The sequence below is a fragment of the Ciconia boyciana genome, chromosome 1 (assembly GCF_034638445.1).
Source record: "Ciconia boyciana chromosome 1, ASM3463844v1, whole genome shotgun sequence".
NCBI lineage: Eukaryota > Metazoa > Chordata > Aves > Ciconiiformes > Ciconiidae > Ciconia > Ciconia boyciana.
In genome coordinates, this window is record NC_132934.1 from 6,659,009 (window position 1) to 6,731,097 (window position 72,089).

Genomic DNA, 72,089 nt, shown 5'->3' on the forward strand with positions numbered 1-72,089 from the left:
ATGAATCACACCTTAGATAACTGATTTTGTTAGTTAGATCTCCATTAACTGTCATGAAGGATGTGGTAACTAGTGCACGTGTAAGTGCCTCAGTCTGCAACTGAATCAATCCTATATCAAAAGCTGATTGAACTTCGGTTTGCATGACGTGAGCTACTTCTCATCTAAGCCTCTCTAGACAAGGTCCACATTTCTAAATTTATTTCCCTCTTATTCATTATCAGCATTAGAAGGGGGATAAGACAATCCAGGGATTCCTCTTTCGGTTGGCTGTGACTGTGACACTTCTGTTGAAAGCTGTGGGACTAATCTGACTGTCTTTAAAAAGTTTGATAAATGGGGCAATATCCTGTCCCCTAAAACAATATTTTGTCTGCAAAATGACTCAGAAAAATCACTTATCTATCTCCACCAAATAAACCAGTTAAATATTGGCAACTACTTTAAAGGAATTCTCTGTTTAGCTGCTCAGATGAACAGATTTAAAAGTAACTTAAATCACAGTATTTGCACAAGTACTTACGCTGAGTCTGGAGGGGCCTTTAATCTAGCAGACAGAGGCAGGATAAGGTCTAATAATTGCATGCTGAAATCAAAAAAGTTCAAACTAGAATTAAAAGGAAACTCATTTATTTTTTAACTGTATAATGAGCTAACTTACTGGAGCAAATTACTAAATGTCATTGTAGTCCTTAAATCAAGATCAGATATTCTTATAAAACATACATCTTAGTTTAACAACATATAGCTGTGCTTGAGGCAGAAATCCCTGGATGAAGTATGGCCTGTGTTATGCAGGAACTCAGACTAGACAGAGGTCGAACTAGTTAATCATAATAGTCCTCTACAGCTTTAAAATCCACGAGCCTATTAATTTCAAGCAATAGGCAAGATATGTTCATGTAAAACTTAATTTCCTTAGGGTCTTTAACCTCACCTTCTGCTTGTATACTAATTTCTGCCCCTTTGTGGGGCTCGAGTCTGCTGCTGCTTTATGACAGACTGTGGCACTTCAACAAATAAAACCCAGGGTTTAACTTATCACTCACTTAAGGATTTACATTTAGGTGAAATAGTAGCTAAGTGGAACAGTTGACACTTTCACATTTGCTTTCCCTAATATTTCATGACCCAAACCTGAGATGCCATATTTAGTGAGACATCTTCTGTTTTAGTCTAGTGATACCACAGCAATATCTTAGAAAGGAACCCTCTTTCAGATCATTGATAGGGTCCTGCATCTGGAGGTTCAGGTGACAACATAATGTTTACTTAGACAGCCCTGGAGATGTATAACTCCCCCTCCCTTGCCTTACAGAGAAGTATTACATTTATGGGACACAAAGAATACCAAAGCCTCAATTAACCATAGAAGAATTACACATTAAATGAGATGCCCTTTAAAATGCAAGTGGGTAGGCATCTTCTAAGCAGTTCCTGCCTCGCTAGTTGCTTTTCTGCCCAAAAGAGTGAATTAGCCTTTCAACAGGAGCATCCTACTGCCAGTGATCTAATGGACACCTGGAAAATCGTATTAAAAAGCATCTGGAAAACAATGAGCTTTGCTAGTCCTTGCGTTCTAAACCAACCATCAGCAACCAACTTTACCACTGACTCGTGACAAGAAAACAGTGGCTTGTGATGTATATGATGGAAAAAAATCACATGAAGAGAACAGTAAACCAGGATAGTAGCCTATATGTCTATTTTAATGTGAACACTACCTTGGGAAAGAGAGAATTATGTAGAAAATACAGACACTGCCATTACCAAATCTCTTACCAATGTATCAACTGGGATAAGTTGTGCTCAGAAAGACCAAAATCATCAAATGTTGCTGCTATCAGGCACCCTACAGTCTGGTCCATTTCTATATGTGTAGTATTTTCTGTCAGCATCAGTAGACTGCATTTTGGAGTGTGGATGCACTGTGAAATCACTATGCATTATATTCATGGTTTTGGATACAGTATTTTTGAATTTCGTGACTCATGCTGCAGAATGCTCAAGAATGACACTTTTCTGTAATGGAAATGGGAAAGCAAAAAGAGATATTTTTCACTGCATGTCTTTGATCTTAAAAACATGTATGTGCAGGAGTGGGAGAATGCATTTGTCACTGTAACCACTTCTTGTTTTCTGGTGAGAACTGGGATGCAAAGACAGCACTTCATTTCCTGTTAATGTCAGTGGTCATTCTAACCATGTAAGAACGTGGCACTTCACTTTTCACTGTGAACAGGACTAGACTGGGAAGAAAGCAATTATAATAACTTAATTTTTAATATTTGATTTCTTACAAACCATAAACCCTCCAAAAATAAAACCCTTAACCCCAATGCCTTTTGGGTTTTTTTTTTTCTATTTCTGCCAGAAATGTTTATTTTTTGTGTCTCACTAGATTTGATCCACAGATTTCCTACTGAGTTTGGGACAACTGGTAACAAGCTTATAGAAGTAGAAATAGGCAGCATATAAGACTTTTGGGGCCAGTAATAAGCTGAACTTTTCTTTGTACATCTCAACTTCCTTCTGTTAAATAACTCTTTAGTTCTGTTTGACCAGCTGAGAATTTTTAGTGGTTTTGCTCATCACAGGCACTACACAATCACCACTTTGTCACTTTCCTAATTTCCCAAATCCAGTTCTGGTCACCCAGACGTCTGCATGGAGGATGTTCATGCAGAGATGAATTTGTTCATGTGCAGTAGGCCTAAAATGAGATGAGTCAGACTTATCTGCTTCAGACCCATCTTTGCTGACTGACCTCTTTATGTTCTGTTGTTCACTGCATTTTCTTGCATTGTAAGGGTCCATTGTTAATAAACTACAAACAGATCACAAACAAGTGGCATTTAGCATATAGTATGTTCACATTAGTTCCTTTGGGTTCATTGAAATACATATACAGTAATATCATCAAAGAACAGATAGGTACTTTTAACAATTCCTTCTGCAATTATGTCCATGCATAATTTAGCGCCTTATGTCAAGGATTTCAGGGAAGAGCTGGTAACTTAATGCTCAACCTCCCTTAAGGGTCAATGGGAATTCGACTCCAAAATCCCCTAAGCACAGATGAAAATTTCAGTTCTAACCAACACATTTGTAATCTCAGATCTAGCAAAGTGTAATCTCAGATCTAGCAAAGTGTAATCTCAGATCTAGCAAAGATGAAGCCAGGATCCATACAGGTCTTAGGAGTCACAAGTTCCATGGAAATCAAGGGGAACTACCTGTCTAAATGCCTCATGCATATGGGCTCTATGAAAGTATAGCTTTCAGCTTGTTGGGTTTTCATTGACCCTGATAGACTTTATTTTTGTCCTTATAGCTGCGCAAATGGTTACATTCTTTGCCCTAGACCAGTATTTTTTCTGTCCATTGCTTTTAACTGCTTTTGAATTGTTCCCTGCTAGTTATCACTATCCCTAATTCAAATATGGGTTGAAAAATATTTATAAAGGACTCCATCCATCATCAGAAAGACAGTTTCTAAAGGTAAGTCCACATGGTTTGCTGTGATACAAACCTAATAACTGGCTTTTCAACCTGCAATAAATATTCTTTTCCCTGTCCTCTTCTGATTGTTCCATAATTAACACTAAGGACACACAGATTTAACTATCTGACAGATATTTATTTAAAATACCTTCTGCTGCATATATTAACATTTCTGTATCTACTTTTTTAAAGCAGCTTTGAGTTCTGCAATAAAATCAGATCCAGAGTTTGGTTATGTTAATAGCCTTGCATGGCGGTGGTATAGATCAATTTGGAAAAAGAGATGAATCAGTCATCTGCAATATAATTGTATGTGTTTACACTGTAGAAGTGTTTTTAGCATAAAAACACAATAGAAACATATGACTCACATCAATATCACTTAAGCTGGATAAATTGTGAAAGGAAGTTTGGTGGAAAGGAGGATCTAATGCTCTCCACATACATGCACTGATAGCATATATTTATGCATTAACTAAGTCTTTCTCCTGAGCCTCTGCAAAAAAGTAGAACTGCAAATAACTGCTACCTATTCAACATCCTGATCAGTGAACACAGTTGTGCCACTCAAAAAGAAGGCCTAAGTGCCCATCCATGAGGTCAGTTTTATCACTAGCTCTCGCTATCTAATGCATCTATTAAAATCCCAGAAACCAGCTGATAGAATACGATTTCCAGTCTCCTCCTTGTCCTCCTCCTCTCCTCTCCTCTCCTCTCCTCTCCTCTCCTCTCCTCTCCTCTCCTCTCCTCTCCTCTCCTCTCCTCTCCTCTCCTCTCCTCTCCTCTCCTCTCCTCTCCTCTCCTCTCTTCCCTTCCCTTCCCTTCCCTTCCCTTCCCTTCCCTTCCCTCCCCTTCCCTTCCCTTCCCTTCCCTTCCCTTCCCTTCCCTTCCCTTCCCTTCCCTTCCCTTCCCTTCCCTTCCCTTCCCTTCCCTTCCCCTCCCATCCTCTCCCTTCCCTTCCCCTCCTCTCCTCTCCTCTCCTCTCCTCTCCTCTCCTCTCCTCTCCTCTCCTCTCCTCTCCTCTCCTCTCCTCTCCTCTCCTCTCCTCTCCTCTCCTCTCCTCTCCTCTCCTCTCCTCTCCTCTCCTCTCCTCTCTTCCCTTCCCTTCCCTCCCCTCCCCTCCCTCCCCTCCCTCCCTTCCCTTCCCTTCCCTTCCCTTCCCTTCCCTTCCCTTCCCTTCCCTTCCCTTCCCTTCCCTTCCCTTCCCTTCCCTTCCCTTCCCTTCCCTTCCCTTCCCTTCCCTTCCCTTCCCTTCCCTTCCCTTCCCTTCCCTTCCCTCCCTCCCCTCCCCTCCCCTCCCTTTCCTTTCCCTTCCCTTCCCTTCCCTTCCCTTCCCTTCCCTTCCCTTCCCTTCCCTTCCCTTCCCTTCCCTTCCCTTCCCTTCCCTTCCCTTCCCTTCCCTTCCCTTCCCTGATTGACACTGCACCTTACAACTGTAATGTTAAGGATACCTGGCAAAGGTACTGGATGCAAATAGAGCAGGAACTTCATCACTGAGATTTTGGAAGCCAGCTAGGGGACACCACCACAACACTACTATTAATGTCAAGGTTTTTTGCAGTAACATTCCCCAGGCAGCTCTGACCACTTCAAGGTGTGGCTGGCTGAGCAATCTGGGGTGCAGAAACCCTGCAGGGACAGCTGCTGAGCCTAGCACCCATTGCATGCTCAGAGCTCAGGAAATAGAGGAAATGTGTAAAATATTTGCACTGTTAGTGCACTGTTAGTGCAAGGCAACGTAAACCCAGCTGATGTGTGACTGTGTGAGTCACTACAGGCTAATGCTACCCAAAAACTTTTGCTCCTGGGCAGCGAATGGTATCAGGATAATGTCCTTATTCGTTATTTCATATCTGCCACATGGTGAATCTGTTAGTGTGGCTGTAGGAGCCAAAATCACTTTGGAACATAGATGAAACAGAGATAATGCAGGTTACTCATCTGTCAGGATGCACAAAGCCCTATCCTGCTGATCCCAGTCATTCTGCTACTATTTGTAGTGTAGTTCACTAGAAACTTAGCAATGGGTTTTAACTGTCCTTCATGACAAAATCTTCCTGAGCAAATGAGTCAGAAAGATGTCATGGACTAAAAACTTCTTTTGCCAGAAAAGTCTTTGTGTATATTCTTTGTGTACGTATACATGTAGATGCATCTAGAATAGAAGAATCTATTATAGAGATCTTCTAATGCTATTGTCATCACAACAATACCTGGGCACTTTCATACCAAGACTTAAGAGCCGTGATTAAGATCTGCAATTTATTGCTCAACTTCTCCCAGGGAATAATCGAGTGTGAAATACAGTGTATTGTTTTGAGAGGGTTTTATTTTGTTTGGGGTTTATTTTCAACATATATGCTGAGGTCTGACAAGATGAACACTGTTTTCAAAAATAGCAAAGTTGCAGATGGAGGAAATTATTTGTTTGTGGTATTCTCTATCAAAGAAGTGTCACAGATAGATGGGTTTTACTCAAATATTAGAGTTTGCAACCAGTTCTCTGATTTAGCTGGGTAATAAGTATATACTCAGGCAGCAAGACAGCTTGCTGTTGACTACATATATCATGCTCAAAAGTACAGAGGAATCCCAACAAAGCCACTTGTAATTTGCACTCACTAAATTGGATACAGATCCACCTTTTTTTCCAACAGTAGCCTAGAAATAACAAAGGTTTTGGGAAAAATGCCTGGTTTTAGTTGAATGTTTCTTCTCGTTGGCTATCTGCCACCACAAACACAGAGGGGATATAATAACAGTCATTTGGAGTTCTGTAAACCTTGTCATCTGAGGATCTCAGAATGCTTTCCAAGTGTTAATTAAATCCTCACAACATCCATGTACCCATGCATAGCAGATTTCAGGTTGTTAGGCTCTCCTTGTGACCACAGAGGCTCACTAACTCTATTGCTCTTGGGAGACTTCAGACCCTTTCACACGAGAGACACGAGTTGTATCTCAGCCGCTGCATTGCCAACCCAAACACCAGCACTGTGGTTTCCACCTAACTCTTTCAAAACAAAATTAGGAGAATTTTTCAGAGAAACTGAACCCCAGGACTTTAATTACAGTGGAGCTTTAAAACATGTTAACCTGGTTTTTGGGGATAATGCTCTATTAGCAGCTTCAGAGACAGCAGCTTAAAAAAACACTCAGGTCAGTACGGAAAGAAATCGTTCCTTAGTTCAGAAAAAGCACACAATACCTCCCCATGTTGCTGACTCCAAGCAATACAAAATCATGAGTTCACTCCAAAAAGTTATTTTAATAGTCTTTTTGTCTGCAGGCTTTTTGTTCCCTGCCCAGTTCTTGAGACATTAGAGTTTTAAAGTTCTTTGGGGTGGGAAAAGATTTTTCCCACAACCATAAAGAAATGAAAACAGATATTCTTTTCAAGTCACATGAGTCATTAAGCTAGAAAAAACCAAATATTGCAAGACCTGATATAAAACCATGAGAGTTAGCAGTGTCATTTGTTTACCTCTTTAACAAGGCATTATTTTCTCTTAATAGTCAGTTCTGAAAAGACACTCATTCTCAAACTCTGTGTAGAAAGAGCTCTTTCTCTCTTATTGCACTCTAATAGGCATCTTGCAATATGTCTCTGAATATATCTGGCGTGATGATCTCAAACAAAATTCCATCTGAATGCTGTTTTCTTTTTTTTCCCCCTCCTATGCATATTTGTTTAATCTACTGAATGCATGCAAATAAATCCTGCTCTAAGCTCTAGGGAGAGGCAAGAGTGAGGATGTGGTACAGCACACACAGAGCTTTGCCTTGTTACCTCCTGTCGGTGCAGTTCTGATCATCCTAGGTTCAAATCCCAGTAAGTCACCCACGGGGACAAGTATCACATGCAGATAACAGTAAATATTCTCCAGGAAGCCTTCTAGAAGTGTTTCTTTACCTTGAAATATCAATGTACAGTGCTTTATATCATCAGCTGCACTCTGCAAGGCCATTAACTCCAGTCTACCTTGTAATCACAGAGGAAACTGCACAGTGCTCTTGGTGACTACCATATAGTATAGCTACACAAGAGGTAGCTTTAAAATGGATCGTTTGGATGCCATAACAGCCCCACTGTGGTACCCTGGAGCTCATCTGACCTGCCAAGAGACCTCTTCAGGCCATATTGCACATGCAAATCGTAATGATATTTCTTCTGTGTTCAGCAGAAGTCTGTGCAAACTAAACGTGGTCTGAAATGGTTAGCTAGTTCACTTTATAATTCAAGACATACCATATAACAAACTAGATTTCCAGAAATTGCTTCCTCTGACATTGTTATGATGAATATACTTCAACAGTGCTACAGACAGCACCTTTCTTGGTTTATAATTAGTCATAAACCACTAAAAAATGTATTGTCTAGAAGCAAATATTACTTACTTTGTATTGTCTCTTGGTGATTGGCATGAAAGTTATGAAAGTCTCACTGGGTAACAAAATATAATAGCTAAAAGTCTTGATTTGTTTGTAATGGCTAATATAATTTTCAATTCATGACATGCTGTATATTTAATTATGGCAGGGAGGAGGCCTTCCAAACGGTCTTAGGTAAAGTTGTAAAAAATTTTAGTTCTTAATTTTTTCTCAGGGAAGTTTTATTTGGAGATGAGACATAAACAGCACTGCTGTTCCACACATCTGTTACACCAGATCTAACACAATACTTGAGAGCCTTCCAGCCCTATATGCAGTAATATCACTAATTTTTTCTGTATTTTTTGTGTTCAGCCCTCCCTCTGGATTAAAGGTATATGCAGTAGAGTGTTTTGCACTGTCCCTATACAGAAAACACAATTTATGTTATATATTTGTTAGAGGAGGCAAGTTCAAAGAAGCATACACTGCACATGGAATAGCTCTTGCTCCTGTGGGATTGTGATTCAGATATCAGACAGTAACTGAAGCTCCATCTACTTCATGTAGCCACCAGCTCTAGCTGACTTACTATGACTGTGGTAATCACAGTCTTTCCTTTAGTGTATTCCTTGTAGGTCACTATCTTTCAAATAATGTTCTTCAGGAAAACTAAACAGCTCCTAATTCATTCTCCTAAAGCAGGGCCAGATGCGTTTTCCATCATCTTTTTCCCTACTCAGCTTATGACAGGCAAAATGGTAAATCCTCTTTTTCCCTGTCACTCTGCAGTGCTCTGACCTCACCCTTCCTATTTCTGTTTCTCCTCCTGAACAGTCTTAAAGAGCTCCAAGACCCAGCTGCTGAAGACAACACCTACAATATTTCACACATCATTATTCTCTAGGAACTATTTAATGCAAACACACTTATCTAGGTACTTACAAATGTCAGTGTAAATTCACCAAGCAGAAATTGTGTCAAAACAATCTAGATGCCACCCACTGGAATGGGAAGGCTTGGGGACAGAGGGGAAGCAGTTGAAAGTAGATCATTTGACTTTTTAGTGCATTTTTTGACATTGCCTTAAGTGATGTTCTCACAAGGAAAATTAGGAGAGGGAAGGTGCAAAATCATTTGAGTAATTCATCAACAGTAGCTTGTTATCAAATTAGAGGGAGATATCAAGCAGAGATTCCAGGGAGTTCAGCTCTGCTTTAGAATGTATTGAGAGTCTCCATTAAAACCTCAACAAGGGAGTAAAGACTATGTTCACTAAAACCGCAGATGACACAAATCCCAGAGGGACAGAAACAACTCTGAAGGACGATATAATACCCATAAAAATCTCAATTGCAGTTCCTTGGCCGGTTTTAGATCTTCTGGAAAGATCCCAAAAGATAGTGATGGTAATGTCTGAAGTTATTAGGGTTTATTTAACCTAAAGCCAAGAATTCTAAAGGGGATATGATAAGTGTTAAAGATATGAAAGGCTATTAGAAGTAGAAGCTGATGCAAAGGACAGAACAAGGTATTCCAGGCTCACACTGTGACAAAAAGCAACATTCAGATTAGACATTAGAAGCAGTTTCTAACAAAGAAGACAGTAAAGCTCTGGAATAAATTGAGGAGGAAGGGGTTAGAGTCCCCACCAGATTAGACAAGTATCTACCAGAAATTATGTAAAGTGAAGCTGGTCCCAACTCAGAGAAAAGGCATTGCCCACCCACTTTTACATTTCATTGTCTCCGGTACCATAGAATTTAAGCACCTACAAAACCACTACTGCATTTGTCCTCACAGCAAGGCCATTAGGTAGAGAAATAATATTATTATTTAATTTTTGAAATGAAATGAATGAAAAGAAATAAAATGTGCCTTTAGCAAAGGCACAAAGAAGCTGCTAAGGCTCAGCTCCAAAAGGTGCTCAGGAATCTCATGCCCATTCACACGCTGGTGATCCCCTGTAAGTCTAGATCAGTACTAGGAACTGTAAGTGTCTTCTGTTCATTACAGCATCTGAACTGCATCATTGTCCTTTGTTCCATTTCATGTCCCAAGAGAAAAAAGAGACAATTCCTCTTCTCCTAACCTATCACACGAGCACGCAGGCTAGAAACACCGTGTATGAAATAATGGATCTAGTAAGTACAGTCTATAAACCAATAGTTGTCTCTTGGCAACTTTACAGAACATTTCAACTTTGATCATAATTTAAAAGGTGACGCTTATCTGTATCGTGACTGCTCTCCTTTCAAAATCTTGTTTCTCGTGAAAAGTGGGATAAGATGTCTTTGAAGGTAACAGCCATCAGGATATGCGTTAATGCTATATTGACTCAGCCCTTCATCCTTCCAAGGTGTATAAATTGAGTTCCATGCAGGCAGGTATGTGATGAGACCTTTCAAAAGAGATATCTGTGTGCTCATTGTCATCACTACTCTTCCATGTGTCCCAGAAAGGCATCATTGTGGGACATATTAAAGCATAGAAATGTGGGACTTGGGAGATCAGACTGATGTTCCTGTCATGACCTTGGACATGTAATTTCCCCTTCCTGTGCCTCAGTTTCTGCTTTTATAAATTGAAATAATGATATTTTGCAGACTACATTAATATCTGCAGTTGAAAAGCATTGCCTGAGAGACAGCTATTGTTATTATCTTTACCAGTGTTTTACTTGGGCAAAATATTTTCCACTCCTAACTGCCAAGAGCTTGCAGCTTAAAACAGGTAAGACAGTAGAGGCAGGAAACAGAAAGCTTTATCCTCATTCTAGAGAAACAGAGATACACAAATCAAGCACTTTTCCTTTGGTCACAAAGGAAATTTATAGCTAAATCAGGGATCCAATTAGCAAATCAGTGCCTTAAGCACAGGCTTTTCCAGGTGTTCTCCCTGGACATTAAAGATTTAGTGGGAGTTTTCATGAGAGAGTGGATTTGTGCCAATATCCATGGCTAAGATTTTTCCCTTCCTCTCAAGTTATGCAGAAAACTGTTTGCTGATAGTTTGCTGGCCTGTCTGACACCCCAGAGGTGACCATATAGCAGTAAAGCTGCACAGATTGTAAATTATACAGACCCTTTCATCCTATGAAACAGCAATCAAAATCTTACACAGTTTTTCCAGCCATTTATTTGAATGGAAGGTGCTGCAGGAGGAAACTCAGTACTTGCTGCAAGGTGCCAGGGGTTTGGAAAAGTCCCAAGGACAAAGCATGCCCATTCAGAGGAGAAAAATGAATCAAGTTTTGAAACTGGGTCAATGGACTGGGGCATAAATCCTCCCTGCTCTGCACAGCAGCTTCCTTTCATTGTCACTCTCTGCACAGAGACCAAGGGGCAAATCTGGCATAATGTAGTAATTGAACTGCTGTTACCACATTACATGCCAAGTAAAACCTTTCCTGTTGGTTACTCTTTCTTCTCACCATCCCTTTCTCTCTCCCTCCTTTGTTTCTGAATTTATTTTCCTCAACATTTCATGCCCTGGTGCTACTCTCCCTTTGCAACTGTGGGTTTCATTATTACTGTCAAGCCCCATTCCATTCACTGAAATTATCAGTGTCTAAATAATATCATTGATACTGATTTATCAATATAGCTCCCTCACTTTCACAAATTAAGCAAAGATTGTGGTGCTCAGATTTCTGGTTCACTCTTTCAGGCTGTTGATATATATGAGGTGCAACAGACTAAATATCATATACTTGCTTTATATGGAAGGCTACCTTTTTCTTTGAATGCTTGGATCTTGGAGGCCATATAAACATAATAAGCCACTGGATCTAGGCTAAGAACTTCAGGTGGGATTAATTCTGCTCGCAAAACATTTTATGAATGTTCTCACTAGAAGAATTAAATTTTGAATAGCATTTTCTGTGCACCTAATCCATCAAAGGTTTTCTATTCTAGCTCCCATACTAGTCAAAGTCTAGGTACTCAGCATAATCCTTTGCTACTATCCAAGAATCAATGTCAAGAAATGACACCAGTGGCTTCCTGAGCTGCGTTAGGCACTGCCCAGCTCTGGGCTCCCCAGTACAAGAGAGACGTGGACATACTGGAGTGAATCCAACAATGGGCTGTGAAGATGATTAAGGGACTGGAACATCACCTGATCTCCTTCTACGACAAGGTGACCCACCTAGTGGATGAGGGAAAGGCTGTGGATGTTGTCTACCTAGACTTCAGTAAAACGTTTGACATGGTTTCCCACAGCATTCTCCTGGAGAAACTGGCTGCTCATGGCTTGGATGGATGTACTTTCCACTGGGTAAAGAACTGGATGGGTGGCCGGGCCCAAAGAGTGGTGGTGAATGGAGTTTACTCCAGTTGGCGGCTGGTCACAAGTGGTTTCCCCCAGGGCTCTGTGTTGGGGCCAGTTCTGTTTAATATCTTTATCAATCATCTGGATGAAGGGATCGAGTGCACCCTCAGTAAGTTTGCAGACAACACAAAGCTGTGCAGAAGTGTTGATCTGCTTGAGGGGAGGAAGGCTCTACAGAGGGACCTGGACAGGCTGGATCGATGGGCTGAGGTCAATTGTATGAGGTTCAACAAGGCTAAGTGCAAGGTCCTGCACTTGGGTCACAGCAACCCCACGCAACGCTACAGGCTTGGGGAAGAGTGGCTGGAGAGCTGCCCAGCAGAAAAGGACCTGGGGGTGTTGGTTGACAGCCGCCTGAATATGAGCCAGCAGTGTGCCCAGGTGGCCAAGAAAGCCAATGGCATCCTGGCTTGTATCAAAAACAGTGTGGCCAGCAGGCCTAGGGAAGTGATCGTCCCCCTGTACTTGGCACTGATGAGGCCGCACCTCGAATCCTGTGTTCAGTTTTGGGCCCCTCACTACAAGAAAGACATTGAGGGGCTGGAGCGTGTCCAGAGAAGGGCAATGAAGCTGGTGAAGGGTCTAGAGCACAAGTCTTATGAGGAGCAGCTGAGGGAATTGGGGTTGTTTAGCCTGGAGAAAAGGAGGCTGAGGGGAGACCTTATCGCTCTCTACAAGTACCTGAAAGGAGGTTGTAGAGAGGTGGGGGTCGGTCTCTTCTCCCAGGTAACAAGTGATAGGACGAGAGGAAATGGCCTCAAAGTTGCGCCCAGGGAGGTTTAGATTGCATATTATGAAATTTTACTTCACTGAAAGGGTTGTCCAGCATTGGAACAGGTTGCCCAGGGAAGTGGTTGAGTCACCATCCCTGGAAGTATTTAAAAGACGTGTAGATGTGGTGCTTAGGGACATGGTGTAGTGGTGGACTTGGTAGCGTTAGGTTTACGGTTGGACTCGATGATCTTAAAGGTCTTTTCCAACCTATACAATTCTGTGATTCTGTGATTCTGATCTCTCATATGAGGAGAGGCTGAGAGAGCTGGAGCTGTTCAGCCTGGAGAAGCGACAGCTCAAGGTCTTATCAGTGTGTATAAATACCTGCTGGCGGGCAGTAAAGAAAAAGGGGTCAGATTCTTCTCAGTGGTGCCCAGTGACAGGAAAAGATGCAACGGGCATGAACCAAAATACACGAAATTCTATTTAAATGTAAGAAAAAAGCTTTTTTACTGTGAGGGTGACTGAGTACTGGAACGGACTGCCCAGAGAGATTTTGGTGTCTCCATCCTTGGAGGTATTCAAAACCCAGCTGGACATGGCCCTGAGCAATGAACCTGCTGTAGGAGACCCTGCTTTGAACAGGAAGGTTGGACTAGAGAATGTCCAGAGGTCCTTTACAACTTCAGCCATCCTTTGATCCTATGTTTCTGTGTAATAAAATATTTTGGTGTGGGGAAAAATGAAATTTAATATAACTGTCTCCCCTGGGAACCACAGTACATTACCATATCATACAGGAGTAGAGGGGAAATAAAGACTTGGAAGTTCTGAACACCACACGAAACTAATACCATGGGAACAGTGGACTGAAGGGCACATCCAGAGCTACTGAGTTCAGTCCCCTGCTTTTGCAGGTCATAATAACAAATAATCCCTATTCTAAACTTCTTTATTATAAATAAGGTCCAGGCACACTGGGGAAGACCAGATATTTCCAAACTGAAAAAGGGAACCCATGGGGACACTTGCAGAGGGATCGGCGACACTCCCCACACTCCAAAATGTCTCTGAAGGAGGATGACCTGCCTTGTACCGTGTGGCTGGAACATGGGGGAAAAGTGAAAGCCGTGTCAGAGTTTGAGACTTTGTATTAACAATATCATGTAAAATAAAGGAAGCTGGAGAGCTGAGAAAAGAAGGTCTAGGTGCAATAGACCCTTCTTTTCGGGCTGGGTAGGACTAGTTTTCAGGCTAGCTGACTGAAACATGTATTGTCATTTTACTGTTAAATGCTATGTGGACATCCAGTATAAATATAAGTAATGCCCTTTAGGTTCATTAAAAAAACCCCAAACAACCAAACAACCAAACAACCTCATTTTCACACAGTTACAAAAAGAACAGGAAGGAGTAAAGAGTGTTTACAGGCTGTTAATAACACAATGTTGCAATTTAGGCTTCCTTTACAAAATAGTGCCCAGTATCTACTATCTCATGATAAATAGAAGCTGTATCACAGGACACTTGTGAACAATGGGTGAAATGGATATTAGAAAAATCTCATTTATCTTGTGCTTTATTTCTTGATAGAGGTCCTTGTCACCATGGCTATTATGTGACTAGCCCTAGAAAGGCCACCTCATTAGTTTTCTTTATCAAGACAGCAAGGTCTCCTTTAAAGGGACAGCGCTTACATTTTAGATTCAAATAGAAAACAGACTTCATTGTGTGAATGTGTTTCTACCTCTGTTTTCACTGCTTAAATATGTAGGTTATTTCCATAGCTGTCAACCGTATGAAATTAACACTCCTGTGATGAGGAAGGTGTCCCTGGAACAGAAATATAAGAATGGAATTGTATGAGCGGATTGCTTGTATTTGCCTCATGCATTTCTTCAATGCATGTGGCATTTCTTTAATGAAAAAAACACACGCCAAGGGGGAAAAAAAATGAAAGCAACTTTCTGTAAATTCTGTAAATCTATTTTCCCCTTTGTCTCTTCCACTCACAAATACATCTTCCTCTTGTTTGACAACCACTTTCAAAATTTTCCTCTATTGCCACCAAAGCAACCATGTGAGTGTCAACAAATCAGTAATGATTTAGGATATGTCAAAGGAAATTCAACATTTTTGTCTCTTTTCAAAAATCTTAATGACAGGTAGATAAAGTTGGACAACACCATCTCTATTGGCTTTTTCTGAGTTTTGATGGGTATTTTTCATAGAACAAAAGAGCTTGCTTCCCTTCTGCAGCAGGCAAGGCATGGGAAGAGTAGCTGCAAAATCTGATAGTGCCAAATAGTTGTATTAGCCATGTCTAGCTTTCTGCATAATTAAGAATGTTTTGGATTTGGTCATATAGAAGATCAATGATTATAAAATATTATTGGTTTTTTTTCCTTTGTTCTGAATTATGATATAATAGTAATTAACTCTCAGAATACACTGATAGCTTTAAATAGGTGATTAAAAGTACCCTCTCATTTGATAACTCACTAGAGAAGAGCCTTAGAGGTAAGAGGACACTGAATGGATCTGACAATACTATTAGCTTACTGTATAAATCACAGTGACTTATTTCACTGCATTTTAAATTAAGATAAAATATTAAAATGCAAAAAAAATTTGCATTAATACAACATTAAGGTTAGGAATTTTAAGGCACAAGGTCAGGAAATGAAAAAGCTAAGTAATCTATGTCAGGTGTGTGTTTTCAATGAGTGAGAAATGTTGCATCTGAATACAGTGAAAATATCCTAAAAATAATGGACCAACTACGTTTGCTAGGAATAGGTACATGGAGTTTGAAATTCCCATTTGTCTTGTTATTACAGTTTTGAATACAAAAGAATAGAAATGGTAGTGTGGGTTTTTCCTTGAAGTTGTTGCATTCCCTACTGTAAACCTTCTGGGAGCAGTTTCTCCATGTGTCATGTCCATTAAAGAAATGGAGCAGTCATGTTCCAGAAGCTTATTATGAAAGTACCATCAAGAAAGTACAGGAACTTCAAAGAATTTGCAAGTTTAGTGTTAGAGTTAACAGATGCAGAAGGAGTTCAGAGAAAGAAGATAAAATAGATCACCATGGTGGACGGATAGTCATTGACACTACCAGTCTGTCCTGCTTTGAATGAAACATCCCTTAGGCAAGGCAGCTGCAGACTCATTGATTAAACCACCAGTGCAGAGTTCCTTATTGAGTTGCTTATGTCTGAAGTGAACTTGTGCTCCTTTAATGCCAGTTTGGTTACTCCCCTGCTATAGGTGATTTTTTTTTTTTTTAATTTTCTTAGTGCTTAGGAAATAAAGGAGACTGAGATAGGAATGGAAAATGAAGTTTCCTTAGCACTTCCTTTCTCAGTTTGTTCCTGCTTTTCTAATCATGCAGATGTTTTCTCTAGGAGCTCCTTTTATTTTAGGGACCTTGAAAGTCACATTCTTATTCCATTGGAGCACAATCATTCCACTTGTGAATAAGTTTTGTGCCAGAAAAAACTCCTTCACATCACTAATACATATCACATTGGTTACTACATTGTGTAGTTCAGCATGTCATTAGTAATGGATGCATATGAGCTGAAGAAATCAAAGAACCACCTGAACTTACAATCATTTTTTCTTCCTAATGGAAATAGCCTGTCAGGACTCTGAACACTAGTGCTCAGGCTAAAGCCACAACAGTAGAAAAAGACAGAGCTAGTGCAAGCCTGTAGGAGCTTAGTCTAAATAGACAAAGTAAAGTGGGGAAAAAAGCTGGGGAAATGGAATACAGATGTGGAAAGAAGAGGGGAATAGCCTAACAAGCACAGAGTGCAACTAGATGATGACAAAGCTGGGAACAGAATCAGCTTCACAGACTCCCAGTTCAGGGCATAATCTAGCAGGTTTGGTGGGTGGCCATACTGGGAACCTATCCAATTTGTAGATCTTTCACAAGCCAGTCTAGAATGAAAAAAAAAGAATTGCTGCATTTAAAAGCCACTTGTTTGAAATAATAATGTCCTTGGAGGTGGAGAGGATATTTTAAATGTCATTGCTACCCACTATTGCATATATTGATCATCCCCATGGTCTGGACGACCACCACACAGAGATAGACCAGCCAGTATAAATACCATAGGCACCCGTTACATAACAAATCTTTATCTATTTACCTTTCAGAACATCAGATCGATCTGCTCTGAACTTTGGTCTTTTCACAATCATAAGTATTATTGTTTCCCATTCATAGCAACTGCAGAAATAGCAGGGGTACTGCTGATGGAAAGACCGTGACCTTACTTATTACACCACCTGTGTACTCTTGAGAACCCTATAATTGAAACATTACATGTTGACTCACCTTTTTCTTATGATGTATTGTAACTTCTCAAGGCTAGAGTTTTCAATCATGGATTTTCAGAGTTATATCAGTGAAACAGATTTTAAATCTATTCTACTCTGAGAGAAGCTGGTCATCCTCAAGAAACTCTCTGTCTTTCCCAGTTATTTTATTTCATTAAAATGATTGTTCTAAACAATTCCTTTTTCTCTTATAGTCCAGTTTATTCTTGAATAACTTTTTACTATAAGGTTTTCTGTTAACCAGGAAGGATTCAAAAGTATGGTTGGGCCATTCAGGACTCCAGCATATCAACACTGCACACTCTGTTCCCCCCTATACCTTTCCAAAGACCCCTATACCTTTCTTACACCACGTGTAGATATAAAAATATCCTCCCACTGCTACGACATCTTGCAAATGTTATCCCCTCCGTTCCACTTGTCTCCTGCAAAACCTTTCATGTAGATGCTACCTTCAGCTCCTCTGTGCTACTATACCCCAAAACAGGGAACCAGGAAAGTGTCTAAGATGTGCTTATCTGCCAGTGGTCATACTACACTTGTAGAGGCAGCCTGTACCATTTGTCTTCCCAGGAGATACCTCCTGATGGGAAGCAGTTGGACCATCTGCAGATCATCCTCCAGGACATTGACCCGATGGTTTATTATGAATGGTGCATTGGCCTAATAAAACCTATTAGTACTGTGGGGTGAAATTACTATGGAGAGAAAATATGTTTCTAGCTCTGCTGATATGCTTGCCTAAATATCTTTGAGGTTTGGCCCTTGTTCTGTCAGATGCTTGAAGGATGCCAATAGCCAGAAGACATTTCTCCCAATGAACTCCATGAATGTTGCTCATCTACCAGGGCTTGCTGCAGCCTCATGCACACAGATGAGAAATGAAGGAGCACAGAATATGGCTCATCTATCTATGGCAGCTTTCCACTCCCATGGGGGAAATCATCTCTCTTTGCTAGCAGAAATCTCAGTGATTAAAGCGTTTTAGCTCATAGTCCCTACAACGCTAGCCAAAAAGTGGTAGATACTTTTAAGGGCAACTGTTTCCCTAACTGTGGGAAATATATTCCCTCTAAACTGATACATAAAATAATTCTAATGATAACCAAGCAATGCTTTGGAGCTTCTGATCACCCTGGCTATTTTTTTTCCATATTTCATCACTTTATGCTAGTTAATTACTAGTTAAAAACCCTGCTGAAAAGCATGTCACCTCCTGTAGGAACAGTTAGGGAGAATATGTTACAAGAAGTTATAGAGGAAGCTACTTACAGATGAGAAAACACATCTGAAATATTCTCAGATTTTGGAAAGCTTGCTCACCAGATAACTGGAGATCTGATTACAAAAGAAAATTGAATCATTGATAACTGACTGTCTGGAAGCACTGAAGTTTCTAGGCTGATATTATTTATACCCTGTCCACCCTTACACACAATCTCCCCATTGAAAGTAGTAGTATCCTCTGGATATTTTAGGGTTCAGTATTGTGGAAGGTTTCCAGAGACTTTCCAAAGACTTTTCAAGAGGGCATTAGTTGATACAAAGTCCTGTGGAAGAACTGAACCCAATTCTTGGCTCTGACAATTGCCTGACGGGTAAACGGGCACAAGTTCTACTTCCTCAAATATAGTTAGGTACTCAGCATCTACCAGTTCCACGGTGAGTTAGATGACTGAATAAATTCGAGGATCCCAGTCTAGATCTCCTTATAACAGATGGGATACTGTTAAGGATCTCAAACACTTTGAAATCTACTAAGGTAGCAGTAAGGAATTATTACTGACAACAGTTTTGAGTGAAAATATTTAATTCCCTTAATTCTTTGAAAAAATCTCTTATTTTTGAGAAGGGGCATGTCATTCCTCACCTAAGACTCCTGGCATCATTTCCAACTTCTTTCCTCTTAATAGAAAGATGTTCCAGAACACTGCTTCCATATTTTACATATTTTAAATAATGAATGTCTTCTGAAAGAACGCATGAAAATTATGCTTGGCTTTGGATACCAGAGAAGTTAACATAAGCTACTTAGATTACTATTATAAAAATGTTATTCAAATGTTTTTACTAATGTAAGTCTATATTGAGAGCTTGATCATGAATGGCTTTTGTTCTTCAAGTTCTTCTTGACCTGCATAATCCTTTGGTTTAAATTCTTGAGGGAAAATAAAAGCGCATTAAAGAAATCATGCTCTGTATACAAATAATTTTTCATTATTTGCATAATGAATGAGTAGTCTTCCTATTATGCATTGCTTTCTTCTTTCACTGAAATATTTCTTCACATCCAAAAAATATATAGCCTCGAATCACAAAGGTCTAAAGTTTGACAATGTGTTAAAATACTTTCACTGCAGTAATTTAAAATAGGCTGTACCAATTGCTACTTTTTCTGTCAAACAGAAGATTACAAAAGATTTGCAAAGGGAAAAAAATACACCCTGCCTTTTTTGCTGGCCTATGTACAATTTCCTAACTGCTTTCTACTTTAAAAAAGAAGGAAAGAAAAAAACCCAAAACCAACAGAGTAAGAATAAGGGAAGTCTCAGAAGGTATCAGAGAAATCCACATTCTACTGAAAAGACAGCAAGGAATTTCAAAGTTTGAAGAATGCTCTGCTACCAAAGTAGCAAAACTGGACTGAGGAAAGGGAGGAGACATTTAGCATGTTCACAGTGCCATGAAAATGCAAATGTAACGCATCCTGCTACAGCATGGCTCCTTTCCTCCTCTGGAGTTTAACCCACATAACACTGTGGGTGAATATGCTGCTGTTATTGATGAACTTAATGGTTCTGGTATTATTAGTTAATCAGTAGAGATTTCCATTTTCAGATATCCTAGTATCCATTCTCATAGATTATTATCCTCAGGAGTGTTATAATGGTTTTTAGTCATCAGCTGATGGCAATTATGGAAGAAAAATATTTCAGATGAAAGAGAGATGGAGATTGAGTGGATTAAGCAAGGTCACTGAAGTGATTTGGGGATTACTTTACCAGCCCAATTCCCATCTCGCCCCCAAAACACATTCATCTGCATGGTGTATTCTTCCCTTGAAGACACAAACCACAAATATTACTGTACAACTTTTCCTTTACTGTGGGACTGTGGTAGTGTACTGCCACCCTCTGCTGGAATATACATGGACCAAGCAATTTCTCCATCTCCCCCATGTCTATTTAGAAAGAACAGTATGGATTGCATCATATTTTCTTGCCAGATATAGGAAAAAATTAAGGAATGTGGAAGGTTAATTTGACATCATGCTTTAAAAAAAAAAAGAAAATGGGAGTTTTTGAATCTGTTTGTAATAAATTCTATTACAAGACTAATGTGCACTAAGTACATAAAATTCAGTTCCTACCACTCTTCCAAAGGAAGTAATGGCAAGGAGAATTTTTGTGGAGTTTGGTCAGGGAGCTATGATGTTACTGGTTGCAGAGTTGTGGACCTCTAGGGTTTCCTTGGTTGCTTCAGACTTTACAGGCATTGTAACTCAGGTTATAAGCCAGAATTTCCTGCTTTGTAACAGTGGAATCAAAGTCTTCTGAGTTACAAAAGCAAATAAAGGGTGTGATGAGGTGGGCAAGAATAAATTATTTAAACAAAATGAAGAGATCAACAACTTTGCTTATATGTTTGTTCTAAAGAGGTACAATAAGACCCATGTTTTTAAATGCAAGTGATGAAACTGGGCACCTCCATTTCTGCTTGTCCAGTTTGGTGGTTTAAATGCAGGTAAATGGTGGTCCTCTCTGAGTACCAGACTTCTTCAAAATATTTAAACCCAATACCAATGGGCTGAAAACCACTAATCCTCTCTGAAAGCTTAAGTTTATTTTTCCATCATCACTAATGCGCAGGATGAGTTCCGTTTCTAAAAAAAAAAAATTGAGCTATTAAGATCAAATTCTGACCATATGGGAGTTACAAGAAGGTCTCAGTGCAGGAATATTCCATCATGTTAATTGATTACTGCAATATGTTGCACATGAGGAGAAGGAAGGAAAGAGAATGTTATGAAGATGTTCCAGCAGGTCCCGTCTTTGAGTAATGCAGATCATTGAGGATTTATTGCCCAAGAATTTACTGCTTTTATTCACATTTGGCTCTGATTTAAGGATCTGATCCAGATTCTTGAAACAAATGGTAGACAAAACCTTGACTGCACTTGAGCTAGGTTCTTTACAAAATCAAGTTAACTATTAAAAACAATACTTGGCTTATCTAGGACAATGAGATCTTTGCACTTAGCCATCCATAGCTGGTGTACAACACTGACTTAAATGGTAGTCTGACATGCGCTATGATAGTTTCATGATCATAGTCTGTGTATGACCACCTAAGATTTTTTCACTTATAACACCTGATAACTTGGATTTATATTAGGTAAGCAAAAATAGAAGGCATTAGTTTGGGTAATCACCTACTCATAAAGTGTTGTTCACATTTATTTCTAATCCAGGCTGCATTCATCATTATTTCTGTCCAAAAATGCCTTCATTCTCTGTGTTTGAATCTTAGCTATATGCAGCAAAAAAAACAAAATGGAGGCAACTATAGTGTAAGCAAGGGAAAAACCATGACAGTTTCGGAGGGAAAGTGTGGCATAAGGGGAAAGTTGGGTTAACATTAAAGCTCAGTATTTCATCATCTTCACTAATAATTTGGAATTTAAAATCAATTCAAATTACTAACACGAGAGAGGTTTCAATAAAATCATGGTGACTGGACTTATGAGCCATCTGTGCCGTATACTGAAGCTTAATTGCATTACTGTGGTCAAAGTACTGAATTAAAGGGAGTCAGGAGGGGGACAAGCGAGGAGAGGCAAGAGGTATAGCCTCTAAAACCTCTATAAATCTAACCTCCTTCCTTCTTACTGCCATCATTAGATTCCTACTCTGCCACTGAATAGTCTCAGGTAGGGCTTTAGCATTTGACAAATGAAGGCAATTTGAGGATTTTATACTTGTGGATACATTGTAGGACTTACTGTGTGACTTAAAAGCATTTTTCTTGTAAATCAAATATTACCTTGGAAAATAACAATACTGGCAAATGAAACCAGTGAGGTGCCACTCAAGACTACAGTCCTGCTTTAATCATGTTGCTCTTTGAGAATTTAAAGCTTTTAATCATGCCAGGCTGACACGTTTTGGGTTAAAATTCATGGGAATTTACAGATATTATTTTGGCCACTGGAGAGCTCACTTACTAATACAACAGGGACTTTACTGAAGTCATGGAAATTTTTTGCATTATTATTTTTTGAATGCACTACAATGACTGCAAAGTTCAAAACTACCTGAGTTCATATGTGACAAAGTTAATGAAAAATAGGCTTAATTTGCAATGATTTTGCCTCTTTTGTTCTTCTGTATTTTGTCTGTGTGCTACACATTAGCAACTGATTCAGTGTAAAACCAGCATATTTTGATTGCTTCATATCTTCATAGCAATAGCCTGTGTTGACTTTTGCATTACTGCTCTAACCTTGAATTAATAAATATATAAATGAATTCTGACATCTATGTTGTTTTCAGTATCCAGTCAAGGACAATGTGGTCTTATGACAGGATACAGGCCAACAATTGCTTAGAGTTTCATTCAATAAGGCAATTCTTTATCTTTCAGATTAATTATCAAGTAACCACCTGTAAGATACCAGTCCAACATATTAAGCCAAAGCCATTAGAAACTAGTCTTGGGGTTTTTTTCCTCCTAGGTTTAAGGACAAACCTAAGGGCTGGCAGCAAACATCAAGGACAATTTCTATTTCCCTCCCCTCCTCTGCATGTATGCAGTTATATAGCATTGAGAAGGTTCAGAAACCAATAGGGGCAGACAATGTATATAGCATACCATTATAGATACATAACCAAACAAAATTAGAAAATGGTACCAACTGGTTACTATTGCAAATAAACACTGGAATGATGTGTTTTAGTTTTATGAGCATGTAAGTCTGATTTTACGGACTAGCTGCATGAAAGTCTAAGCCTTTTGAATATTCCTTCAACAGTAATACTCCTCCTGTTGACAAATCTTTTAAACACCTTATGCAAGCATCACTTCATGCAAATCATATTTTGAGAGGTGCCATGTGAGAACACATGCATTAGATCCAAATCCACTAGAATGCCAGGGATAAATGTATGTTGCCAAGTCATGGGAAGATCAGGACAGTTTTTAAAAAAGCAGTCATTCTAGAATGTAGATTCATTTTTTCATAACACTATTTTCCAGACAGATTTATTTCCGAGTATCAAGTTTTGAGTTCATCTTAGTTTGTATTTCCAAACCCAAGACTGTCAGCCAGATATTTGAAAAGCCATATATTTCTCAGACATTTAAACTAACCTATTCATGGATATGCATGGCTTGTAAACCTACTTCCATATACCAATCTTAATGAGGTTTTGCTCTTCAGCCTTCTAGTTATGGGCAAAACAATCTGGTTTTGTGACTACAGTGTGTATGCTTCAAATGTGAAATAGACTTGCACGTTTCTGTCTCTCACTTTTGTATCTGGGTGACAATTTACGTCACGCACAGAGAAACACAGCTTTAAATCAGTAATAAAAACACTTTAATCTTACTTAATTTGCTGGATTTCATCTCTTTTCAGTTGTGTGTAAGCATGGAAAATTTACTGAACTGTCAGTCTAGAAAACTGAGTTCTCAGAAAACCTTGTATAATTGTTAACTGCAATTGTGTCCAAAATATATCCCATTTAATATGGAGTAGAGGATGTATAAGCCATTTCCAGTGCAAGCACAATGCCAAACAGCACAATAGATTTTATATTTCTCTCAAGGTGTTGAAATTGTTAATTAACCAAATTCAATTAGTTAAGTATAAAGGACTGTATCACCATAATTCTAGTCATCTAATCTTTAACAGCTATGAATTATTAGCACTATGAAGTTGCTTATGTATAGCCTGAGAACTCATCTTCAGACTCCCTAGGTGCTTGCTATGGACATGCTTATATGACTGCCAGTGCCTGAGGACTTAGTCCTGGACCTGTAACACTATCTTATCTCATGTTCATTGAGAATTACAAATACACGTGCTCTACAAAGTTAAGACAAATTAAAATGGTTTTATTATTGATTTAAAAGATTCAAAAACTTCAGAATCACATGCAGAATGTTCACAGTGTGACTCACAAATTGTATTCATTCTTTTCAAGGAAAAGTCTTCATTCAGGAAAAGAAAATCAATGTTTTGAATGTAGTAGACAGGCAGGTCAATTTGTAGTAGAGCTGTTGTTCAAGGAAACTTCGGAGCCCCATATTGTCCAGGTTTAAAAAAAAAATTGATTTAATTTTAAAATTTTAAATAACATAAATTATGCTCTCATCTGAGTTCTGATGTGAGTCTGTCACAGACTTGGACTGCACCAGAGGAATCAGTTCACAGTTGTTTTGTGGGGTTTTTATTTAGCTTGGTTTAACCTTCATTATGTTGGTATTAAAGAGCCCATTTGACAGTCTGGTTCTGTGTAGGCAGGCAATGAAGGGGATGGATTTTGCATTAGGTGATACGACACACCAGACAGAGAGGAGGCAAATGAGGAAGGTCAGAAATAGATATACATGAGGTGAACAGCCAGTAGGAGAGGAAAAAGGACTTTTTTGGTTCATGGCTCACTTAATTAATAAAGGAGGAAACAATTCAAAGGCACCACACCAGAAGTAGCTTACCACCTCACTTCTTAGTAGCTTATGCGGGATAAGTAAGAATTGCCTTCATTCAGAGCACAACTTTTCTCTAAATACCTACTGTGATGGCTAGGTGTATTGTACATAAGTGGTTTCTGGACCAAACCTGAATGTAACTTGAGCAGTAGGGATAGAAGATGAAACACTGGTAGAGAGTCAGCTTGACAGGATTAAATTGTTACAAGGTCATGATCCTAGATACAAATCATACTACTAAAAATCAAAGGGAATAAGCTGCTTGAGAACTTTAATGTGGACATATTTGATTTCATTTTGTGAGCTGTTCAAGCCACAACAATGTGTACCCAGACACACAAAAAAAACCAAACAAAAAAACCAACCAAAGCCACCAGTCTAAGAAACATTATATGCCACTAATTTGTAGGTTAATATTACCTATTCAGTATTTGTAGCTCAAGTATTAGGTTTCAAATAAGTGCAAAACTACTTTGAGTGCTTATACAGCCTTTTCCTTACAGATTCAGGTTGCAAATGGAAGCAGTAGAAATAACAGTGTTAGGTCAATCTGATGTTATTCATATTCCTAAAAGAAGTATAGAGTGCTAGAAATCTCATAAGAAATGCCTTGGTAGTTCCACCCTTGTTTTTTCACATTTTCAGGTTGGATCGCTTTAACACAAACAGCAAGACTCCAAACATTTGTGACACTGGTCACAGTTTACCTTGTCTGCTTCTTGGGTCTTCCTATCACCAGCACTTAGCTGAACATTTTCACTGACTCCTTATTCAAGTAGGATCATGCTCTCCCAAGTGCCCTGAATCAGAAACCCAGAGCTTATGACTGAGGCAGCCTGAGACACTCTACATCATTCTCAAACTTCTTTCTCATCTGATATGAAGCTGGCAAGCAAGTGCAATGCTACTTTGTATTTAAGTTAACAAAATCAAATAATCTGGTTTAAATATTTTGTTTTGACTGGACAACAGTGATTCATTCCCTACTTTATGGAGGTAATAGTCCTCCTAAATAGCCATTAGCTCAGATTTAATCAGAACTCCATTTCTCAGGTGGGATAATACCATTTTCTGCAATGAGACCCCAACCCAGTCACCACAGGGATAGCAACAGTACTTACCACTGAGTACATCAATAATTTTCTTTCATGAAGCTTGGACGGGCAAGGTCTGCTTAGTACCTGGGTTATAGCTATGGTCCTCAGTAGCTACATACATGCTAGTGACCAAAATAAATAAAATTCAGTCCAGTCATTTTATAATGCCTTTTTGAGCCTCATGGTATTGGTAGCATGTTAAACTTTTCCTTCCTAAATTTAGAGTAGACACACTGAGTATTAAATGGCATTTAGAAACTGTCTAATTTTTTTGTTTTGCTCACATATAAGCCTGATTTTGAGCATGCAAATAAACCTTTTGAAGTTGTTGAGAGCATTTGCATGTGACACTATACATATGCTTTAGCAATGTGCTTTATAGAACTGTTAATGATTTTTGTCCTGACCATTTTTAATGCCCATTCTAGCATCTGTCATGCATGAAATTCCTCTTACTGACACACTTATGTGGATAATCTGGCATTTAACTCCTATCTTTGCTGAGTCAGGTGCATTTTGCTTTCATCTCTATTCTAAGCCAATACGGTGTTCAGTGATTACCTTTATCAATGTCCCTGCACTAAATTTGAGTGTACTCACTGAATAAACTGCACTATAAACAACCTGTTTGGTATGTAGATAAGAACTGGATCCTTTTAATCCCAAATTGTTATTACTTCAGGCCCCAAATGCATAATTTAAGGATCAAAGCCTGAATTGTTATCATAAATGCAATTCCTGGAAGGAAAACAAGGAAAACCTGAATGATTTTCAGATAAATAAAATCAGGCTAAATCAATGTAAATCTATAACCATTTCTCTCATATCATTTAGTGTATTTAATTTCATTTTATATTTTCCTTTGTTAGGTCTACAAGTAGAAAGAACTCAAGGTGTTAATCAACTGAACAGGTAAGAGTCAAGTTTTTCCTAGAACTTCAGACTTTCATATTAATTATTCTATTTTTCTACTCTCTATAATATAAGATTATAATAAATTTATAATATAAGATTATAATTTAGTTATCAGATCTTGTTTCCAATTTCTATAATCTTATTTACACTAATTTTGCACATTCTTTTCTATGTGTTTTATTTTCCTTTAGGCAATTTCCATAGTTCCTTTCAGTTATTTCTTATATGTTTAATACTTGTTGTTTTCCTTGTTTTAGCTAAAAAAATCCAAGATTATTAATAAATTATTAGTTAATTGGTAAAAAAAAAAAAGAAAAAAAAAGTCCTACAGTTTGATATGAATTGAAATGTTGGGAAGCAGTAAAATATATGGGATAGATCAGCTGTATAAACACCCAAAGTATATTGCCCAGAGTTTTGAATACAATTTCTGCATTCTCTCTCCTTCACTTAAATATACACAGATGCGTGCAACTTCAGTATGGTCTACCTATGATCATGCAAACTTTATCAATACAATTTAATAAATAACTGAAATGGAATTGTGGACTCCCTATTTACAAGGGCTGAAAAGCTAGAAGAAAAATGACAGCTAATATAAATATTTACTTGACCATCATTTAGTAAATACATAAATCTTTTTTTCTTTCCTTAGATATTCAGCTCTTTTCGACAGAATAACAAGGAGTAGGTAAGTTACAATAATAAATTATTCTTTCCAGTTTCATATTCTATTTATAGCCTTTTCATTCATTAGAGTTTTTAATTTGTTTTGGGTTTGTTGGCTTTCACGCTCCCATGTATTTTTTAAGAAATAATTTATTACAATTCATATTTCTTTCTTTTCAAAATTATAATCCAATTACTTTCTCAGTAAACAAAAATTCCTTCTTTTTATGTGAAATGAACTACCAGCTAAAGTGGTTTCTGATTAGACAAGCTAATTTTGAAAGGACCGACAGAATCAAGCAATGAACTGGATAAAAATAATAATGGAGCATACCTTGTTAGATAACAAATGGAACAGACTTTGGAGACAATTAATGCAGGAGATACTTAATGCTGAGATATGTTAAACAAGCTTTGTCTTATTTATTTGCTGCTATAAATCATAGTTAATTTACTTAAATAATGTACTGTAACCACCTAGCTAAAAACATCACGTTTCTGTAAACACATGCCACTGTAACACTCTTTGTTCTCTCCTGCTTTGCATGGAAACCCTAGCACCCTTTGTAGGAGGAGGGTGTGTATATATCTGTTTGTGTGTGTAGATAGTAGATTAGATAGATAGATAGATAGATCAATCAATAGATCAATCCAGTAAGGGACAGTGGTCTAACAACATTCAGGATGAATATTGCAGGAAAATGTTTGGTAACTTCATCCAATGGATAAATGTGATTTCTTTTACATTGGGTTTGCAAATGACTAAATTACAAACTGCGGGCCCTTACTTGCTGGGCGTGATTCTGTTTCAAGTCTTACACCGAAGTAGCACTTTTTATTGCACTGTTGGAAAAATTGTATCAGTCAGGTGGTCTGAGGGATATTTTCTCCTATATTGTTTTTTGCTGTATATAGTGAAGTTCTGTTTCTAAGAAGAAGCATAAACAAGGAAATTTTTTGAGTAAAAAGCTGGACCAGTAGACTTTTGAGAAAAAAAATGCCTATTATTCTTTTATGTTCTGGAAATGAGCATATGTGTACATATTTGTAAAGAAAGAATCAAGTTAGTATTAAAAATATCCCTGGCCCATATTAATGACTTGCCCCCTCCAATGGAAACAATCTTGCAAGGCCAAACTTTGTCAAACTCCAAAGGTCAAGGGTAAACAATATGAGTTTTAGGACTCTAAAAATGAGTACAATATAATCAAAAAGAAATTTCAAGTTTTTTAGGACAGATGTATGATCCTGACTGTGTCTGCTCAGCTTTTTATTCAGCAGTTAAGCAATTGGCAATCTAGTTAGGAAAGATAACATGTAGTTGCATATCCCTATACTGTGTGTCTGACGTTTTTTGTTTTATCTGAAGCTAGAGAAATTTTACCTAAGACTTGTTTGTCTCACCTTTAAGAAATAGAAATACATTTTCTTTATCTTCCTTTAGCAGTAATACTTTGTGGGCAATTTTCAAGACTGCTTTCAAACAGTGGAGAAACCCTATGTGCAGCTATTAAGAAATCGGAGTTTGACATAATTCTCTAACTGTGTATTGTATGATTGCATTTTGTATCAAACAACAAAATTTACTGCTGTGAAACATTCAGTTATAATACTATTTCTTCATCAACTGCCAATGTACTAGAAGGTCATTGGAGCAAGCAGATGATACACAGTGTTTTAAAAAGGAACTGGACAAGGTTATAGGAAGTCAAGGTGCATTTCCTCAGCAACCCACAACTAGGAAGGGTGTAGGAAATGCTTCATTTTCTCTGGGAACATGAGGACCCGAGTGGTGAACTTCCTCATATGGTTTTGGGAACAAATGACACCAAGGAGTTAACGCAGGACTTCAGGAACAGACCCAGGCACCATGAATGGTTAAGAATACTGTCCTCCGGGCTACCTATGGTCCCAATCCAATGTTTACTGCCAGATTGTTCCATCTTCTGCTTTTGGTGGCTTTATCTGGTTATCAGGAATTGTGCTGCTTCCTTTTGTCTTGTGATCTATGAATGTCTCAGTATCATATGGAAAAACAACACTATAAAAATCTTTCAACAGTTTCACAGGGAGGATTCAGTCCTCTCAGCAGCTTTACAGGTTCTTTTTCTCTTCCATGAAACAAGCAAAAATGGAAAGAGTCCTCCTCCATGTAGCCAGTCTTGGTTTTGGTTAGCCAGGTTCTTCCTTACAATGAGGGACCTCTGTAGAAGAGTTGTTTTGGACAGAGGTATGTCAGGCACTATGCCTCAGTGTCCTCCACTTAAATCAATCCTACCGTCTCGAGTCAGAGGAGTAGCTCTTTACAGTCGAGTTGGAATAGCATGTTATCACTTATAAATATGAGTAAGCATGTTCCCCCACTAGCATAGTATCCAACTCAAGTTTAAGAAAGAGTCATTAAAAAGACCTAATTTTAAATGTCTGCTGATTTTTAAAGGCATCAGTAGAAACGTAGCAAATAATATCACCAGTACCATAAACAGCCAACCTTTAGTCTTGAAGAAGGGAAGTGAATCATAGGTCTTTATCTCTTTCTAACAGATATTGTAGATGATACAATTTTCTTAAACCAAGGACTGCAATCCCTGTGGGGGGCCCACATGCTGTGGCAGTATTCAGAATAAACTCTTCTGTGCTCTCACAAATTGTGTGAAACCAGTCCTTCTACTTCTGTTTGTGCTGCAAATTTTAGTTTTACCCAATGCTTTAATATGAAAAACATCAATGGTTTTATTTTATTTTTCAGCACTCATGCAACTAATCATGTGGATGTCAATTTTTCTCAGTGATTGGTAACCTGTTTTGAAGTATTACCTTTACTAAACCTTCTTTATTTACTTCCAGACACTTCCCCTTATTCACTTTCTTTTGAAGATTATACCAACAAATCCCTCTTATCTCTCATGTCTGTATCTGGAAATCATCTCTAACTGCCTTCTCTCCCTCACTCAGCCAAATTGCACCTTAATACTGATCCAGTCAAACAACTTCATAGTTTCAACATCTGAAATCTCTTTCTCTGTTTTTTTGTGTCCTTCTCCAATCACCAAATCCGGTGCTTCCAGATGTCTATTACTCATGCTGTACTGCATGTCTAGAGTTACGGCCACTCTCATTTTTCTGCTTGTTCCTTCCTCTACTACATCAGCTTCCCTTTTGTCATGGCTTTCTGGATGTGCACTGCCAGAAGAGTACAAGGTGTGCAAGGCTATGCTGGGAGCTAGAGCCAAGCCCAGAATACAAACCTCTAGCACCTCAGCATCAGGCATGAGATTGGGTTTGTAATATGTGTGATGTTAAGACTTTTGGGTATTGTTGAATAACACCACTATTCTTTGCTTATGAACCCTTGCCTAATTTTGTATCATTTCTCATCTCCTCTGTTCTCAGTTTTCCATTAAGGACCTTGTGATTTCCTCTGGAGAGCTCCTCACTTACAAGAAAGTTGTTTCCAGGATTATTACCTTTCTGGCCTTGTGATTTCTCTTAGAGTATCCACTTCTATCCTGTGACTATCCTATTTACTAATGGAGCTTATTTTTATATGAATTAGAGTCCTTCTGCATTTCGGAAGTCCTTAAAACATCAGAGAAACACTGTCAGAGAACCATTGCACAAATGCAGTTACAACTGAGTTCTACATGTGTTAGTAAATATGACTGAATCTCATCTTGCCTGCCTGTTTCTGTTCACTCTCATTATATATATGTGTATTCAATAAAGAACAAAAGAGAAAGATTAAATAGTCATCTAGGTTTGTGGAAAGATAGGTTTCGGTCAAAATAGTCATTGCATAATTCTTCATGTTTTATTTGTAAGTTATATTTTCATTTCTCATGGGACATGCTGATAGGAAAAAGACTTTTGCTTTCTCATGTCTGAATCAGATCCTCCAGGCAGCTAATACTTCGGTCAAACGTGACACCATTTAGTAGTTGCTGTAATATTGGCTTTGATTTGAATTTTGTTTTTTTGGCCTAAGGTTACATGTAGGCCAGGGTTTCATGCTGCCACAGAGCAAAAAATTTAACGCACAGGCAGATTGTCCTTTAAGTTTCAGCTTAGGACACATGCAATGAAGTATATGGGAAGGGATAGAGACAAGCCTTGGAGCACAGATCGGATCCCTCCCATGGAAACAGAAAGGGTGATGTGTCTGCATCACCTGAATGGACAGGAGACACAAGAGTGGAAAGACACCCGAGTGAAGGAAACATGGTGATGGGAGAGTAAGAACCATCCTGAGGAGGACAAAAAGTGCCACAGGCACTTTTACCGCAGGCAGCTGGTAACAGGAACCAGCTGTGATTTCAAACACTTATTGAATCAAACCTGCTGCAGCATATCCCTGTGATGGAGCTCGGGGACCAGGGAGGTCTCTGAGGAATGATGGTGAATGATCTAGCCAGGAGACAATGAAGATTTCAAGGCTTGCCTGTATTTCATTAGAAAGTTGAGCAAAATCAGCACATTTCCTGGGAAATAGTTCTGTATTGATGAACCAGCATTTTCTGTAAGAAGACAAATATTCTGTTGACAGTTTTGACCAGCTCTATTTTCAGCATCAAGGGATCTTGTGCTACTTCTCTCTGTCATATCCACTCTGGTCCTTGATGCAGGAATTGTCATCTTTAGTTATATTTGCACATTGCCTGCAACAATGGCTGGAGGCCATAGACTACAGCACAAATAGGCATAGAAATCAAGAGACCGAAGGTATTTTCATTTCCATGCCTATCTAATCTAATTGATGGCCCCTCTAACTAATGCTGCCAGAAATTGATACTGTCACATCATAGATCAGCCCTGAACAAGTGAACCATATGTAACATTCCAGATTATTTTTGGTGTTGCTGGCATAGAAATATGCTACAGCAAAACTTCAAGTTGCCAAATGTGGATAATTTGTACCCAAGCAAAGTGTAATCACAAGTGGTGACACTGCTCTCCTCTCTTTTGTGGTGAAGCTGATTTAAATTTAAGTTTAATTCAGTCTTTTTAATTTATTTCTCCTTTTAATTTCCTCTTTTCGTATAGGGGAAATTATGATCTTATGAAGCTGACATTAAATGATCAAACAATATTGAACAACCTAATGAAAATCTTAAGCAAAAGTCATTTTGAATTAGGTATTTGCTAAACTGACAACACAAGCCTTTGTAAACCTGATATTGTTCTTATGTAAACTCATGAATGGAGACTTTCTCAAATAAATTACTTAATAACATCAGAGAGTCATTGGCTGTGTAAATATATCCCAGGGGCGCATACTAAGATTCCTGAATTTAAATGTTCAATAGAACTTCATATTTGTCACCTTTACTAACGAGTTTTTCCTTACAAAATCATTATTAACATGAAAAAGTTAAATTTTGTATCTAATTTCTTGAATTAATGCTGCTTAAAGACCCTAAGGGTTTGAAAGTTCTTTCACTGGAATTCATCATTTACATAATTTTCATAGCCCTAACCCTTTGCTCTCAACTATGAATGCACATTGTGATTTTTTAATGCATTAAAGCAGCACCTTCTATTTTTCTCCACACAAAACAACTAACAGAAGAATAACAGGTAATAAACATTTTTAATCTTTAATGTTACATTAACAGTGAAGTGCCATATTTCATGCTTTCGCAACAACACTGCCTGCTGCATGATGCCTTTCTGGTTCCTCACTATGAAGATATTTGATTAGAAAAGGAAAAACAATTGAGTTATTTGAGATCAGTGGAGCTTTCCATCATTTCCTCCTTGAGATACTTGCGAGTGCACAGTAGCATGGCCAGATTTTTAAGCAGACTAGACAGCATTTTCTCAGCTCTGCATTATCATAGTTCAGCCATGATCTATGAATGAGATGTTTACTTGATGTATTTGTTTTTGTTGTTAATATAGCTTATTAGATAGAAATTTTATTATTTTCATAAGCCCAGACTTTGGATACCAATGCAACATAGCTTTTGACCAAAATATGTCTTGATGTTAACCTCTCCTCTGCCTACTGTTACTAATAATAATTTTTATTACTGCAGGTCTTTGTGAACTCAGGGTCATGGACATATGGTAGGCATAAGACAAAGATGTAGGGCAGACCCAAACCTGAAAAACACTGTCAAATTAATGGCAAAGATAGGTCTAATATCTGGGTGCTTTGGGTTTAGCATAACAATTGCAATGGAAACGTGACAGTTCAGACAGTATTTTGAACAGAAAAGCTGAACTTAGCTCTGTGTCGAGGCTAAACTTGTTTGACAACAACTGCTTCTATCCAGTGATTTGCTACAGACTACAAATCAATTTTACATTGTAGACACATCCACTATTCTCTAGTTTAACAATGTGCAGGATAATATTTTTTTATTATTATTATTCCTGTCTGTGCACAGTGAAAAGACTAAGGCAAATGATGCAATCTGTTTTGTGGCAAATTTTTGATTAGGATTCAATGTGAGATTAAGATTCCGCTTTTAGGTATACACTTTTCATCCAGTTACAAGTATCTAAAAAGCTATTGCACACACATAAGATTCACTGACTCTACTGATTGCCTCCCCCCTGGCTGTGGTAGGAACTTGCACACCTAATGCACCAATTACTTCTATATTTTTGATATTTAAAGTCTAAATCTGGAACCAAATGTGACCCTTTGAGTTTGATTCATTTGCCCATACATTCTTCTAGTGCTACTTGAGAAGCCTAGTGTCATGTTCCCATATAATAAAAGAATTAACACCACCTTCTTACACCAGCCCCTGGAAGTAGTTTATGCTATCCCAATTCAAAATGGAGAAGCAGCCTCATAAAGGTTAAACTGAAAACAATTTAGCTTGCATTGCTAAATGTAAGGCAGTATGGTGAATACTGGTGTTTTTCTTAAGCCAGCCTATTGTGCCTCAGGTTTCCTCCAATCTTTCTCAAAGTTTCTGTAAACACACACTCTTGTTTTTCTGTAGAAGGAAAAACACGTATCTGTGTGTTTTCCCTCTAGTCACAAGATGTCTAGAAAGAGCTTCTAGGTGCATTATCTAAATTCCTATTATTTTCCAACAGAAGTTTCAAGTGTCATGTTACATGTTAATGTTGCTGCTCTTCCCACCCAGGGACAGTACCAAAGCATCTCAGGGATGGAAAAAAAGATGAACAGTCTTGAAAATATTGTCAATTATGAAATCCAGATGTTACAATTTTTGGTGATCAGAGCTTGGTGTAGAAAAGGGCTTAAATCAAATCCTGAAACCCTGTAAGTCTATGTTCTGACCACCAGCAACTTCCTTGCAAACCTTGTCCCACATTTTCTCTCTAGACAAATCACTCTGCTTGACATAATGGGGGAAGTCCAGTATGTGTGATCAACTGTGTACAGTTTTAAATTTCCTACAAATCATGTTAGCTGCTTGACAATATGTGAAACTGTAGGAATTACCCATACTAAAGTTATTCATTTTGAACTCCAAACGAACAACCTCAGAACAGCTTGTTGGAAGGCCTGGCACCTAGTTACAATCAAATTCGATGATGACTTGTAATGTGCATGTCAAAACGAGGTCAGCCATTTGAGGCTGCTCACTACCAACCTTCCCTTTCCACGAGCCAAATCACTGCCCAGATGCTCGTAGAGGCTTGTTATTACCATAATGCCAACATTTTATCCAGGTTAAAATGTGTTTTTGCTATTGATCCAAACACACACTAAGCCACTGGAAAACTTTATCGAGGAGTGTTATGCTGCTCATGAATGCCAAAATTCGAATGGCTCAGAATTTTGACAGATTTTGAGCCATTTGCTATGTCCTACCTCACTATGTTGTAAGTTCTGATTTATAAGATATGAGACATTAAATGAATCCAGATGCTTGGGTTTGGTTTTTTCCTTGCTTTCGCATGGCCTTTTCCAATAGCCAAACCCACAAACCAGCACTTACCAAAGACTCCCACTGATTTCTGTGGGTTCTGGATGCGGCCATTGGAAAACCTGCAGTTGACATCTGTTGCCCTGCTGAGGTTCCAGCCGAAATTCTCACCTTGTGCTGATATGCTCTTCAGATATAATTGTCTCTGATTTGCAGTATCTCAGTAACCCAGGCACTCTCCTTAGTTCATTCCAATGACAATGGGCACAAATTGAAAAAAAAGCACTTATGAAACTCAAATTAAAACATGTAACTCAAATCTTCATGCCAAACAAGATTTAACTGGTTATAAATAAAAACTATCTGGACTGATTTTAGGATTTTAAGAAAGTACATTGTTGCCCTGTAAACCAAATCCATGAAAAATATGACTAATGGTACCAGGACAACAGGAGCTACATATTCCCATCTGTTTATCTGTTTTAGCTTGAATAACTCAGCAATACATTCTATTCCACTACAGTTAGGGCACTAAGTTTAGGTTTGTGGATCTAAGCTTCATCTATCTATATATCAGAAGACCTTGAAGGCATGCCAAACTTGTGTTTCACTGAATCATTCTTCTATTTTCAGCTTTTTTTAATGCATATATTAGACATCAGATTGGAAAAAAGTCTCTTTTATAAAAATTTTGCTCAGTGTTGTAATTTTCCTTTTTGCACACCAGTCCCTTGTGATTTTACTTTTAAGAAATATAGAGTTCTCAGGGATATTTTACTCATTGGTGTAGAATTGTGTCCTAAGTTGGAAGAGAACATTCATGAATAGAAAACCATTTTGTTTTTTCTGTGTTTTCTGCCTGTAACTTTTCCTTAGTTTGTGTACACGGTAAACTTTCCTGGGTTATTTATTGTCACCATTGTGATTTCTATTGTATGATATATATTTTCTCTTTCTTCTGTTCAGAAAAGAGAACATGGACTGTCAGGAAAGATTCCTTTTATTCTTATCCTGCTTTATTTTGATAGTATGCAAGTTCATATTGTTGCGGGGTTTTTTTGTTGATTTGAATTGCTGTAACAGGTGCTTAGCGCACAGAATGAGCTTGTACATTAATTAAAGATACAGAATCTCAAGCTATTTAACTTAATAAGGAGAAGTTAACTGACTTGATCAGAGTCTAATACTTACAGAGAAAAGAATTTCTGATAATCATTGACTCTTTAATTTAGCAGAAAAATATATAACAAGATCCAGGCAATGGAAGATGAAGCTTGACAAGTTCAGAGGTAGAAATAAGATACTCAGAGTGTAATTAACCATCACAACTTCCCTACAGATGTGTTAGATTCTTTGCTGCTTGCAGTTTTGAAGTCTTAAAAACTTTCTGACAAAATCAAAATATTCACATAGAATTTACGGCCTGGTTGCGATGCTAGGCTGAAATTCCTGATGTGTATTGTGTAGAAGAGCAAGCAAGTAGTTTTACCACAAGCCTTGTTGGATTTCACCTACATTTATAGCATAATGCTGTCGATTAACTCAGTTGTCTCCATCACATCTTCCATATAGCAGAGCTGCACTCTTCTGCTTTGTGTGGAAGGCCTCCATTGAAGTTCTGGTTTGCATCCCTATAGGGTGCAAATGATACAGGACCAATAATAATATTTAATAGGATTAATAGCCCTAGAATGTGCAGGTAACTGTAGTATTGTGCTGTATGGAGAGACACAGATGCCTTCTCCTAGACAGCCTGACTTTGACAAAGCATGATCCGTACTCCAAGAGTTTGATTAAAATTAGACTATGAATGTGTATTTGATTCCTAGAGGGAAAGGCCCTAGTAATAACAGCCTCTATTCATGGCAAAACCAGTGGGGTGTTTGCACCATAAGCTTTAGGAGTGAGATTCAGGTCAGCAGATTAGACATCTAATTTGAACCAGTTCTCAAATTACGCAAAAACATTCTTCATACAGTCCACAGAGAAGGGCTTCCAGCAAGAAGTCCTGTCGATCTAAATTTAGGTTTTATATCAAAGTCCTGGGCCCAAATCAACTTCTGAAACAGCCTGTTTCTCTTCTTTAACTGAGTAACAATTCTAAGAGATTAAACCCTTACCTTAGGTAACTACTTAGGTTTCAGGAAAAAACTTTATAGTAGACCTCTGATGACCTTCAAAAATTACAACTTCCCATTTGCATTTTGCTCCCTAAATGCTTGTGAGTGCTGTCTAGCCACAACACCTGACAGATCTTCTCTTTCCCTCTTTAAACCTACATTCCTCTTAGGCAAGGTAGTTCTTTTAAAAAATCTTGGAGGGATTAGTCAGACTAACTGTAGGCCTCTTGGGACAATCATCCTCAATTCTCTTTGTAGCCAAAAAAAAAAAAAAAAAAAGAAAAAAATAAATAGTTGTTTGTGAGGCATGATTCATCTCCTGTAATTTAGTGCTACATATGAATTGCATTCTAATGATGCCTATTTTTCCCTATAACCACAACGCCAGCCTAAAGGGAATTAGTTACCGTTTCAATACTGACTCTGTAGATGTCTGAAGTTGGGTCAGATGAACCTTCCAAAGGTTATCATGTCAAGCTTCTTCATCTGGTCAAATTAACAAGGGTTGAACAGAACCAGATGTAAATCAATAACATTTCAGAAGACATCTCAGAATAGCAGCAAATGAGTTTTTTATTGTATTGCATGCATCATTCATTTACTATTTTAATACAGGAGAAAAAGCTTGTGTTACACAATAGCAAAAAAATGGAAATAAATTTTGAACACATTGTACAGAACATTTCTCCTGAATAAACCTTTAATATGAAAATAACACATCATATGTGAAGTGCCATCAGTATTTCTGGTGATCAGAACCAGAACATGATGATTATGCTTTGGAGTGCACACATGGCATTTGGGTACCTAGTTGACATTTTAAATGGTTGAATGTTAGGAACCCACATCCCATCCTTCTTTCTGAAAATGTGTTCCCAGGGTTCATATCCTGGAGAAGTCCTGGGTCATAGGTATAACAACAAATAGATGAGGAGAAAAGGAAAAGATGTTATCCATAAGGTCATACAGCTGCTTTTCATTGTGAGAGAATAGGTTTTTAAAGCCAGCAAAGGATTTGGAAGAGAATGTCAAAGCTTTCAAGACAGAGATTTCTTTTTCAATAGGGAGCTGGAGTTGGGGAAAATGGAAGTATTGAACAGTGTTAGGTTTAGAGCCACAGGCATTGCAACTATCCTTATACAACCAAGAGAAAGACAAGGATGCTATAGGATAAAAGGGAAACATAAGCAAGTCGTAGGACAAACATTATTACTCATTGTCCTTTACCACAAAAGAGGTTAGAGTGAATGATAACGGCAAATGCCTCCAGCCTCTCATCAAAAGAAAAATGGAATTTTTTACCCATTCTTTGTCTAAACTACAGTTCTGTTCTTTTTCCAGACTGACATCAAACGCTTCCCTCTATGTTCTACTTTGTTCCAAAAGTCAGCTTACAGGGGTATAGGTGAGAGTGGTGTCACATGTATGATGAGTATTGGGGTCTATATTTCAACAGCAGCTGTAGAGCGCTCTTTCCCATTGTGAACCTGTTATGCAAGTAGATACCATTGCGTCAAAGTATGACTGGCTCATCTTATTGCAACTTTAAGGCCTTTCACTACTTATGTCTTGAAAGCAAGTGAATTTAGTTCAACTCCATGATTCTGAATGGGTTATCAGAAGTAAGTGGCTTTGAATTTTAGTCTTTATACAGTTGCACAGCAAAAACTTCCTAAGGGTTGGCTCTACTAAGTAAACACAACATGAAATCCAGCTGTGAGTTTCTCTGTAGGTTTGGCTGTTTGTTGAAAATATCTTTTGAAGTTCTCAGATTCATACCCTATCACACTAAAAAGCAACACCAGGTAGCATCTCTTGGCAATGTTCATGTTCTTGCTAATAAGGACTCCTGGAAACTGTAAGGTTGTTAGATACAATTCTCAAATGGTGGAACTCTATAAAGTAACTATTTGCATTTTATTTCCACCAACCTGAGATAAAATTTCATACTGTTCAGATAAGATTGCATTTCTATCCAATAAGACTGCATTTCTACCCAAAACAGAAACAGAAAAAAGACCATTTCCTCTTGTGAATTTTGTCATGACAATTTGCAGTTGGCCCATTTCTAGGTTTTATTTTCTTAGAATGCATCAGAGCTACCAGCCTGGGACATATGAAAATGTAATTGAGCTTGAAATGTCATCTTGATAGCAAGTGATACAGTTAATTCTGTTGGTAAATGTTGTGCAGTGTTAATTACTAGGTCTAAATTTAACAATAAGTTCAGAAAATCTGAAGTGTAATTTCTAATGGGATATAAGCTGCAGGCTTCAACTTGTACTGGCTTTTTTATTCTTGTTACTTATACCAGTTTAGGACACTGCAGCTGAAGAATTTTAACCAAGAATCAAGATGCGTGCTTAATTTAACTTCAACCAAATTTGACTATAAATCTAGTAAATTTGCTATGGTTGCAGAACATGTTCTAACAAATTAAACCTGTATCAAGTCTTTTGCTTTCTAGAGTTTGTAATTATACATGAACTGATATTGTCACCCTAAACTTCATTAACTTCTTTAAAATTTTCATTGATGTTGCCTGTCAGAGAAGTTGGTTGGTACTGTTTTATGTGTTTTCTATCCTTTTAGAGAGGAATGTTGCTATATTTCAGCATCTGGGGTTTTGAAACCTTGAATAAGTCACACAGATTTTACATTTGACATTCTGAAATACAAAAATCTTTGAGATAATAAAAGCATTAAAAAGAAGGAAATAAACTGGACATGATAGAATTAAATCTTATTTTCCTCACACTAAAATATTTTATATTGCAGAATCATGGGATAGTTGAAGTTGGAAGGGACCTCTAGAGATCATCTAAGCCAAATCCACGGCTCAAAGTGGAGTTGACTAGTGTAAGTCACCCCAGATTATGTCCAGACAGGTTTTGACTTTCTCCAAAGATGAAAACTCCACAACCTCTCTGGGCAACCTGTTCCAGTGTTTGAACACACTCACAGTAAAAGAGTATAAATGGAATATCTTGTATTTCAATGCAGGCCCACAGCCTCTTGTTCTGCTGCTGGGCACTGCCAAGAAGAGTCTGGCTCCTCCCCATCAGTTATTTCTACACACTGGTGACATCCTCTTGAGCCTTCTATTCTCCAGGCTAAACAACCCCAGCTCTCTCAGCCTCTCCCCATTTAACAGGTGCTCCAATCCCTTAAGCATCTTCATGGCCCTTTGCTGGACTTGCTCCAGTACATACATGCCTGTCTCGTACTGGGAAACACAGAGCTGTGCACAGCACTCCAGAAGTGTCTCACCAGTGCTGAGCAGAGGGGAAGGATCACCTCCCTCGACCTGCTGGCCACGTTCTGCATAATGCAGCCAAGGATGCCATTTGCCTTGTTTGCCACAAGGGTGGTGGTCAACTTGGAGTCCAACAGGACCCCCAGGTCCTTCTTTTCCAAGTTGCTTTCCAACCATTTGGACCACAGCATATACTGGTATGTGGAGTTGTTCCTCCCCACGTGCAGGATTTTACATTCCCTTTATTACCTTCATGAGGTCCACATTGGCCCATTTCTCCAGCCTGCTGAGGTTCCTCTGAACGGCAGCACAACCATCTGGTGTATCCATCACTCCTCCCAGTTCTGTATTACTTGCAAACTTGTTGAGGGTGCACTCTGTCCTATTACCCAGGTCATTAATTAAGCTGCTATACAGTACTGGCCCCAATATTAAACACCGGGGTGCTCCACAAGTGACTGGCCTCCAGCTGAACTTTGTGTTCCTGATCATAACCCTTTGAGCCTGACATTTCACCTAGTCGTCAGTCCACCTCATTGTCCACCTATCTAGCCTGTATCAGCTTGTTTATGAGGATATTATCAGAGACACTGTCAAAAGCCTTACTGAAGCTGAGATAAACAACATCCACTGCTCTCTCCTCATCCATTGGGCTAGTCATTTCACTGCAGAAGGCTTTCTGATTAGTTAAGCATGATTTCCTTTTTGTAATTCCATACTGACTACTCCCAAACACCTTCTTGTCTTTCATGTGTTTCAAAAAGGTTTCCAAAATTATTTATCCCATCACCTTCCAAGGGACTGAGGTAAGGCTAACCAGCCTATATTTCCATGTATCTTCCTTCTTGTCCTTCTTGAAGACAGGAGTTGCATTAACTTGCTTTTGTCCTCAAGAGCCTTTCCCAATCACCATGACCTTTCAAAATAAGTGAGATTGTCCTTGTAATTATATTGGCCAGTTTCCTTAGCACTCATGGGTGCATCCCATCAGGTCCCACAGACTTGTCTGTGTCCAGTTTGTTTAAATATTCCCTAACCTGATCCTCTCCCACCAAGGGTAAACCTTCCTTGCTCCAGACCTTCCCTGTGGTCTCAGGACTGTAGGATTCCTGAAGGCTGGTCTTACCAGTAAAGACTAAGGCAAAGAAGGCATTGAGTACCTCAGCCTTTTCTGTCTCCTTTGTCATCAGACACCCTGCTGCATTCAGCAGCAGGTGCACATTTTCTGTGGTCTTCCTTTTGCTGCTGATGTACTTCTGGGAATACCAACGTGAGGTTTCATGACAGCTTTCCTCAGATGCCCCAAAGCACTTCTGTAGCCTGAGCTTGCTGCTTGGGTTACAACTTGGAGTAACGGTAGCCAGGAGCTTCCACTTCCAAAAATGTTTTATTGATCAGATTAGAAGAAAACTGTAGCCCCTCTTCACCAAACACACTGTTTAGACCTTAAACTTCAATTATACCAGTGTTCTTACATATTCATTTTGACACATGCTTTTTAATAAACCCAGTGTTTTCCAAAAATCTGTGCTCCTTTGTCTGTTTCAAATATGGCACTGAAAATCATAAGTTATTCTCAAATCTGTTGAACTTATCAATTTACCCAACTTTATATATACCTATGCATGGAAAAAAGCTTTCCACTAACTGATATTATATTCAAGATTCAGCTATGTCTTTGGAGCACTACTAATTTGCAAAAAAGATAAAAATGATGAACGTTGTCGCTACTTAAATACAACAATATGCAAGGTGTACTTAAGTTTCCATTTCAGAAATGCTTTTGTTTTGTTTCTTTTTTTTCTTTTCCACTTACACTTCATTTCTTCTGATTTGTGTCTCCTTCAAGTATGCAAATCTGCGGTTAGTCACCTTTTTCTGTTCAGAACTTTAGACACAGTAGCGTAGATTTTGTCTTTGACAATTTTTGTCATTGGCAATAAACACAACTGGGTTTACTGAGTTACATAACCCTGAAAAGATTCACTTTTGAGAAAGGCAAGATCCTCAGCTAGTATAAACTGCCATATTTCATTAAAGTGTGTCCTGCCAGACTTGCATTGGCTGAATATTTGGCTCCAAAAGCTCCTTTTGAAGCCGGTGAACTTCTTATTGTCATCCCTGTGGAATGTGGAACACTGCACCCGTGCCATAATCTTTTAGGTAAAAACAAGACGAGAATTTTCCTCACCAAGAGAATATCACAGAAGAGAGAGAACATGTTAACTGCTTTTTAAGCTATACAATGTTCTCCCAGAACAGTCACTGCTTTAGCAGTGGGGAAAATAATGACCGAAAAAATGGTCATACAGTAAATAATTTTCAGCCTGCCAAAAGATCATTCTTGCTCTCCCACAACAGTCCAAAGATGATACAAAAACTTGAGACTGGTAATGATAGCTTGATATTCTTCTGCACTGCCTCATCTTAGAAAGTGTAATTTTCCTGTCATATAAAAATATCTGAATGGCAACAAGGCAATACTGTAGTTCAGCACCCTGCTTAGTATTGACCTTAGGTATGAATTACCAGTTCACTACCATGAGGAGACAGTTACATGTCTTCTCATCCACTTAACTTTTCTTTACACGAAACAATTCACAGGAAACTGTGCCTTCCATCAGTCCTTCTGAGCATAGTATGCAGAGCATCACAAAAACTCCAGTGACATTAATGACTATTACCCTGTGTTCTCAGGGGATAGGGAGGGGGTCTGATGAACTGAAATGTGCATCACACAACCACAATGGCAATGGCAGAAAGGAGAGGGATTTTGTCTTCCTTTTACCTGTAGGATGTGTTTAATGAATTGAACACTTTAAACCAACACATATAGTGACTTGTCTAGGCCTGTGTAGTTTTTTTTCTTTCAGTAGCAGGTTTGCAATCTGACCTTCTTTCCGAATGAAAAGAAAATAGGTTAAATGGAGTCAAAATGTTACTCTGCTAAAGGTGCAGAGACTTGCATCTGTTACAGTACCTGTTTGATAGCAGTCTTGCGCAGGATTGCCTTGGCATTCACATTACCAAACTGAAAAGTAACAAGCATCTTCTACGCTTTTGTTGTAGAAGTAGTGACAACTTGCCAGACCTCTTTACTGAAAGCCAGGTGAATTAAATGAGCCTAAAAGCAATAAACTATATACTTTACCCTATAATCATTGAAATGAACAAGATTATATTTCCAGCCATTTTCAGAGATTAAGGTTAGCTCCAAGCATTTTAGTGTTCTCTTCGTACAGTACCAAAGGTACAATAAATTAAGTAAGTTACTACGGTTCATAAAATCATCGTAAATGTAATACATCTCAGTTGATATAAATGAACTCAGTTAGGATTTTATATAACTAAGATGAGCCTTTAAATGATGAGTAATATTTCTGCCTTTTATTAGTTGAACTAGAGAAGGTTTTTATCTTGCATTTGTCAAGAGACAGTTAAGACATAACTTCCAGGGATCTCATCAAATGGATTTAGAAGCTTTCACATCAAAAAATCAAGAGAGGCGGATGGTCAACAGGGTTCATCAGGTTAATTTTCTAAGGGTTACAGAGACGTAGCTTGGGTGTCAGTAAAGCTTTAGCACTGGGCATTAGAAATGTCATAATTTTATCGATATTAAGCGCTCAGCTAGAATTTTAATTGTTGGCATATAGAAGAAAGGACACAAAAGTGGTGAAGATATAAATACAAAACAGGCAGAAGGCAAGGAGTGAAGGTGGATACAACTGTCAGATTCTGAGCAGTTCTTATGTGAAAGAAAATACTAAAAATATTTTTCACATTTTATCCTTCAAAACCAATGCAATATTAAAAAGATGTGTTCAATAAAACCAGAAAGAATTCACAATTAATAATGTACAGTTTATCCAAGTGCTGGTATGAATCCTGTCTCTGCTAGTTGCAAAGCTCTTATGCCTCCATGTATTCTTATTGCTTTTTAAAGCAATCTGGACTTGAAAGCAATCCAAAGCTACATTGTTACATTGTAAATTGATGTACATCAGCGTTAAACCAGTCATTAGTGTGAACGGAACCAGGAGAAAACAGGGAAGACATAAATTATTCAACATACAGGGAGACCATTTTTCCATATGCTTCCATTTTTTATATAAAAAATAAATGTGAGCACACATACACAGACCCACACATACAGACACTTTCTATGAACCCTTCAAGTCTGAGCATCTTTGAAAGCAATATCTTACAGATATAATCTAAATGTTTAGTCCAATTCTCTGCACAATGGCATTATTGTAAATAGACTATCTTTTGTATTTGGTGACTAGAGGGACACAAAAATATGCTAAGTCTGGCTATGACTAAGAGGTACCCATGGTGAGGTTTTCAAACCTCTCAGATTTTGACCTACTGATTTTATTAAGAACAACATCTGTTTAACATTAAGTACTTTTCACAATTTTAGCATCATATATTCTACTAAGAGCAATATATCCCATTTGTGTTCATATCTTTTATGTTTTTTAATAATTGTCTTAGATGCTGAACAAATACTCAGCAACACTACAGAGAAATTCGTTCTGGAGCTTGTAACTAGTCTTAATATAAAAACTATATTAAAACCATACCCTTTAAAATGGATGTCTTATAATCCTAGGGTGTACCACAGGAAAAAAAAAAGCCATTTCTGTATTAAAGAAATAGGAATCATAATTTTTAAAAATCTAATTTTCTTTTGCAATTTTATCTGTGTTTAATGTACAAGCAGCACTGAGTGAAAACTTAAGTTGAACCAGGCATTGTCATTTTCCAATTTTTAATCAATAATAGAAAAATTTTATATGTATTTCTGGTGCCACAATGGAACATTTATGAAGCTGTATCTGTCCACTCCCATTTGCATGAAATATTTGTGGCCCTACCATGAGTCACAAACCTCAGAACTTAAATTTGGAACACATGCTTCCTAATAGCCTCTTTTTAATAATGTATCTGTGTTCCTAATCAATGTGAGTGAAATGTTTTCATAATTTAATAATCAAGTGGGTACATTCAGAATTTTGAACAGGTGAGGATAAATCATGTTTGCCTGTGAATAACAGCTTTTATCATTTACTCAGTGGGATCATAATGTATTCTTTCAATCTGCACCAAAGGTAGTAGCAGGAAGCTATTTTATAGATTTCTTGGTAATCTGAGCTGATGTTATACCTGTTACAGGACACTTCCAATAAAATAGAAACACAGCAGGATGAAAAAAGATACAAATGGTGTTTTTATACCAGTCAATAAAAGCATGACTCTGTAGTAATAGAAAATTTGTTCATGAATTGTGAAGTACCAGTGGCTCAGTTGGTAAGATATTAAAATAATTCATGCCCTGCCATTGTAACTTTTTCTTACAATTTTACCTTTAATTTGCTGTCGTATTTTCATTGTCAATGAGAAAAAGTAAGTCAAGTACATTTATGGACCATACCATTAGAGCAGTTTATTGGAATGACTTTTTATTTTGTAAATTGTTCCCTGTAAGAAGAAAGAAATCTAGCACATGTGTACTTATGAATTTATTTCTAATGACTCAAGTTCATGTTTTAGAAGCTGTATTTTAATGATGCAAAACTTATTTTATTTGAGATTCCAGGTCTACTTAGTCAATGTCACAGAACCACTTCCAAAAACATTAAAAGGTCTAGGCCACTATCTGCAGGCTAATGCATGTCAGCAAATGCTTTTGTCCTCTTTGCTGAAACTCTGCAGTTTTTAGGGGTGCTCCCAGTAGGCATAAAGGTTGCCAGTTGGGCTCAGTTAGCAGGACAGAGTCAGTGATTTGGAAAAGAGCATTACAGATATGGAATTTAATTGGGTGCACCGGATTCTGACCTCAGTCACACTACTTAAATTGGGAGTCATCCCAGAATGAGTAAAAATTATTCTGCTTTATGGTTATGGTCCATAAGCTGTCATTCTCGTAAGTGTGGGTCTTGCATTTCTTTCAAACCAGGAAATGAAAATTAAATACATTGAAGAGAAATAGGAGTAGCCATACTGCATCTGAAATGTAATATCTCTGGCTGGATGGAGAAGATTTGTATAGCTGTTATTCTCTCAGTTTTGGTAAACAGTTGTTTTGGCACATTTAGGCACAGTTGCCATCTTTTTAACTGTGGATTTTGCATGGGTTTTTTAATATCTAGAGGGACATTGCTCTTTTACTTTTGTTTCACCACATGTGCATTTGTTAATTTTTTCCTGGATAGGAAATTCTGATTTTTATAAACATGTTGTACTTTTAAAACACATGATGCTAAGCACATTCAGTTTGCAAGGGAATATTCTTTCTACCTTCCATGGGAAAAAAGAAATCATGAGTGATATAAATTTTGCATCTTAGATCTCATTTCCTCTTTAGAATATAAATCTTGTGCAAAGGAAATAGGGTCTCCATTATCTCTTAAAGATGAAACAGCTTCTAATACGGATAGTCTGCATTCCCTCTGTCATGTTCCTGGGGGATAGGTTAATAAATAATGAACTAAATGTCATATTTTGAAGTCTCTTAGTTCATGGTGATGCAGCTTTCTTACATGTTTATTAAATTTCAATCTTCATTAGACAGGGTTAGTGGAGAAATTAGGTCCCTCTTGTATTGGTTTAGTAATGCAGAGTTATAAAAGAAATAACAAGCAGATAGATTTTTGCACTTTTTTATCATCTGTGGGTCCTTGATCCTGACTGTGCCAGGTACACTGTCTATGACTGAATCAGCGGAAACATTTGTCAAAATTATTTTGACACTGTCCATTCTAAAGGTTAAAAGGGGAAAAGAAGATTTGAGATTACGTGCTATATTTGAACAACAGTGACCAGCCTGAGCAATTGCCAAACAAATTTGGTAAAACTCTTTATAAAAGCTCTACTTAACACAAATGACCCATGACCTTCAGGTCTGTTTGGGTCCCAGACATAGAGAAGTATGTGAACACTGGCCCTGTCACCATCTGTCTTCACCTCTATGCTCAACTGAGTCATTGAGGTCATCTTTTTTAATTCCTCCTCAGTATCCAGGGGCTAACCTAAGTTCAGGTGGAAGAATTCATGCTAACTGGATGTTTGCTTCTCACTTCTCCCAGAAGCAGGTTAACAATCTAACATAAGCATAAAAGAAATTGTTTGGGAATCCAGAAGTGATTTAGGGACTAGTAAATCCCACCCACTGAACATCCTGCTGGTTGGTGGATTTGAGCTAAATGGCGCATATAGGCCAAACAGAACTTGGATTTCTAGGCATCATCCCCAAATGCAATGCCAACAACTTTGCAGTGCAGCTCTCTGGGCACTGAGACTAATGCTTGTGATGGTCTTCACATATTCTCTACTCTCCAAGAGTTTAAGCAAAGCCTTACCTTATGCTACTGTCTGTTGGGAGCTCCCATTTGCAGTTCATCACCCCAGGGTTATAAAAGAGCTGATGGTCATAACACACATGGCAAAAAAACCCAGATGTATGCCTTACCTTGAGAGTATCCTAGGACAATTCTGGTAGGTAGGGATCTCAGAGGGTCTCTAGTCCAACTTCCCACTCAAAGTAGGATTACCCACAAGATCAAACCAGGCTGCTCAGATCTTTGTCCAGCCAGGTCTTGGATGAATACAGGGACAAAGAAAGGCTGACTAATGGAAATAGTGATCCGAAAATTAATAGTTGCAGCTAAAGAAAGTGAGAAACAGATCTCCAACTGGGGGGATATTTGGTTATAATTACGAACACATAACTCTAATAGTAGCAAAATGTACAATCACACATGAGAAACTTGCTAAGCCAGGTAAGTACCATATAAGTAGAAATTAGCTATAATTAATCCTATAATTAAGAAATGGACCTTGGGAAACTATACATTTGAAATTATGTAAAACTTTAGCACCTATTTTGTAGAAAATAATAATCATTTCTGAATGAAAGGAAAAGAAAAATACTATAAAAATACAGTATTATCAGTGGCAAGATAACTGATTGTCTATTTAAGAGAAATTTGGAATTTACTAAACTACCTCTGGTAATATATGGAAAATCATTACTCCTGTTGGAAAAAGTGGGAATTAATACAGAAACTGTAAAGAAGGTCAGATAAAAGGAGACAAAATGAAAGAACAACAGGATTGGAAAGAGGTTATAGATGGATCACAGGATTAGTGGAGTGGTAGGATGCAACTGTGAAAAAGGATGTAAGGAGAAGTATTTCCGTTATTCTTGCCACTTGCCATACTGTTAAGACCTCACTGGGAAAACAGAGTGCAGCGCTAATCACTCCTATATGAGAAACATGCTTTCAAACATGAACAGACACAAGCAGGGGCTGCTAGGAGCAGTACAGAAACAGTGTTTCCCTTGCAGAAGGACACAAAGAGAGTTTGGCTTGTTTAGCCTTGCAAAACACAGAAGAAGACAGGATGTGATTGCTCTCTATAAACTTATCAGGTGGGTAAACACCAGGGAGAAGAACTGCTTAAACTAAGGAACAATGTTGGTCCAAGAACAAATAGTTATAAATTGCCCATGAATAAATTTAGGCTGGAAATTAGGTAAAGTTTTCTAATCCTCTGGTGAGCAAGGTTCTGAAACATTCTTCCAGTAAGAATAATAAAGGAAATGGGGAATCTAGTTGGTTTTAAGAAGGAGCACTGAATAGTTTTTGAAAGGGGTTGTATGGTGTGGGTGCGTGTGATGAGCAGATTGGATTCAGTGGCCCAGTGGACTCTTTCCCATTTTATAAGTAGACATTCCGGTTAGACTGATTCTTCTGCATTATATCTAACTCTTTACTCATGGGTGACCTGTCTGAGTGGATAGTGATACAAATGTAGGAGTCCTCCCTGGTGGCCCTAAACCAGAATTAATAATTTACTTTTCTGGTGCATTTTATGTGAACTTGAAGGTAAAAGGTATCAGAAAATGAAAACAAATAGGACATTCAGAACAGGTTGCTTGCTATTCAAAGCAAATCACAAAGAGAACAAAAAAGACACTTGATGCCCCCAAGAAAATGTGCAATTTGAAAATAAGAAATAATCAACGATTAGATAGTGGAATATGAGGAAACAATGAAGCAGTATCGGTCAGCATGCTGAACAGTTGTGTTAGCACATGACAGGCTTTTTGTAAATATGTTAAAGGAGACCTTTGAGGAGGAAAATGAGGTAACTGTATTTATGTGAATTTGCTTTAAAGCTTGTACAGCAGTGAAAGTGAAAAGGCAGAGGAGGGTGCATACATGTGAGCAGTGAAGTTGAAGGTGTACTCATTACTTAACCAGACACAAGAGTCCACCGCATGAGAGAGAGAGATGATAGACAAGCAAAGCTGTAGGTGCTGAAGAGCCATGAAAGTAAAGGAAATGGATCCCATTTGATGCATGGGAATGCAGCAAGTGAGGAGAATAAACTAGCATCAAAACAAAAAAAATCAGAAGGTGATGTTTGCGATGGCATTCCAAGTGGACACAAGCAAATTAAAGTTGCACATGTCAAAAAAAATGGTATCACAGAAACAGAGATACAAATAAGAGATCCAGTTGTGTTGGCAGGAAATAAACCCTACATGTTATAAATGTGGTGCAAAATCAACCTATAAAACTTGAGTGAAAGGGAAACTTGAGCCCGAAAATGAGACTCTAGCATGACGGTAATGCACATATGGGGAATTCAGGAATTCAGGTGGGATCTATAAATTTTCTAAAGATGGACATCCCAGATGATTACAGATGCTCAAGTACCTTTGACTCCCAGTGAGACACCAGCTCTTCGAGGACTCATGTTGGGGCTGTTAAAAATGCTCTCTCTTAAACCCAGGTGTAAAAATTGTCTTTAGCAGAAGATAAGACATTTCATAGGTAAATAAGTGTTTAGTTTTCTTTCTTCTGCACTTACGATGGAAACAGATTAGTGTCAGACCTAGCATTTAATTTTTCACTTTAAGTCTTTGTATCCATTTATAACTTTGCAGAATTATTTCCTTTAATAGATATGCTCTGGTTCTTGAGTATGGGCTTCAGGTACTCAATCTATCCCTTTTTTCTCCCAAGTGATATTTAGCAATTATTGTTATTTAATTCCTGGATGAAAAATTACAGGGCTCTGCTCTGTAATTATCAATGACCTTTCAGTGTAGAAAAATGCAGCTGATCAGATGCAATGGGAATGCCACAGGCGGCCTGAGTATTTGGACAGATATCTTAGGAAGAATGCTTTCCCTCCTCTGGATCTGTCTTTTGTTGAAGGCCAGTGGAGATGTAGGGTACAGTTTTGAACAAACTTTTCATATTGCTACTTGTCATTTTAGAATCAGTTACATTAAAATATGAACTAAGAATGAATCTATCTGGAAAATGACACAACGCTCATTTATTTCATTGCCTCAGACAACACTGGTTTACTAAGTCAATAAACATAACACTAACATTAGTAGTACAGCAAACCTGGAGGTACATATGATATCAGGTACTATACTGACACATTAAAATTCATTCTTTCCATAGAGAATTTATGGCTTAGCTAGGACAAGCCAGTAGCGGTGAACAGGAGAACTTATCCTCATTTTAGAGAGAGAAATGCAAAGATGAGGGTCTGATTCAGCACACCACTGACTTCAGGTATGCTGGGTAGTCTGCTTCACATCCATGACTGGTAGACTTCCCCCGGTGTCTTCCTGCATCACAGCCTAGAGTGGTCTGTCCCAGGTTACAGGACGAGACTATGCTGATGAGAGAGGTAGAGGGCTCTTGTGCTTTGCTCTGGAGAGAAAAAACACTAAAAAAAAATCATTGACAGAAGCACACATCTGCTGGTTGTCCTGCCTGAGACACGGTCAGGAGGTGACGGGCAGTAAGTAGCAACTATCTATGAAAAAGCCTAGAAAAGAGCTTAGCAAAGCCAAAAGCCCTAAGGACCCTCATGGGAGCTTCCCTCTCTGCTGTTTCTTCAGGTGACTCCACGTGGAGCCATCCCTGCTGATCCACATTTGGTGCAATAACTAGACACAGCAGAGAAGAAATATCTTCTATGGATCTCACTGACTGTTGCAACACAGGGAATCACTCTTCTTGGGATAAGTCTTGCCCTCTATTCATAGGGTGAGCACCACAGTACTTTTCTGAGCTTTGAAACAGGATCAAAGTGAGTTGGCCCATGTGCTTTTACAAAGTTAGTATTCCTCAATTCAGTCATTCAAATTTCTGAATAGGGCACTTTCCACTTATCTCTGTGACTGTTCCTGTATTCTAAGTGACACATCTGACAAGAAGGCCCTAGCACTCAAGATATTCCTTTTATTACTTTTGCTTTTTGTCTAATCTGATTGGAACTAAGCTTAAAAGATTGTTCACTTGTCTAGTTTCGATGAGGTTTTGCTCAGGCCGTGGTTGTACTAATGCACATATGTCTGGAGGAGCCCATCACTGCCATAGTAAGTGAAAGCCATTTATCTGATGGTCTACAATTGCCATGTACTCATTGGTTACTTAGACCTTAACAGCTTTTCTTCCTGAATCATTTGCCCTACTAAGTACTACACTCACAGAAATATCTGTCGCCATTATTAATGGACATTGCGTTGCAGAACCACAGTGCCGAAGCATTAGCTATAATTATCTGCATGTATGTTTACGTGTAGGTAGATCCACGGACATATGCAGGTAAGATTTTCATACCTGTATGACTGTGATAACCAGTGGTGCCTTAAAACTAGATAGGATCAAGAAACTGTGACACATCGTCACAGAGCCATGTGTCAGCAAGTGTTATATATTTAAGGAATCTTTTTCATCCACTGACCCAGAGTAAACTGTGGGAGCTGCTCAAACCACACCATTTAGGACGGGAAGTGAAGGCAACTTTTGTCTCAGTAATAGGAATCTAATTATCCTTTTGGAAATCAGCCAAGATCCTGGATCTAATATAGATATAGTATTCCATACTAAGTGATACAGATTTTTAAGAACCACATGTGGCCAACTTTCCGTTCCACTTCCTTATTAAAGACATTTTCAACAGCCTCTTGTCTCCTAATAACATAGACATTACCTCAGGCTTGACACAGAGAAACAGGCTGTCTACTAAATTCAGCCATTCTGGTGCTTTGTCTTACAGAGAAGACTGTCATGCACATATTCACCAAGCTATATACCCTATATATCCCGCTAAGCCTGGAAGATCTGAGAAGATAACTCCTGAGGTTGAGTTGGCTGTGGGTGGTCGGATACTGTTGAGTGTAAATGAGAAGAGAAATTTGAGCATCAGAATCTTAACTGTGAATCACCACCACATCCAACCAGCATGATATATTAATTTATAATTAAATGTTGACTTTTTTCCCTAAGGATATTTTGGCTTCTATACCAGCATAGTTCATTAGTTAGTCACTGTGGTTGATCTGGTTATTGGCATGCCTTTGATCACTTTCCATCTAACTGAGCATGTTAGAGTGGATACCAAAAACCTTTGTGCTTCTTCGTAATTGCAGGCAGAACATTTACTTCCTATGGAAGGAACAGCATTTTCTCAGCCTCAATCTTGCTTCTCATGACAGTCCTCTTATTTCATTGAAACTGCTGAAACTTTCTCAAAAATCTATGTTTTGTATCATAATGTTTCCTTTTCCTGGCATCATTTACCTCAGCAAGATAACCAGTCTTATTTTCATGGGACTGTCTAGTGATTCTTAAAATGAGTAATTCTTGCTAGTAGAGATGAAAAATTGGTTAAAAAAAAAATCTAGTTAAAATAACATCTGTGCTATTGGTGCTCTAGGTGTAAAAGTACTCCAAATAATTATATTTCTTTGCTTAAATATAGTGCACAATAGAATTCCTATTCTGAATCAGCCCTCAAAGGATAATGGTGTTTGTGTCTGTCAGAAGGTAAAGATGTAGAAAACATGAAGTTTATAAGAAGCTTGACCGAATTTAAGAATCTTATTTCCGGTATAATTCCCTTTACCTTAGTTACCAATTGATTGCACTTTCTTACTCAAAACAGCAGGGGTTTTGATTCTTTACAAGATTAATTTTCTACTTAATTTTTTATTTCTTTCCTACTACCTATTCCTACTTCCTATTTTTATTTCTTTCCTACTTAATTTTTTATAGTTTAAAAGAAAATTGTTTAGTGCAAAAAACAAATACAGAGCTGAAAATTCTTTTTAGTAACATTGTCAACACTGATGATTTGCAGATGATATCAGCTTGTTAAAATGCACCACCAACTTTATAAAACATCAATTTCTCCCTTACATTTCTCACAGCTTTTGCTATGCATAACACTTAAGACTCCCATAACTGAAGGTTTAATGTATTTTTTAAAACTGCCTCTTTAATCTTTCAGTATTTCTTTGAGCATTTGTCAGAACTTTGTTCTTACACACCTTCATTAACTCCCCTGTATAGTCACTCAGTTAGGATTCGTTTAATGTGACTTCAACCATCTAGAAGTTAGTATGTGGAGTAAACGAGCAATCTAAGCTTTCTGCAGGGACAGCTGATCCCTTGCTAGGATACACATCTGATATAGATGGAATTATTTTCTTCTGAAGTTGTTTATCTCTCTCCACTGACTACAGGGGAAGCCTAGGCAATTACCCCAAAAGAAACACCCATATTTTAAGAGCTAAAATGACGAGACAAATTCCTCAGCTTTCGCTTTTGTTTATGTGGCTGAGCTACGGGAAAGGAAAGGACTGTTTTCACTTTTTAACAGGATATCATGATTGTGAATCTAGCAGCAGAGACAAAATTGAAAACTATGCTTTGGCTCATATTTTGAAATTAACAGTAGTGGAAATTGTGTCCCTCCTTGATTCATGCATATCCTTGGAAAGTGTGTCTATGACTGTATTTTCTGTATCTTAGATACAGCTGCTCTGTTACAGAGCTAAGAGGCAATCAAGGTATTTTCCCACTGCTAACTTTTGGTGTGACTTGATGTAATAACCAAGCTGGGGCTGACACCAAAAGGGACCATTCCTCTTTCCCCATACCTTCACATGCATTCCCTCCCTTTTCCTTGGCTTGTATGGAGAAAACTCTCTTTTCAAGGTTAGTTTTGTTTAAAATTCTCCCGTTGACCTTGTTCACACAATGCCAGGTCAGCAGTGGGAATGCATTAGTTGGGTTGGCCATGGGGGGAAGAACAGACTGTCCCCATTTGCAGCCTTCAGCATTTCTAGATAAATCACAAATCACACCCTAAATGAAGCTGTTCTCATGGCATGCATGGTTTTGAACTTGTATGCAAGATGTACATATAAATGTAAGCACAAATATAAGATTCAGATAAATGTTCTTTGCCTTACATCTTAAGAGTGATGAAATATTTTGTATGTTTTTATTATTCAGAAGTGTAAACTTCTAAAATATTCAGAAGTGTAAACTGATCAAGCTTCACACCCTTGAAAAGAAACTCTTTCTAGTCTGGACTGTGGTAACTGACTGTTGCAAATAGTATAACACCCTGCTGACCCGCTCTGGGTGTTACACCACCACTAAGTTTGAGGGATGAAAAACCCAATCTTTCTTCATACGTGCTGGAGGGACAGAAGGAGGGTGATAAATAATCAAATCGTGTTCAGGAAATTTCTCAAAAACACATCACTCCTGAAAATTGTAGCCAAACTTTCAAAACATTGCCTTTCAAAACATTTTTATGCAGTGCTTTGAAGTTATCTTTTGCTACTTATACAGGATTTTATATCATTAATGATCTATCTTGTTCTTATATTACTTTTTATGACTTCCATTCATTTCACATTGATTTTTTCCTGATTTATTAAGAGCCCAGTCTCAGACCCTAGACACTCTGCAAATGTAAATTGCTGTACAGAAAATAAAAATGCCAAAATCGGGCTGTGCTTGCCAAGTCATAACTCAATAATGTCTACCATCTATGAAAATAAAATCCATAAATACTCCTTAATATCTACATTAGCTTCATAGAGCATAATCTGTAAATGTTGTAACCACTCCTTCCTCTGATGCATGAAGTTACTTAATCCAGACCCTAGAAGTATTTCTTTTACGAGCATTAGTATTGAAGTGCTGATCAAAGTGAATCTTCAAAGCTTTCACATGTCTAAGTATTTACAGGATCCTGGGTGATCTGCAGACGATAGTCTTGCCACCATATTTCAGATTGTTTACATGCTAAACTTCATGTTGAATATATAAACAATACTGGATTGCACCGAGCGCGCTGTGCAAACGCTGCGTTGTGGAAAGTGCTTTCCCTCCTGGGCTGCACGATACCAGGAAGATGCTGGGAAGCTCTTCATAAAAGCAGCAGGAATTATTACAGGACTGACTGATAGATTTAGGAAGATGGAAGAGAGTAAGAATGAATCTGACTAGTTTGACTAAATAGTGTCTCAGACTTATGAATAAATTGGTCTAGCAAATCACTTTTAAGTCTTTGTCGCTTATCAGCAGGCACATAACCAATTTTCATTATGGGTTGTAGGGCACCCAGAGATAAAATTCATGCCATAGTGTCTTTCTACCTTAAGGATATGCAGGTAAATATATCATTTATCATGTGCTTCTTCCTATTCATTTGGAAGACAGTGGAATATTTTGCAGCATATTCCACTGGGATATGTAGAAAACATTGATATCCTGGTATGCAGTAGCCTCACATTGGTTTGAGACTTTACTTTGCACAGCAATTATGAAGTATAATGTACATGAATTATAATGCAAAACGACTGTTTAATTCAAGAGACATCCAAGGATTTAGATTACTGCAGATATATACAATATGTATGAGGAATATAAGTATATCCATATTTTGAGCAGGAGAACCTGACATCTACAGGGATTTCAGTATTACAAGGAATAACACTAGGTTTCCTTAGCATGTACTACAAGTATAAATCCGTCTTGATGTTCAAGATATCTTTTCAGTTTACTCTACTGTGTGTTTCAGTGGATATTAAACAGGAGGAAAACAAGTTGAAAAAGCATAGGGCAGCATTTAAGCAAAAGCTGATAGGAGCAGGGCACCCATCTCCCACTCACCATATCCTCACCCCTTCCTCAGCTCTTCTACATGGATTTGGCCTAGGAGGGAGTTGGCTCAGGGAAGCCATGCCCAACTCAGGAAATGCTCTCTGCACAGCAAGAGCCTCTCCCAGATTTGACAGCAATCCCCATGGGAATTGAAAGGCTGCATATAATATTATTAACTTCCAAGTGGAGGACTTTGCAGCCATATCAGGTGGAGCCCATATGCAGTGGGTGCATATGGGGAACCCATATGCAACACATATGTAGTTTCCTCCCTTCGCAGTGGGACCTTCTGCTTCCTGATAGCCCACTCTTCCCTGAGGGATGTTGCAGCTGGAAAGAGAGAAATACCAGGAGGTTTTTCTCCACACACTGCAGGTGTGGATACATGTTGCGGTTTCTGCTCACATTCTGCTGCATGCATCATGCTCCACGCTGCCCGTTAGCAAAGTACCTACAGACTGAAAGCGGTATGTCAAGATGCTGACACAGTCAACTTTCTTTTCAACTGAGTGTTGATTTCTGCAGTTCCTTTGACTGTGGTTCCTCTGCTGACAAAGTTTCCCTCCCATAAGAACCAGCAGAATCATCGCTATTTCTTCACTAGCTGGGAAAATAAAGCTGTCCTTGCTGCAGAAGCTGAAACTGCAGAGAACATCACACTTCAATGCACAAAGCCACAGCACCAGGGTGAAACCGCCTTTCACTGCATGTGGAAAAGGCATGCAAAGGTGCTCTTTCTGTCCTGGCTGTGCAAGGAATTGAGGCATTTCATCTAAAAGGACTGGTTTTCTAGAAATGGAATTTAGGTGACATAATGCACCAATTAATGCAAGACAAACAAATGAGGTCTCATCTGGTCTTTATTGAACTAAGCTACTGTTATTATTGGAGATGGAACAGCTGAACAGGTAGAACATTAATCTAATCTGTTAAGGACACCCCTGTTGGATCTCAAGTTTAACTATTTTGTAGCATCTCAGAGAGCACAAGGGAAAAATCTGAAAAAAAAACCGAACTTAATTTGAAAACTGACATACTTTACTTGGAGATGCTGTAAAATAAAGCTTCCATTCAGAAGGATTGAGGCAAGCTTAGGCCAGTCTCAAATGTTCGCAACTATTAAAATATTAATTATGTGTTTGCTTGTGGTTAATATAATTTATCTGTGTTAATTTACATCAAAATAACTTGGAAGTTAAAAGCAGTCTATACACAAGTATCAAATAGTAACTGTTTAGGGAAAAAATTATATGTGTGTATATATATATAAATACACATATATTTTAATAAATATAAATATAAATATATCTCAGAGCTGCTATCTGCAGAGTTTAATCAATGTTTTTGTGCCAAAGTTTTGAAATTAAACCAGTACCCCACAATGATTTCTCTTCTCCTTTTAAGCACAGATAGCGGATAACTTCTTGATGCCTTTCAAGGCTTTTTGATGGCCGAAAACAGAATTCTCCCTTCTTAGGAGGACGAAAGATTACATGGAAATGGGATGTGCGGGTAAATTAGTGGAAGTCTGCTGCTACCCTGAGAGTCCTATTGCAGCCAGACACAGGTTAGAGCAGCAGAGAAACTGTTCCAATTAACACCAGAGGATGAAGAGGACAAAGGACTTGACAAGTGAAAAGCTATTTTTGTGTCTTTCTTTGCAGCTATGCACTGCTGGAAAGCAAGCAGATGCTTTGCATCAAATGATGCTTATGGATATTTAAATAAAAACTTCTTTGTAAGAACTTGCAATTTTATACATCCCCCCAACCACAGGCAGGGCCAGGCACTGAATCCAGTCCTGATGCTGAAATGTCAGCTCGATGTTGAAACTCCTTTTGGAGCTTCAAGTGACCAGTGCAAAAATTCCACATGCAAATGTAAGACTTCAGTCCTGCAATAGAAGGACTCAGTCAGACATCCTCATCTTGCATTATATTACTTCACACCGGCCAGGAGGGGGTAGGGGATGAAAAGTAATACTATCAAATACTCAAACATCTACATCTTTTTTCAATTACTTCATTTTTTCTTAGTAGTTTCTTATCTAAATGTAATCTGGTTTCAAATTAATTCAGCTGGAAAGACTTGGTAATTCAAAGTTCAAGTCAATCTGACTGGAGGTTCCCAGTTAAAGGCATTCAGATTAGATGACTGGAACTAACCATTACACAAGAATTTGGCTAAAATCTTAACGAAAAGCTTCTATTTGTTTAGTTGCCTTTTTTAATGAAAACATGCTTTGTCTAAAATGTTTCATGGAGGCTGAGTTTCTTTAAAAAATTCCAACCAGTATGTATTTTGCTGACAGTGCAATTTATACGCCACAAGACCTTTGGATGAAAGTTATCTATACAGATATTAGCCTTGAGTATTCCCATTTTACAATGTATGAAAAACTGGCAAAGCTATTGGAACTGGAAGAATCTTTGAACTAGAATTATAGTTCTATCACAGAAAAATTTTGAACAGTGAAAGGTGGTGTGGATTTATTGCTAGTGTCCTGCCAATGTTTTTAAAGGGCTTCTACACAAACATGTGCACACGCATACACAGAATATCTCATAACTGAGATAGACCTATAATACAAATACATCACTTGCCAAGCAAATGAAATCCGTGCACTTCAACTATGACTATTTTGCATGTTAGTAAAACATGTTGCTTAATTCACTGGTGCACTTTGAAAACAAGGTAGGAAGTGAAATCCTTCTTTGTGGTGTGGCTGTTCCAAAGGCAAAATAAATTTGCTCTTCAGAAGTATTTTTCAGAAGCACAAGGATAAGTCTTCTCTGGCAAAGAGTTAGCTGTAGACAAAGAGGGGGTGGACTCCATCAGAGACAGAAAAAATCACACCTACTCTTGAGGTGGAGGAGGATTTCTTAAACTGGGGCTCCCGAGAGCCCCCTCTAGCACTCCATCATACGAACGCTTTGAAGATCTGTGATGGAGACTTGGAGCCATATTCTTCAAAGCGTAACAAATAGATATCCTGTTTAGAAAACTTCAGCAAATAAACAGTAAGCACATTAAATGTTTTTTCTATGTACTGTGAAAGAGTCTAAACAAGGAGTTACACTGAGTGGCAATGGGGTTTCTGACTTCGACATCAAGCACTTGAAGAAGAGGTAGTGATATTATCTCCTGCAGATAAGACAATCAGTGACCGTAATATTCTGGAAAAAGTTGAGTGTTCAGTAACACTTACACCCAATAAAAAAAAGATTGTACTACAGGAGGCCTTCAGTTGTTTTATTTAAATGTGAACTCTTATGGATATAGCTGCCCTTATGCTTGACCAAATATATATCTATGAGAAGATTCAGTATGTTTACAATTGTAAGATTACTATGGAGAGTTGTTAAAGCCAAAGGTGAGCAGAAATATATCAGCTGACCAAAACAAAGATTGCCTCTCTCTGCATGCCTTGCCTCACTTACGTCTCCAGATCCTCATGGCTGCAAAAAGCTACTGCTGCTTCACAGAAGTGCCCACACACTTTTAGAGCTGGATGCTGGACATTTTTCCCCAAACTGTTTTCTCCAAGCCTGAACTAACAGATGACATCTTTGCGTGAAAAACAACTCAGTCTCTAGATCCGTTTGCTTTTCTATTTAGGTTGCAAATTGTGATATTTTTGAAATGAGGAAAACTATCTGCTAAAACTGATATTGACTGCATTCAACTTATTTTATACAGAACTCATTGACAGGTTTCAGGTGGAAATGCATCCTGTTCATTATCAAGCCAAGTTTTAAATCGGTTGTCTCAGGGTAAAAGGCTTTGCTACAGCAAATGTTAATCTCTCTCCCACTGCAGTGTTTGGTCTGCTGTACAAATCAGGGATTTTCCAAGAGACTTTCGTGCACCACAAACGGATTACAGCGCTTGACACAATGCCTTCAAAAACGACATGTTTTCATGCTCTTAAAATAACATACTTTCATAGTTTTTTTGCTCTTCTAGCTGAAACGAGGAGAAAGGACTTTTCATTTGTCTTATACAAGCAGTAGGATCCAGCTTGTGAGATTAGGTGGGAGACTTGCTAAAGCTCTCATTAAACACAGTCCTGCAGAAGAATGCCCATAAATCCCAAAGCATTGTTAAATGGTACCCTATATCATTCAAAATTAAGAAATTGAGGAAATTTGCCCACTGTGATCCCATAGGCTTGGTTTTCTGCATCGCCGTAGAGTGCTGTCCATTAAATCACAGTGTCATCAGTCTGTTATACTCATCATCATATTTGATAATGAATAAAAATTTGTCTTCCTCATGCTTAACTTTGACCCTTTGGATCATCCGAATAATTAAATCATCAGTTTTTAACCAGGTAGAAAGTTATATTTTAGCACTTTATTAATAAAGAATTATTGGTTCTACATTAATGGGACAGTATGTATGCTAATATAAAGAAGCCAATGTGAGTTCAACCTCTTGTATGGAAGTGTTTGAGAAAAATGCCGACAGCACTGATAAAGAAGAGGAATGCCATTGAAAAGTTACAAGCATTACTGATGTAAACATGTTGCTAATACTGCAGCATATCATGCCTCAGGGAAAGACTTAACCCTGCTTATTGGGGGCAAATATTTAAAATATATAGGAATGCAGATAGAAACATTTTTCTCTTTCAAATAAGTAATTTTATTCTTCTTTCCTGAATTAAATAAACTGAGAGAAAAATGTTCTGCTCTCAAAGGCCTCACTTTTACTGAGGAAACAGAGAGTCTTTACCCAAATCTGCTAACGTGGCAACTAATTTCAGATTAATTTATAAAGAGAAACGTTGTTCATGCATCTCCATGCGAGTTAGCGGACTGACATGTTCAGTGTGAAAATCACTACCTACCTTGTCTCCTCTGAGGTTTTTGCTTTATTTTAGCTAACATAAAATAAAACAACTTTTTCTCCCATAATATTAACATAATGGAAGTCACTTCTTTTCATTGTGGAGAAATATTTTATTATCTTCATTCTGGACTGACAAAACACTTCCTTTCAGAGGAAGTGTGAAAAGAAATGTGTGATTTCTTCTAGAATTTGTAGATTGCTCTTCACAGAAACAGGTATAGCATATATACTATTGGCACTCTTTCCTCTAGAGGAAAAAAAACACAAATGACATTTCTTTTGAAACCCTCTATTTAATTAAAAAAAAAGATAAACAGGCAGAAAGACAGAAAAACAGAAAGACAATGAATGAAAAGAATAGAGAAAGGAAAAAAAAAAAAGAAAGCTTCCAAGTGCAATGATCTGATGTATTTGAAAATTCATTAGCAAGAATAAAGTTTCAAAAACTGTAGCTGGAGAAATATTCCCTCATGTATATGTGCTATTAGTCCATTCAAATGCAATGTGAAAAGACCTGAAAATCTTAGTAGAAAACTTATGATGTTACTCCAGATGGTGAATGAAGCATAGTTATGTCTATTCCACTTAATAACAAACCACTTACTTAAAGGGAAAGATATAGCCACACAGCAAAAGCTTTCATAAATACATAAAGAGATTTTCACCTATAAAGTATATTCCAAAATTGATCCTGACAAAATCCCTTGAACGGAATTTGTATGTAGAAAATCAACAGAGACTTTTTTGTTGTTGTGATTATTTTTTTTGTACCTGTGACAGAGTGAGTGGGACGGTCAAGAGGACTCTTAGTCATCCATTCTTGACACTTGACCTGCAGATAAAAGTGATGTGCAGAGGTCAAGCATGTTCACAACATGGAGATAACATCTCTGTTGACGAAGCTCCTGACTCAGACCTCTTCTCAGACCACTACACTGCAATAATTGTTTTCTCTAGCTATTTTTAATGTGGATTCCCTTTTCAAAATCGAAAGAAGATTTAACTTCCTGTTTATTATTATTCCCTTTCTTCACATTCTTCAGAATAGATCTGTGCCTTTTTTAGTAAATTGCATTATAGGCTTCAGTGGGTTTTGTAGTGATTTGTAAAGTATTTGTAAAGCATCTTTGCAAAAACTGAGACGAGGTTTCAGTGTAAAGTTTCAGACTAATCCTGAAATCACTAAACTCTGTTTTACCAGATCAAAATGTAGTCAGTTTTTAAACACTTTGGGGAAAGGCCCTACACCAGTACAGATGGCAAAGCATTCAACTAGCTCTGGAGTCTATAAAAATAATTCCTTTTTATTACTCAGCTGTTTCACAAGTAATATGAAAATAGGTCTGTTTCTTGATGATTATATTAAGGATAATTGAGATAAAGTAATAGGGCATCTTCTCATTATTGTCTATGAATTGATGTTCCTCAATTACACCCTTTTTATGTGAATGTCCTATATTTTTCTTTCTTTTTTTTTAAGGGAGCAATTTTGCCTTCCAAGTGTCTTTTCCAAAGGAAGTTAACACATATCACGCTTTTAGACAAAGTACTGTAGCGTAATTCATCTCTGCACTGTCCTTTCCTAGCAACCCAAAGTAGGAAATATATGCAGCCAAAGTGTAAAGCTAAACAGCTAGCAGGTTTCTATATTTACAAGAATCAAAGCAGTTAAATGACTCAGCTGCCTCCTAATGTGGGTTATATTTGAATTTGGGGAGGGTGGAGGGAAGAATGGGACGTTATTGCTTTAACAAGGTTTACTGCTAAACTGAACATATGTTGCTCATAATGTCACTTTCTAAATCAATGAAATTATCATTATAGAACATGTCGACAAATTAGACATGTAAAGTGCAGGCTGTATGTGGGAGAGATGTAATTTGGCTCTATAAAAAGAAATTAAACAATAAAATATCAATGACAGATGTAGTTAGCTAAAGGTTTTGAGGTTTAAATACCAATTTGTGAAAAAAAATTATGCAGACCCAATCAGGGTACGAGATAAAAATACCAGCCTTCATGGAACAAGATGATTAAGTATTTGGACCAGATGTTCGGAGACCTTAGCTGTGCCCTTTATTTAACTGGCAAGCATGCTGGCAAGTCCTTAAATTTGTAAAATCCAAGTAACGAAGGTTAGCTCAGATGGAAGTAATAAAACAATCAAATATCAAGAGTCATTCATGTCTGTGCACAACAGATCATGCTACAGTTCTGAACTCCACATTTTAATATACCAGCATAGGTTTTAAAGATATAGGCTTTTTGTATTATTTTTTTTAAGAAACTTACTGAAGTATTTTTTTCTGTTCCAACTTTCAGTTCTCAAAGCAAATGCAGGAATTGAATGCATTTGATATGTTTTAGATCCTTTTCCCACAGGTTTGCAGATTTTATAGCTCTCGAATCTCAGCTAAAACTCTGTTGTCATAATTCCTGGGTTATAGCTTTGTCTTGCAGCTGCTATATGGTTGTGGGCAAGGTGTTTAAGACTAAACAATAAAACGTCTGTACGTTCAAAGAAGAATGTCTGTCTCGCAGGTTAAGAGATGACTTCTGTTTCAGACTCTTCTATCATCGACTTTGCAGGGTGATCAGTCTCTTTGTGCCTCTTCTTTTCCTATTCACAAACAGCAGGGTGACATAATCTAATCTTTTAGCTCATTTTCTCTCTTGGGCATAGTCTCATTCCTAACCACATTAGAGCTGCTGTGCACAACCATGTTGTGGCAGACCAACGTTGTGATCTGCAGTCACGTATCTTGGGGTCCTGGCTGGGCCATGCTATGGCTCCTCTCTGACCCATGCACCAAACTCTCCTTCCTATGGAAACCAGGGCAGCAGATGTGGGGAGGGGGTTTCACACATATTTGGGTCTTACCAGAGTGTGAGATGGGGATGTATCCCGAGTTCAGAAATATTGGATCCCTGCCTTTGATGCAGCCACTCTGCTTGGGCAGTGACTAGCAGAGATGGGCCTGATCTTGTTTAAGCCTTCAAGACATTGCCATAATATAATCAGCAGCAATTCTGACGGCATAAATAAAAGATAACATTCATGAGGTTTTCAGAGGGATGACATAGTGTGCATAAAACGTTTGAATACCACAGACAGAGCAGATGAAAAGGGATTGAGCTGTAAAGAAGAAATCATTCCTTGATGGGCTGATGTAGTCTGGCAGTAGAAGATGGGTTTCATCTGATCAATGTAGGCATCTACAGTGTATAGAAAGCATCTTAGCTATTCACCCCCACTCTTTACCACCCTTATAGTCAACGAAGAAAAAGATGCTTCTCAGGCACAATTCAACTCTTCTGAAAATAAATCTTTAAAATAGATTCATTTTAGCTACAGCCTAAAAACACCTGTTCCTCACCACTAACTCTGGAGAGAGTATGGTGACTAGCTTAGATGTGGACATCTGCTGGATAAATATGAAAAGGCAAACGAAATGTGTGCCAACTGCAGCGACCGTCAATTGGTAGCTTTTCAGCCTGCCTTGATACTGTAACCCCACCTTAGGAAGCGTTACAACCAGTTAGAAAGTTAAAGAAAATAAATGCATGAAAAATACTAACATGAAAAGTTTCCCATTTCTTATGAGAAGCTTGATTCGATATTCCCCACAACTTAGGAAAATTAATCCAGCCATATGAGTAGAAGGATATGCTCTTGTGTACTCCATTGCTTTTGTGTAACGTTCTTTGAAATATGAGTTTCAACACTTCTGTTACCATGGTGTCACTTGCAAAACACTTGTAAGCTTGCTAGGGACATCAGAACTTGATTAATTAATCTCTACAAAATGCTTTGAGTTTCACTGGGTGAAAGATACTCGTGGTTAGTTTCTTTGGCCTGCTCTCATGAGGAGCAGTACCTTCAAAAGATGAGTGAAGGGATGTGAAAATTATTGTTTGCCTGGAGGCATATAAACTAGTCCTGAAAAACGAGGTTTTGTAAATTCATATTGACCCTTGTTTTTTCCCCATTGCCCTTTAAAGGGCAGATCCCAGTCCTATTCAAATGACTACCCTCGGTGTACTGACTACTCTAAGTGTAAACTCTTATTCACTCTGGGCAAGCAGGGAACACAGCTTTCATTATTCAAAAGCACTTAAATGAAGTGAAATACCTTCTTTAAAGTGATTGTCTGAGCACAGAAGAGAGATGGGACTTGTGGGATGAAGTAATGTCTTTTCCAAGACAAACTGATAGAAGTGAAAAAAAAAACAGACAAGCTTTAAGGGGCTTTTGTCCTGGAAAGATTGTTTTTTTCAAACATTATCAATTATTCTAATAAAAGGTATTACCTCTCCCTATAAGCCTTGCCTCTCATCTCTTAATGTTTCTGTTGTGGTTTAACCCCAGCCGGCAGCTGAGCCCCACCCAGCCGCTCGCTCACTTCCCCCCCCCGGTGAGATGGGGGAGAGAATCAGAAGAGTAAAAGTGAGAAAACTCGGGGGTTGAGATAAGGACAGTTTAATAGGTAAAGCAAAAGCTGTGTGCGCAAGCAAGGCAAAACAAGGAATTCATTCACTCCTTCCCATGGGCAGGCAGGTGTTCAGCCATCTCCAGGAAAGCAGGGCTCCATCACGCCTAATGGTGACTTGGGAAGACAAATGCCATCACTCCGAATGTCCCCCCCTTCCTTCTTCTTCCACCAGCTTTATATGCTGAGCATGACACGATACGGTGTGGAATGTCCCTTTGGTCAGTTGGGGTCAGCTGTCCCAGCCGTGTCCCCTCCCAGCTTCTTGTGCACCCCCAGCCTACTCGCTGGTGGGGTGGGGTGAGGGGCAGAAAAGGCCTTGACTCTGTGTAAGCACTGCTCAGCAATAATGAATACATCCCTGTACCATCAACACTGTTTCCAGCAAAGATCCAAAACAGAGCCCCATACTAGCTACTATGAAGAAAATTAACTCTATCCCATAGCTATATGGATTTAGAAAGAGTCCATATCCATCTTCGGCAGTTTTCAAGTGCTTGAAACACTCTGCCTGTAGAATTTATACTGTATATGGAGTGCTCTCAAAGAGCTGCACTTACATAACAGTGCTTGAATGAATGGCTTGTTTTCCATGTGCAAGTCCAACAGGCTGGAAATCAGGACTGCTGAGAAATACCTGCTTTCTGAAAATCATTAGTCTTTTTTCCCCTCCCTAATTATTTTTTTTGTACCACTAGAGAGTTGCACTACAGGTGCCAAGTTGACTGAATCTGGATCACGCTCTGATGTAACCTGGGCTTGCCTAGGTGTCTGCTAAAATCCCCTGCTCACTCCTAGTGGGGCTATTTGTGAGCTCGACATAACTTTATTCCCAGAATCATGCTGGAGTTATATTTAATTGCTTTTGCTCTTCTCTGGACATGATTAGAAGGATGTTCACTTTGTCTCTAAGATGGCTCAAAAATGAGAAAGCTTCTGGGTGTTCATACTGAACTTTCCAATCGCTCTATTTATCTGCACAAACTGAAAATTAACTACAGTTCTTTGGACAAAGGCAAAATCACCTTGTCTACTGAACTGATTGAAAATAGCATCCCTCCTGTGTTACCCAGCTTACTGTTTGTACCTGTTAATTGGGGTTAGATCTCCTGTGCCTTTTCCCAAACTCTCAGGGCACTGCTTCACCAAACTGAGACAAAATACTTCTGTAAGAGCTATGACCCCCATTTTGACCAATCATCTCCTACAGAAAGGTTATGCCTAGCAGGGAAATACCCTCAAAATTGATGGTCTGTTAGTCCAAGTTTAGAGAAAAAATAAGCAGAGAGATTATCTGTTGGAGGGACAACACGACAGGCATAAGCAATCCAGGAGGTTCCTGGAGTGCATTGATGATAACTTCCTCCTCCAAGTGATAGAGAAGCCAATGAGGAGAGGTGTTCTGCTGGACCTCCCATGCACCAACTATGAGGGGTTTGTTGGGGATGTGAAAGTCAAAGGCAGCCTTGCCTGCAGTGACCATAAGATGTTGGAGTTTGGGATCCTGAGGAGAGGAAGGAGGGTGAAAAGCAAGCTCACGATCCCAGACTTCAGGAGAACAGACTTTGTCATCTTCAAAGGTCTGCTCAGAAGAGTCACATGAGATAAGGTCCTGGAGGGAAGGAGGGCCCAGGAAAGCTGGTTCAGATTCAAGGATCACCTCCTCCAAGCTCAGGAGAGTTCCGTTCCAACAAATACAAAGTCAGACAAAGATGCTAGGAGGCCTGCATGGATGAACAAGGAGCTCCTGGACAAACTCAAACACAAAAAGGATGCATATAGAGAGTGGAAGCAACCAGCTCTAGGTAGCCCTGCTTGAGCAGGGGGGTTGGACCAGGTGACCTCCAGAGGTCCTTTCCAACCTCAACCATTCTGTGATTCTGTGATTCTGTTATATCTGCCATCTTGTCTTGAAAGCCATCCAAGTAGACACAAAATATATTTTTCAAGCTATATAAAATATCAATACATCACATCTGGCTCACTGAAACACTAAACGCTGGAATATGGGTGGTGTTCTGGCATTCTATCATCTCCCATTTTCATCACTGGGCGCTGGCCACTGGGTGCTGGAGACCGAGTTGACCTTTAGTTGGAACCAGAATGTTTTTAACATCTGGCCAAAGAAGTCCAGCAACTAACACCGATTTCTAACTGCATTTCCATGTCATTTTTTCACTGTCAGAGAATGAGTTTTATAGACATACATAGGCACAAATGACAGAATATAAACTTCCTCTCATTTCAGTGAGGCTATATGAGGGTGTTAGAGAAGGACTACAGCATCCAAGTGTTCATTAATGTAGTTTTCTGCAGCTATAAGAGATGCGTTTTAGAATAATTCCTGGTGGAATTTAATGAGAGCCATTAAAACTTTTTGAAACTGTCTTTTGATGGAAAGCTCTTTTCAGTGAAATGGAATGTCCCTATTTGGTAAAATCTGCAGGTTTGGGCTGGGGGGAAGAAAATGAGACCATACATTTTTAGTTTTGCAGTCATGATCTGGAAAATATAGAAAACTTTCAAAAAATATTTATTAATACTTACTAAATAATAATTTCTGTGGGTTTTTTTTTCCTCAAGGCAAAAGAAATTATTTTCTGACTAGCTCTCTTTATACTATGCATTTTGATAACAGGTTGTATCAGCGCTTTCTCCCATAAGCAATATAAGCAAATGTAAATTGTTGGCATGAACCCAGACAGCTGGCCTCAGTGGGACATCTTCCTTGGTCATGCCTTTGAATCTAAACACTGCAGAAAAAAGGCGGCGGTGAATAAGTCACCCTTTTCGCACTGGGCTCCAATTACATCTGTTGCTTTTTGAGGGAGGGCGTTTGAATTTTGCAGAGAGTCCTTGGGCAGCTGTTAAGTTTGTAGCCATATCTGAGTCTGAATTCTCATGAACTGGAAGTACTTAAACCCCGCTATGATTCCCACATCCCACAACCATGGGAACCATGAGAAAACTTAGACTGATTGATTAGACTCTCTGAGTCACCTAACTTCTGTCAGGGATGTGAAATCTGGAAAGCCAAAATAAGCTTCCTTCAGACAGGGGTTCACTGGAGATTTCTCTATGGTGTTTAATAATATGACTGTGCCCAAAGAAAACCAAGAAATTGTATGCTTCCTCTCATCTGACATTAATAAAATTACTTTGCCTTCAGAGTAATAATGAAATGTTTCTCAAAGGAAACTTATTTTACATGCATTTTTATTTCTTCTTTTGAATAGAGTATCTTCTGCATATTCTGCTGATTATATTTATAAATGCTACACTATTTTGAAATCTGAAATTAAAAGGTTTTGAAGCATAAAAAATGCAAAATCTGATAATAGCTTCTTGGTCCATTTTTCTCTCCTTCAGCCTTAGTCTCATGAAACCAGAATGGTAAGAGTTATTAATTCCTTGTTATTTATTGGTTATCTAAAGACTTCATCCTTCTTGTGATATCTTAATATATTAAGTGTTTTCTATGGAAATGATTAAGGTATTACAGGCAGAAGATTGTGATACTGCTTCAGCGGTTCCAAAGCATGTGATCTCCAAGGAAACAGAGATCCTACTACCAGTCCCTTTCCTACAGAAGTTATCAATGGTGCAAGATGCTGTGAGTCATGCTGTTGACTACAGTAGCGCTATTCCTAACGTATGAAGTTCAGTACGTGAAATATGCCTAATTGGGTTATTTTTAAAATAAATTAAACTGTACACAAATTTACCTCAATGACATGCTTCCCAGGCTTTTGAACTTCTCTTGTACTCTTTTGAGAGGACTATTGGTATGAGAAAAATAAAACTTTACAGCAGAAGTTCAGCTTTTGGTGCAAAAATACCCCTGTGGACTCTGAATGTGATCTGTCCAGGCATTGCAGGGGTCAGCCAGCTTTGGTTAGCTTCACAATTTGGGTCCACTTTCATCCCAAAGAAATATCAGAGCCTCTCCAGGGGTGTAAGGCAATTAACACATTTCAGCAAACACTTCTACTACAATGAGGAGGAAAATGCAAAATAAATTATGAGTTTTACAATTCTCCGTATTACCTCATGACCAGCCTTCCTAGTTAAATATGTGAATTGTTGTGCACATTTCCGCTGGAGTACATGCAAGTTTCATTGCTGCTGTATCAGGGCCCCTCATCCCTTCACAGACAGTGTCTGGGACAGCACAAGGATGTGCAGGCAGGTCCCCAAGGGCTAAAGTAGTGCTATAGCCATAGGACAGCCTTGTAATTTTACTGGAAGGAGGAGGGGGCCATGATTTTCCCATGCTTTGCTGAATTGGGACCTGTATAAGCTTGTTTCCAGGTGTTTTTTTCTCAGTTTCTCTCACACACCACTTTATATTGGCTTTACAAAATCCTGGTGTATTAGATGTATTGCAAATGATGTCTTAAATATCACTGATGGGTCCCTGAAGTATATTCTCTGTTAAAATGTTCAGTCTGATTTAAATGACCAAAGCTACAGAGCTCCCACCAACTCCCTGAGGAAGCTCTTGAGACTCTAACAGAGCTCACCTTCCAGTCAGCAAGACTCTCTTATTTAATTTTGCCCGCCTGTTACCTGCCAACACTTCTTGTACCCTAAGCATGCCATTTGCACTTTCACTGTGATGTGTTATAGCTTAGGATACAAATGACTTAACTGTCTATTGGTTATGTCTAGCCTTTTGTTCGGAAAAGATGTGGATAGAAAAACATACAGAGGAAAAACCATTAGACATTTTATAGCTAAGCCTAAGACGTTATTCCCTGGATCTTCTACCTTACTCTATTTTTACCATTTCCTGTTTTAATTGTCTTAACATGGATAGCTTAGAGAGAAGAACTAATCCTATCAATTGCGGTCTCTAAACACCAGTACCTTTGTTCAGGTCAAACTGGAAGTCTTTAGAGACTGCCTTTAAAGACCTTTTCATGAACTGTATCAAAGGGCAGAAGCTTTTAATTTCTGAAAGTCGAATTGGAAATGGAAAAAAATTCTAAAAGCTGCTGTTGCTGGCTTTTTTTAAGGTAATGCATCTGGCACTGAGATTTTATAAACAGACTGGGAGATTTAGCAACTCTATTTTCCATAAGTTTATAAAGGTATTTAATGAAGGCAGCTTTACATTAAAATGGGCCTGTTGGTTCTGGAACAAAAATGTAAGCCATACATCTCTTTTATGATATCTTAAGTGAAGCTGGTTTGATACTGTAGACTTTGGATAGATTGGCATTAAAATGTAAGAAAGAGAATATGAAAAATAGGACTGTAGGCTTCAAGAAGCCTAGACTGCCTTAACATTGCACAGGGCATTTGCAGGGACAGTATGTATGCAATAAGAGTCTAATTGTCCCTGCAAGTGCGACACATCTTCCTTATGTACAGTTTAGCTATCTAAGATAATGTTCAAGTTTGTCTCAAGCCACATTAAGATAAGGAACAAGGGATGGCCTTGTTGGATTGAAGAAGTCAGTCTCCACCCAATGATCTGCCATCAGCACAAAGTGGGATTCATCCAATATGGAATTTATATATTTTTCTCCTAGCTCTGGTCTGTCTTTCCCATGTCAGTTGTAAAATTCTATGAAAGGGCTCTATTTTAATGTGTGCGCCTGGCATGAGGGATTTCTCATCTTGGACAGCACTTTTGGATGCTAACATAATGCAGTAAATGACTCACCTTCAAATGCGAAATGTTCTGCTCAAGAAATCATAGTTGATTATGACTTGTACTACAGTGATCCAGGATGAGTCTTGCCTCTCACTAAATAGGGTTCAGATAAAGATGAAAAATCCCACTGGCAGAGGAGGAAACAGTGTTTCAGAGACAACATAAGGCTATGTGCA